The 72,089-nt window shown below is 42.1% G+C and overlaps 1 protein-coding gene across 2 annotated transcripts; it reads right to left on the reverse strand.

Annotated features, from left to right (window-relative positions):
- Positions 1-5,544: 5,544 nt before the first annotated feature.
- Positions 5,545-50,086, reverse strand: CCND2 (cyclin D2). Of its 2 annotated transcripts, XM_006123042.5 has the most exons (6): positions 49,881-50,086; positions 49,071-49,285; positions 47,416-47,631; positions 44,001-44,160; positions 29,863-30,011; positions 5,545-7,252 (listed from the first exon to the last, which is right to left on the reverse strand). In XM_006123042.5, exons 2-6 carry the CDS (start codon positions 49,263-49,265, stop codon positions 7,097-7,099), a joined length of 876 nt encoding a protein of 291 aa, XP_006123104.1. In that variant the 5' UTR covers positions 49,266-49,285; positions 49,881-50,086; the 3' UTR covers positions 5,545-7,096. The 2 variants fall into 2 exon arrangements, with proteins under 2 accessions (XP_006123104.1, XP_014429105.1); XM_014573619.4 differs by lacking the exon at positions 49,881-50,086 and having other exon boundaries at positions 49,071-49,835.
- Between the last annotated feature and the right edge of the window lie 22,003 nt (positions 50,087-72,089).

The raw sequence follows: 72,089 nt of genomic DNA on the forward strand, positions 1-72,089 counted from the left end.
AGGATACTGGGTAGATGGAACTTTGGTCCAACTCAGTATAGCCGTTCTTTTGAAACCACCTTTCTCCTCCCCCACCTATGCTGAAGGCAACAAGAACATTAGGAAAACAAAGATTTTAAACTGAGGAAACTGGTCCCAGGCTGAGAAGGAAATTCTGCCTACGTATTAAGAACTTTAACCTACCTGCAATGTCCAGTGGGATGAAAAAGTTGCTTGATTCAACTCTTACTTGGTCTAAAAGTTTAGGATTTAGAATGCATGTTTACCTTTTATTTTCTTAAGGTAAATGCCTCTGACTTACCTACCACTTACAGTCACTTAATATCTATCTTTCTATAGTGAATAAATGTATTTTAACGTTTTATCCTTACCAGTAAATTCATCTAAAATGATTGGGAAAGCTACTCTGATTATAATACGTGTCCACTTTCCTTTGAAAAAGTGGTAAACTAATTAATGAGCTTGCACTGTTCAAGAGACAATTTTGCACAGTGTAAGATGGTGTATTTGTGGGGTGCAAAACTGGAGGCTTGGGAGATTTGCTGGTGTTTCCTTGTATATAGTTCATGAGTGGCTTGGAGAGCATACATGCAACTTAACTGGCTGTGCCTCTGCATGCTGGTGGCTGTGTGACAGCAGCATGTGGAGGGGTTTACTGCTTGTCAATGACAAACCATTGTGAAAGACAGCCCCAGTTGGACAATTAAGGGAGCACAGCAGTCCCAGAGCTCCAGGCTGTATCCTGGGGATCTTGTCACAAGTGGTTTCTCATTTTGTATTGAATTTTCATCCTCCCTGAGGGCATACAAGAGCTAAAAGGCTGAGCCAAATTCACTCCTGCCATTAGCAGCTATAACTCCAGAGATGTCAGTGAAGATATACCAGCAGATAATTTGCCTTGCTGTTTTCACTGAATTGGCAGTGTAATGGCCACACAGAGATAATGAAGTCTTTGCAATGTCTCTTTATAGGGCACAGTGGAGTGGGGGAGAAGGGGCACTCTGGTCACTCCACACAAGTGAATGGGAGGGCACCGTCAACTGGTAGTATATATCCATGAATTTAAAGCCCTGCACCTGAGTGTGAGAGGGTAAACCTCAGAAAGTTGCAGTCCCTCCTCCTGCCTGAAATCTGACTTACTGCATAGAAGCCCATTTCTCCTCAAATTCTCCATGTCTCGGTCCAGCATAAAGCCCTTTTATCCAAGTTTTGCACACTTATGAAAAAGTCCAACAGAACTGAACTCTTAACCCATTTTTTAGTAGTTTTACCTCTCTCAAATACTACAGGACCTTTTCACGAGAAAAACATTCCAGAGTTTGGCTGTAAGTCTTCATCAATGAGCTAACTTTTAATGTAGATCTGTTCCACCACGACACTCTGTTAAATATGAGGAGGTATTTCCGTGTATAGTTTACTTACATAAGTTGCTTTGATGCGGAGAGTAATTTATGAAAAAAAAAGTAACGGGCTCTAGAAATACACTTCTTTTTACAGAATCTTCATGCTGAATGACTAAAAACAGGACAGGAAGTTCAGGTCAAGGTGAGTTTATTCTCCATACAGCATACCTAATCCCGCCAAAACACATGTCTTAAAACCATCTTTAAACTAGTCAAAACAATACGTTATTAATAAAAATGACTTAACACTGAACAGAGACGACCTTTTAAAAGGTAATCGAGACTATGCTGTATCAGAATCTTATCCATCAAAAAACAATCTCACATACTTTCTAAATACATTTTGTTTACACTGATCATGTCTACTACCGCACTTTCTAGCATCCCCTGACCATATAAACATCCACACCTCTTAAAGAGCACATTGTGAGAGGATAACTTTGACTTGATATGGCATCACACTCAATAAAGCAAAAAAAAAAAAAAAAATAAAAATAAAAAGTTTGAGAACAGAAACTGTGCAACTGAGAGTGATTTCTGAGGTACATGATAACATGGTAATACACATAGTGGAAAAAATCCAGTGGCTGGGTGAGTTGCTGGGAATTTTAGAGCTGTCCAAGTATTCAAGCAAAGACCAGCAGCATTACATTGGGATAACAGCACTTCCCTACCTCACAAGGGTATTAGGAGCATGAATACATTGAAGACTGTGAGGCACTACAATATTATAGTGATGGGCAACATATAAGTACCTTAAATAGAAAATAGAGAAACCAAATATTCCATTGATTATGACAAACATTTGCAATAATATATCAAAGATATGTGAAGGTATAATCTGCAAGGCACTTTTTTTCAAAGTGAGCTGTAGAGAACAAGGCTGGATTATGGCATTTGAAAAAAAAAATCACACACTGGTGCTTTGTGATAGCAGTTTTTGATTCCAGACCAAAAAACAATGTTGTCTTTCTTGTCCTCAGCTTGAAATGAAAATTGTGCAAAATGTATGATAGTTTTCATTTTAAGTGATATTGTCAAATTGTTAGGACCCAGATTTCACATATTTTGAATGCTGTGTATTATAGAAATGCCCTCTTGATTCAAATTGTTTTTTACTACACTACCACAGCATCAAACATATTTGTTAAAAGTGACTGCATAATGTATAGGTCCTATGAAATAAATTGTGTATGTGGGCTCAAATTGTAATTTTTATATGTAGGCTTTACACAAAATAAAGAACGTGATATAACTATATCATGCTCAGAGGCGGCTTTAAAAGGAATACTAAGGTACAAACAAAAACCCTATATGGTAATACAATGGGGACTTGATCCAAAAAATACATACACACCTGAATAATTTTACAGTAGCCCCCCAATTAATGGGAGTATTCAGACAGGTCAAGTTCTCACATGCATAGGTGTTTGCAGAATAGGGCTCTGAGTTATAATCTCCCAAGTTCTTTAGGGTGAAACGCGCCATCATTGCATAATGCATGAGTAATCATGCTTTATGCAGGGTGCACACCTGTAGTCAAAGGGATGGAATTCTTTCCTAATCTACTGACAGGTCAAAAGCACTTACGTAGCTTCTCCACAACCTTTTCTGGAAACAAATCCATTTAAGGAAAATTTAAGTTTTGCAGAAAATGATACTAGTGATTCAGAAGACAGCACTCTTCCTTCCAAGTCCATACGAACTAATGCCTAGCATAGTACCATGAGGAACTGTGCTTGGGAAAGTTATTTTTTGAATGAATTGAAAAAAACAATGTTCTGACCATTGTGGTTGTTAAAAGTCCCATGATACTTTTCACAATGGTTCACTCTGCTGACCAGGCCAAATTCCAGTGTAACTGCGTTTCATTCTGCTGACCTACATTCTTTTTACAGTTTCAATTCTACAAACTGTTGTTTACTGTCGCTGGCACACGACTGTTGCATTCCAGGCCAGAAGTAGGTGAAGTGATCTCCATAAACACATGTGGCCAAATACTATGCTGATTTACACAAGTACAGCTCCACTAGAATTAAGAATGTTTCAAAAGGCGCAAGTCAGCACAGAATTTGGTTCAGTCCATAAATCACTTTCGTATATGCCCATATGAAGAGACTGTATGTCACAATAAGATCTCAGGGCTATGAAGGTTTGGGGGTTGGACAAAATTTTGCCCTAAAACAAAAGTTATTCTGTGGCTCCATAATCTCACTTTTCATGATTTTGTATGTTTCATGAAAATGTTTATCTTTGTAAGAATAAAATTCCAAAATATGGAAAATGTCAAGGTTTCTGAAAGGCCATTTTAGAATGGAATTTTAACATTTTTCACTTCCTCTACATTGTTAAGCATTTTGGAGGACTTTGCCTGTTTTGCAAAATTGGACTAATTTAGTAAAATTGAAACTAAATACAAAAAATTCAGCTATATCAGACCCGGATGCTGCAAACACCTTTGCATGAATAAAGAGAGATGAAATTGAATGGAGTGCCATCTAAGGTATTTGTGGGAACTGGACCTAAGTTTCCAGTTTTCAATGAAAATATTTAATATAGCCCTGTTATAATATGCAGTGTTCAAAGCATGTAAAATCTGGGGCTCAAAAAGCCTGGCAGTATCTGTTTTGTCATTTGATACCCAGCCACTGAGAGAAGACTAATGGACTTAATCCTATAGTCCATACTCAGATAAAACTCACCTTTGAGAACCACAATATTATTTCTAAATCCAATGCAAAATAGGGGCCTGATTCCACAAAGACTATTGAGCTGAGAGCTTACTAACACAAGTAAGCCAATTTATTTCTATATGCCAGATCATGGTGTGGCTAATTAGCAGTATCAAAGGTAGCATCATGAACGAAGAAGCAGGCACCGCAGAGCTGGACAGCCCATGCCTGCGCAGGTTGATGGGAATGGGCAGAGCCCTTGCTCCACCAGCCTCAACATGGCCAGCCATATAACTGCACTGGTGGACTGTAATGCATACGCTGCACTGAGTATAGACTTGGTGCAGTTTATTCCCTTTTTGAAGTACAGAGGAGACCAGGAGGGGACTGTGACTCTTGAGGTCATCATCTGTCTCCTGGTCTGTTCTAGGGGCAGCGCAACAATGCAGACAACCACAAAGTCACAATCTAGCCCTATGGGATTACTTACAGTTGTAAAGCATTACATTAGGTAGTAAATGTACAATTCTCACTGTCTATCACCTTGACTAATCATTTGTACCTGGCCAAAGTGAGTGTAAAGTGCTGCCAAACCGGAATTCTCTATTTATGTCAGAGGTAACATTTTAATTTCCACAAGACACTCATTTTGCACAAATACAAATGACGGCATAAGGTGACATACAGTGGAGAATCAGAACTTAAATGCTTCCAGGATCAAGACCTAAATTTGCAGAAATCTTTGCTGAACAGGTCCTCATATTAATGTATTTTTTCCACTATGAAACGGATACCTAAGACCAAACGGAAGCCTGATGTCCCTGCAATCTATAACTGTTCCCCTACACAACTGAAGCGACTGTGCTTTGCTCACAAAACACAGGCTTTGGCTGCCTTTTGCATTGACCATTCCATGAGGCTCCCAGCGGAAGGAACTGTAAAGTTGTGAGGTATTGTGAAAATGGGAACCATTTTTGTCCAGTAAACCTGAGGTAAATATACTGTCTTTGCAGAATGTGATCAGAAAAATAAAATAAAATAAAATAAAATAAAAAAAAATCATGAGTACGCTATTAGAAAAAAACTGTACAGAGCATTTCCAGTAAATCTAAGAACTCATATCCACTTAACCTTAACTTCAGGATTTGAAATTTAAGCAGTAAAATAATATATTATAAAAATGTTTATAAAATAGCAGCACACTCAGTGAAACAATACAGCTAAGTACTGTTAATGTGAATAAGAATGAAACAAATCATAGCTTCTTAGCAGCGCAAAAAAAAAAAAAAAAAAAAACAAAATAAACCCCTTAGATTCTTACTCCATTTTCTACCCTCATCTAGCCAAATACGGCAGAGTCCATTCATAAAATATTCTTCAAAGTAGCATGTTCTTTCTGGATTTTTATCTTAAAAAATGCAAACATTAACATTTCATCCAACAGCTTCAAACTGTATATTTGCGATCTGTTAATACAATTGTGCAAAAAAAAAAAAAAAAAAAAAACCCAACCCCAAAACAAAACACCTTGCCCCATCTCCTTTGCCATCTAAATGCCTCTTCTTTACAGATGGAGCAGAAAAAATAAATTCAAGTACACTGAATACACCTTTGTAATAAAAATCAGTCATGCACCTTGATGTTTACCGTTTGTGTCTTTTGCACCAGCAATTTTCTTTCATTGTCCATAGATAAGCATGCAGGTGGTATTGAATAATACACAGAACTTTCGGACTTTCATCCGGAATGTTGTGACAGGAATGTCATCCGAAGCAGGTGTTGGAATTTCCAGCAACACCAATACTAGCAAAGTACACCAGCTAATGGAAAATATTGACTATTAAAAGCTCTATGCATTGCTTTTTTTTTTCTTTGCTCAGCACAATTGTCATAAACCATCTCATTTATCCCTTAGGAACAATTTTCAAAGTGCTTTTCGAATGAAATGGTTTATAATAATGCTTTCTGTGGACCAGTAAAGTTATAAAAATCTGAAAAATGTGTATTTTGGTGGGTGGGAATCAAAGTAAATCACATCTTCTTTAACATAGTGAGAATATGTTAAAAAGAAAGATGGGCAGAGCATCATTGAGTTGCCTTTACACCAAAATAAGGAGCTGCCAAAAGTTAACATTGACGTGTAGCATTAGCATTGTGAATTAATATAATGCTTTTTCACAGATGATCCACTGAATCTCGGAATCCAAAGTTCTGAGGTGATCTGATTTGTTGACTGGTCATTTTTAGTTTGTATATTTCTAACATCTAATACGAGCATTCTCTACTTTGTCTTGGACCACTGCTAGGAAGCAGGATCCGCTTTATGCCAAAGATACTAATGTGTTTAGAATGAACCATTTCTGGAGGAAAAGTAGGAAGCGGTGGTGGGCGTAAAAAGAAAGAAACACCTGCTCTTCCAGCTGGCAAAATAAAGCATCTTCTTTCTTAGGTAGCAGCTACCACAGACAGCAAGAGTAAACAAAACTAACATACAGAGATCCAACAAACAGTTCTGACTAATAACAGAGGTGATCAATCAGCAAATCTCTTCTGCACCCAAAATGGTTCAATCACTTCAGGGATCTTTTTCCACTTTGCCCTAACCCCTTAATTATATTGCTTTGCAATCTAGTCAAGCCATAACATCACACACACAATTCCTTTCTTAAGTTTAAAAAAGGGTGCGTATGCACTAGGTCATAATACACGCACAAAAAAGTATACTCTACTTTGTTCCCACAAATGCAGGCTTACATTTATCTAGCTACTTTTTATGCTTTTATAAGCACTTAATATCACTGATACATAATCAAACAGCAATTATCAAATATATCGTGGGATTCCCTTCTGTAGAACATCACAGGCACCAAATGCTGTTTTTAATTACTTTTTTTGTTTTGTTTTGTATCTAAAAGAGCTTTAAATACGTTCTATGTGGGAGCAGATTAAAAAAAAGATTTCATTCTAAAAAAAGGGGGGGGAAAGCAGGGGGAGCAAGCATGACTGTCTGGGCTGATGTCCTCACAGGTTGATGTCTCTCACATCTGTGGGAGTGCTGGCCTGGTCCAGTTCATCCACCATCTTAGAAGGATTGCTTTGCTGTTGCTGCTGCTGGACTTGCCTAAGGTTGCTTACTAGCACCGACTCAATCTGTTCTTGGCAGGCTTTAAGGCAGTCCTAGAGAACAGGAAGCAAAGTGATCTGTTAGTGAAACTTTTCCTATTGTGCCCATCAAAGCTTCAAGGTCAGCAAAAATGAGGAAAACCAAGGTGTTCAGAGGCTACATGAATGGAAATCATGCCATCACCCAAGAATCTTGCTATGAAGGGAAACAGGCTGCACATCGCCACAAGAAACCCACATATCCTTTGACAGACATATTCACTCTGTACCTGTTGATTGTGAGACAACCCTCTAAAAGGTACCCTAATCTCAGGAGAGTACAGTATATATCATGTATTCATTCCACAGAATATGCCTTGTAATTTCCTGGGGTCAGTTTGTTTTAGGAAAACGGACTAGAATGTAATTCTTCATCTGTGCTTTTCACAAAACACCCTTATTTCTGTGTGTCTGCATTCACACCCACACTCTGTCTATAGGCCTGTTGGAGATTAGAGGTATATTGTGGGCACCAACTATGAGTAACAATTTAAGATAGCTAATACTCAGATGCAGTGAGCCACAACTCCAGTTAAATCAGTCAGAACAGGGGGTGCTCAGCACCTAGAAACACAAGGAAAAGTGTCTTAAGTTGGATCATTCCGAAAATGCAATACTTAAAGTGGGAGGCCATGTCTAAAAATGTTACCCTACACTAGGCCGCACAGTGAGTCAGAAACAATGCCAGGAATAGAATGCTGATCTCATGACTCATGGACTAATACCCTATCCAAGGGACTACCTGTACTCACAGCATGCTGGATCAGTCATTGCACAGACAAGTTTCCAAATGCTAACCACACACCAACAACAGGTAAATGTGCACACTGTGCACCACACCAAGACTGCCCATAATACTGAATGAAGAACTCATGTAGCAACTTGGCCAGCAGCAGTTACTCATATTAAGACACTTAATTGCCAAAAATATGTTTTCTCTGATTTTGGCGAATCTTCAAAAGACTTCTCTGCTTTACTGTAAAAGAAGTCCTGTTGAGAATGGCAGGCTAGGGTTGCCAGCCCTGAAGGATTGTCCAGCAGTCTCCAGGAATTAAAGATTATTCTTTCATTAAAGATTATGTCATGTTATGAAACCTCCAGAAATATAGCCAACTGAAATTGGCAACTCTATGGCAGGCCTAAATTTAGATCTCCCACCATCTTTTTGGGTATGATGTACAATGATACATGTTACATTCTTATCGGAAAGCAGGAAACTGAAACCTACGGGATTCCTGCTCTTGGAGAGATACAAAGTTTGAATACCCAGCTTGCTCAGAATGGAGCAGAAAGACCGAAGTGAGGGACTACCATCCATGTCAGTGAGAAAAAGAAACTAAGTACCTCAGATTTATTGGTGACTGGATGTGAAGCAGAGAAGCCAGATTTTAACAATGCTGCAGCCATTAGCTGTTGGGAGTATTTTGCTGGGTTTTATATAGGTATATAGGGGATTGATTGTTTTGTTTTCAATTGTCCTGGATGATGATGACAAATCTGTCTACTGATTTTAAGGTGAGAGCTTGTGCTTTCCTAGAAAATGGTTGGATTCTTTCTACATGCATGGAACTGATAATTTAATGGATACTGGTCCTAAATATATTGCTGCCAAAAAAGCCAAAAATTCATATAAGTCCCATGCTCAAGAATACATGTGCATTCTAGGTTCATTACCAATATTCACCTATTTAAGAGGCAGTAACTATAATATCATGGTCTGTAGGTTAGTAAAATGACTAAGCTGATGTTACATTTTCCGGAAACTGCTTTTTGCAATAGAATTAGTTTCCTGTCTCTGGTCTGTTTCCCTTTTCCAAAAAATGGTGCTGATGTGCTCGAGTTCATTGGAGAAGACTCAAGAAAATGCATATGATCTATCCTTAGATGCAGTATCTCCTTTTTAAACAGGTTTTGCAGTTAGACTGACAGAAATGCAAATTACTATTAAAAGATGTATAATATTATAAGGATAATCTGAAACTGACTTAAAAGTGTGCAGATTTTCAGGATTTAGTTGCATGCAAAACTCCTGAAGTTATGTAGAAAATTGGGTTGTAAAGCACTGAGATTAGGACGTTCTGCGCAAATACCTGATTTGATTTCAAATGAGTAGTCCTGTGGCACGCTGGACACTAACAAAAATATACAGAATTATGAGATTTCCTGGGTAAAACCCAGTTTATCAGATGAGTTAGAGTGGAAATAATAGAAACCAAAATATCAGCAGAAGTTAATACCTGTCAATTGTAGGACCTGTGCTAATCAGGCTAATTAAGTGGGCTGGATGTGTCCCCACTCATAACTTTTGATGTGAAAATTGTGGATGTTAAAATCCTCTGAGCATTCCCTGTAGTGTCCAGCCCCTTATCCACTGAACTCACACAGAATTAGCAGGCTCACTGGCCCCAAAGGAACATTACAGAACAACTCACTCTTAGGACACAGCTCTGCTGAGTGCACAGCACTTAGATGTATTTATAGTTTAAACAAACATAAGTTTGTGATAGTGAGTAAAAATACTGGTTACATATAAAACAAAATCATAACATGCTCTCTGAAGACTAAACTTAACTAACAAGGAACTAACTTAGCCTGGTCTCCTGCAAGAAAACGTACCCAAGTTCTATCTCCAGTGTTTTTAACCAGTTTGGCAGAGACCTCTTCTCATGGAAGCAAGCCTGCTAACAGCTTGTTCTTACACACTGAACACATCCGAGGCACCTGGCACTGGTCAATGTTATATGAAAAATATACTAGGATGGATGGACCATTAGTCTGACCCAGTATGACTGTTCTTAAGCTTGTATGGTTTCAGATTAAAGGTCTATTTATGGAAACGTAATTCATTGTTGTTAGTTCACAACATATGCTGGCTTCATTCATTACTATTGGTTCACAACATATACTACCACACACAGAGCACTCATGACAGTGTTCATACTAGGGTGGTCCTTCAAAGCCTCCCTGAGCAGAAAAGTGCCCCTTCCCTGCCATTGATCTATTCTTAGAGCCCTTGTATATGGCTGTTCAAAAGCAGCAGACAGCCATTCCTTCTCTACTTTGGTAGAAACCTCTCCCTTTTTGCTTCACAGATACTATGAAACACACAGCAGGAGGCTATGACCAGAGAGATTATTTTTTCACTGAGGTCTAATGTTATCAATAGACAGCACCAGCAGCCTTTCAAATGGCCAAAAGCTCATCATTCTTCATCTACTAAGCCTGTGTTGAAGTACTCCTTGCTAGTGTAATGCTGGATAATGTACACCATGGAACTAAGGGGAAGGCTGGGTCTACCAAGATTACTACTGGCATTTCAACAGTCTCAGAGGTAATTGTATGGTTTGGAAAGAAAGTCCTGCTTACAGTTTTCGGTACAGGCCTGTGGTCTGTACAGAATGCATGTGTCATGCACCTTTCCTAACCAGCTCATTTTGATGTCAGTGAAACAACTGTGGGAATCCAGCAGTGCTTGCTATACCATAAAAAAGTACCGCTTTCTGTTGATGCACTCCATGGCAAAATGTTCTGGTGCAAAAACAGGGCTATGTGTGCCATCAATTGCCCCACTGCTGCTAGGAAACCCTATTACTACAAAACCACCCACTATTTTCCTGTACACTGCCCAGAGTCACAGTCCTTTGTAACAGGACACAACTGATGACCCCGCATGCTTACAACCCCCATAGTGGATTTTTCAGCTCCAAACTGATCCCTGATTGATCAATAGCAATCTGGCATCGAAAGCTTCCATGGGGTGATCATGAGCTGTTTCTCCCCCTGAAAGTATCTCTCAATTTGGTGTCACAGTGCTGAAGGGTTGGGAAAAGCTCCATCCACAGTTCTAGGAAAGAGGCCGTAAGTATCCAAAAGTTCTGCAGCCACTGCATAATAATGCAATCTCACCAGTCAGTGCTTGATTCTCAGGCCCAGAATTGGCAAACCGCTGTGTGCAGTGGCTTTGTGACTACCGACAACACCCCTGAATTGTTTCTTTTCATGGGCCAGAGCAAGGCAGCCTGCAAAGAGACATCATATTCCATCTCTTGGCTCTGAAAATACTTCCAAGTTCAGGCATGCTATCGTCGTAACGCTTGTCACAATACTGAAAAGCAGAGCAGTTTCGGGGGGACATGATTCTCGGGGACAGTGGATGGATGGGTTGGCAGGGCTTTTTAAGAGATGCCCATGGAATGAGAGAATGGAGAAAACTGCATCATGGGATGTTGAAACCATGTTCCCAGTCATCCATGCCCCACTTGTTTGCCCCCACGATGCACGTCTCAAAACACCCACCACTACATAGTGGCAAGTTGCACACTGGTATAGGTACTCCCGGTGCACTGCTCTCTGTGAGTATGTCTACACTTGCCCCCTAGTTCGGACTAGGGAGGCAAACGAAGCATACCAAAGTTGCTAATGAAGCGTGAGATTTAAATATCCCGTGCTTGATTAGCATATTTGCGTCCGGTCGCCATTTTAAAAAGCTGGTAGCCCGAATTAACTTGTTGCATGTAGACGCTAGAGTCTGATCCAAAACCCTTCCCTTGAATTAACTGTTACTCCTCGTGCAGTTAAAATGGCGACCGGTCGCGAATATGCTAATCAAGCGCGGGATATTTAAATCCCGCGCTTCATTAGCAACTTCGGTATGCTTCATTTGCCTTCCTAGTCCGAACTAGGGGGCAAGTGTAGACACTCCCTGTGTGTGCCGTTAGTGAGGACATGTACCACTGACAAAAGGAATGTAATGCTGACATGTAAACTTGACATCATTACTGTGACTGCTTTATGCTGAATTATTTTTGTAGCATGCTCATGACCTCAGAATATCAATGCACTTAATACAAAAGTGGGCCGGGGCCTCTGTCCTCATTTTATAGCTGGACCACTATATGTGTGCATGGCTTTTTTTATATCACACTGGTGGGGTGGTTTGTGTTTCTGGATATGGTGTGTGGACTGAAGATTGGTTTAAATACCATAATTCATCAATGATACCCATAAGACAAGGACTGCAGTATGATGTACTAATACATTGCCTGTCAAGTTCTAACCACTTCAATATAATTTACTAAGCAAAATAGTGTATTTAACAGGAGTGCTGTGAGCAAGGAATGAGAAGTCATTCTTCTCCCTCTACTCTGCACTGATTAGACCTCAGTTGAATACTGTGTCCAGTTCTGGACAACACATTTCAAGAAAGATGTGGAGAAATTAGAGAAGGTCCAGAGAAGAGCAACAAAAATGATTAAAGGCCTAGAAAACATGACCTATGAGGAAAGACTGAAAGAACTGGTCTTCCTTAGTTTAGAAAAGAGAAGACTGAGAGGGGACATGATAGCAAGTACCTAAAAGGGTGTCACAAGGAGGAGGGAGACAAATTGTTCTCCTTGGCCTCTGAGGATAGAATGAGAAGCAATGGGCTTAAATTGACACAAGGGAGGTTTAGGTGGGACATTAGAAAAAATTTCCTAATTGTCAGGGTGGTTAAACACTGGAATAAATTGCCTAGGGGGGTTGTAGAATCTCCATCACTGGAGATATTTAAGAGCAGGGCAGACTGACACCTGTCAGTGATGATCTAGACAGTGCTTGGTCCTGTCGTGAGGGCAGGGCACTTCATTTGATACCCTCTTGAGGTCCCTTTCAGTTCTATGATTCTATGATGATTCTATGATTTTTTATTCATATCTACAAAGCACACATTCAGAGGATGATCCTGTCTGTCGGGTGGCAATTTACCAAGCAGAGAGTTCGTTTTGGAGGCTACCATGTTGTGTTGCAGAATCAAAGAGATTATTGAAAAAAACCAACCCCAAAACAGGGACAGATTTCTCATGGGAGTCCAGCTATTTAGCATAGCATTACTGTGGCAGCAAAACTGAAGCATACCAATGAAACTCATTCTAAATCACTGGTACTTATGGGTGAGAAGATGCACTCAAGTTCACAAAATAAAAGGCTACCTGCTGCAAGGATTATCTGCCTGACTATGCAGAGTCTGAAATATCAGCTCTGAGAAGCGTGAATTGCCACTGCTTCTGTTGATGGGATGTTAACTATTATGGGAGAAAAGAGAAGACTCAACGTATTATAAAGACGTGCAACAATCTACTGAATCATCTCACTTTGTTGGGTCAAGGGATAGGACTGGTTGTGGGCGGAACTGCCACTTCTTTTACCCTTTAATGTGGACTCTACTCCTATCCAAAGTTTCTACCACAGATTGAGCCTCCCAAATCTAGGTCTCTCTGATCCAGCGACATCTGTGGTCCGGAAGGAACATGGATGTTATTGGACCACAGAGCCCTGGAGGCGAGGCACATAAGCCAGCTGGGAACTTTCAGTCACTACTGAACCAGTGTGGATCTCTATTAGCAGCTGAGGACACTATCTGCCAGGTCCTGAACACTTTCTGAGAGATGCCTACTGCAAGGAGGGCCCAGTGACTTCAAACGGAGGGATCTCAATATTTTTCAGGACTAAGCTCCTGATGATAAAAGCAGCTACAGTTTTTTTCCAACCCCTCTGTGCCCCTGGAACTTTTTATTTATTTTTCTTAGATCCTTGCACTTCCTGTGAGGGGAGTAGAAATACCATAAGAAAGCTCATCCCAGCAAGATTTCTAGCTTGATTTAAAAACAAAAAACAAATATGAGGTTTAGAGAAAAGTCTGAACTTATGAAAAATGATCTGAACTTCAGAACCTTTTAGATTTGCCCATCTAATAGTCAGAGAATAAATACATTTGGGAATATGAAAGAGGTGCAATGGGATTAGATGACAGTCTATGGACCACTGTCTAAAACCAATCCAGAAATGGTAGAGTTATTGCTATAACAATGTCTCATTTTATTTATGCTGATGTGGATACACTGAACACCTATTAAACACCATCCTCACCAGGCAACGTTCTGCATCAAGAAACCATCACAAAATATCCTCATATTCTTTTGAATACACTTCTGCTCCACCTAGCCTCTTCTAAGCAAATAATTTTGGTCTGACTATGCGAGATCACTTAATAGAGGTATCACTAAAATAAAAGAATTTATTTAGAGCTTAGAGCAAGTTTAAACACTGGTGATAAAAATGTTTGCAGCCAATGTACATTAGCACTGAAGGAACTATTTTATTTGTCAACCGCTTGCAAATCAAACATCTGTAAGCAAGCCACAATTTTTCCATTGTATGAAAACTAGCTGATAAACAACATGTTAGAATGGTTTTTTATTTTGTTTTTAATGAAATGATCTAAAAGACAGCAGTGGGCTATAAATACATATGCCTTTGTTTACACCATTACTTCACAGTTGCTGCCAAAGCTCAAAAGCTCATATCCAAAGTCTGAATGCTTTGCTGAGTGATAAAAATTTAGCAGTCTGAAAACACTGAAAAATTCTCAGGACATCTCTGTGCAAAAAAAAAAAGTGGGCTTTTCCTAAATGTTTGCTGGTACTTAAAGAAGAGAACAGTTAGCCTACTGGATGACTATTCAAATGTCTCTGGTTCTCTGAATCAATATTCCTGAGTTCTTTTTTTAAATTAAAGAAAGAAAAACCAGAGCAGGGAAACAGGAGAACTGCTTCTTTCAAGGAAGAAGAGATATGTAACAAATGCAAGGGGGTTGGGGAGGGAGGCAATAAGTGATTGATGTAACAGTACTGGTCTCCTGTCATTTACAGTTTGCTCTGATAACACCGGAATGCAACTACACATGCATTAGGAATGAGGATTTGCATAAGTTTCAGCACAGAACATGTGATCCACGCTGCTAAGGGCAAAAGAAGACTGAATTCCCACTTGATCCACATTTGGACCCCAATTCCTGAAAGCACATAAGCACATGGTTAAGTTTATGGAGCTTGTGCATGTGCTACCAGCACAGGGTTGCTTTCCTGAATTGGAGACTTGATTTGCAATACACTGGTCCCTATCTCAGAGACACGATTGTCTATAGAACTCAAGGGCTAAAAAAGGGATATGCTGAAAATGCCATCCTGTGCTTCATGTTGTTGGTTTCTTAGGGTGTTTACAGGATCTTTTGAAAAAGGCTTCTAGTTTCGAAAGAACCACGTCTAGACTGCGGTTTCACTTTCAAAATAGTGCTTTTTCGAAAGAGCGCCATGATGCGCTTATGCAAATGAAGCATGGGAAATTCAAATCCTGGCTTCATTTGCAATTTCAAAGTGTCTAATTTACATTCCGCTGTTGAAAGAGGGATGTAGTCTGACACACCCTTAGGGTGGGTACGTCTACACAGCAAAATTATTTTGGAATAATGGTTGTTATTCAAAAATAACAATACGAGCACCTACACAACAATTCCATTATTTTGAAATCATTTTGAAATAATGGATGACTTATTCCATGAGGAATAACATCTACTCTTAAATAGCTATTTCAGAATAGCAGTAGTGTGGACACTCCACTGCTGCTATTTCAAAACAGCTCCTCCCCAAGGTCATTCAAAGTAATTACTCTCCAGTTCCCTCTGGGGCTCTAAATCGAGGTAGTAAGTCCACGTTAGGGGAACCTGACTTGGCCTAATGTTGAGGCTTCCCTGTAGTGTAGACGTGCTATTTTGATATAAGCTACTTTGGAGTATTTCTTCCAGAATAGCTTATTTCAAAATAAGCATGCAGTGTAGTCGTACCCTTACTGATTCCAGATCAAAGTTATTCAGTTTACAAATATAAAAGATGATTATTTTGTTGCTCTCACTGGTGATGAATTATGCCTACAAAGTTTGCTTGTATACACTAGTTTACCCCTCTGTAAACAGGGAAAATAATATTTTGCTCTCCCACAGGTATGTTGTATAGGTAAATTAATTAAAGGGACATCATTATGCTTAAACTAAATAAATAAAATCACTTTTCTGTCAGAATTTGTTTACTCACTGTGTTACCAGGACTGCCTAATGTGGCTTTGTTTATATTCAGTTCTACACAGTTTCCCCAGTACTGCAAGTTTCACCTGTTGTTTGGGTGGGTCTTTCACAACCCACAGAGGAGAAAACCCATTTTTAGGAAAATATGAATGAAAATCCAAAAAACTGGCAGGGAAAACTCAGGGGCATATACCACACATCAACTAACTCATTTTTAAAGCTAAACTGAGATTGTAAGTCAACAGTGGTCCTTTAATGATAGTAAGATACTTGGAAATCTCCAGATGACAGGGGCACATATTAAATGGCAATGCTGATAATGTCCGTTTATAAAATTGGGTTTCCTAGAAAACTTACAATAATTTTATTTCATTACACTAAGTTAAACTAGAGCTGTGTGTATATATGAGGGGGGACTCTTTGCTACCCATTATCAATATCTTCTGTCAACTTGAACAGGTCACACATCTGCACTGGTGCAGGTCGGGGCAAGTCTCCAAGCAGATGATCATAGTCTATCACCAGTCCATGAGATCTGACAGCTATGTTTGTGATGGAGAGCTCATTACTTGGAGGCCTTACTTCCTCTGCAAGCTGGCTCGCTTTCACAGCACTGCACCCTTCTCTGTATTTATGAATAGATTTGACGGAACTCCACTATTAGCCTACAGTGTAACTGCATCACCCCATTGTTACTACACACGCACAGCACTCATTGGAGAACAAAAAGCTGAATGAGCTGGAGCAGCTGCCAACTCAGGCAAAGACAACTTAGGAAACTATCTCATTCTTCCTTTCTTTTGAGGCTATTTTGTCTGTTGTTTCCTTGCATACAAAATGCAGCTTGCGACAAATAAGGCAGGCTAGGACACAGCAAGCCCTGTTACAGGGTTCCAAAACCACAGACCCTAAACCCTACAAAAGAGGGAATAAATGATGTATGTGCCTTAGGAACAATGCTCAAATGCTACCCATTCTAGACAGACTGCCAATGGATAGTCCATGATTTTATAATATGGTGCAACAAAAAATTAATTCTAGAATGTTCCAACTCTGAACTGCAGTTACTGAAAAGCAATATATATATATCTATATATATAAAAATGTCTATATCAGATTTAATGTAGGATGTTTTAGGAAGGGCGAGAAGAGAGTATTTGTGATATCTGCAGCAGAGATTGTCATTTACTATGGGCCAGATGTTCAAACAGTTTGAAGCCACATTTTGAAGGGCTCAGAACTAAGGATGTTACATTTAGATTAATTAACTAATCAAATAGTCAATGGGATTTCCATCAACTATTCGATAAGTTGATAAGGTCACCTCTGCCTTGAACTATAACAAGAGCCCTGCTGGGCTCTTGCTACAGTTCAAAAGCAGAAGCCCAGGAGGGAGTGCAGGGTCAGCGGGGGACTGGCCCTGAGCTCCCTGCCACGCCTGAGCTTTTGAAATGTACAAAAACCCCAGTGGGGCTCTTGTACATTTCAAAAGCAGAATTGCAGCAGAACCAGTGTGAGCAGAGACTGCTTCAGTTCCTGTTCGCGCTGTGCCTCTACCTCCCCTACCCCCCGTGGAGCCAGTGCTGGGGGGAACCAGCTTTTAAGCCATCTCCCCCAGCACCAGCTCCTTCTCCCTGCCTTGCTGACTCTCTCTGAGAGAGGCAGCAATATCTGTGTGTGTGTGTGGGGGGGGGAGGTGGCTAGTCGCATCACTAGTTGACCATCCGATAAGCATAAGCTTATATTTATCAGATAGTCGACTAGCTGCTTACATCTCTACTCAGAACCCACCAAACAGGCCAGAGTTTCAGAAGTGCTCAGCATCCAACTGCTACCCACCATCCTGATCTCCCCTGCAAATCTATCCATTTATTTTAGTCCCTAAACAGGGGCTTGGTCATTTGAAAATCTAACCTCCCCAATTTGGAGTGCTGAGCGCTATGGAATATTTGGCCCTATACAGAGCCAACTCCAATTGGGCCACCGTCTGGCTGCCCTGCAGGTGGTACCGCGGTAACTTAACTAGGATTAACAGTAGGCTTAACTTAAGTTTCTACTTTTGTCAGATACTACAAAGCTGAAGGATGAACATATTTTCAATAAACTTCAAGTTTCAGGGCACTAATGGCTTTGTGTTAGGAAGAAATTTCCCCCACAATTAGGGACTCTCTAGCTCAGATAATGATATAGCGCGCCCATTATGTAGTATTTGAGCACCACACAATCTCTGCTGTATATTTTTGCTGCTGTATTTTTTTCTTAAAACAATCCTGTGAGATAAGGATGTGCTATTAACCCTAATTTGTAGATGGGGTATTGAGACACAGTGAGAGTAAGAATGGGATCCACAAAGTACTTAAGCACCTAAACCTCGGGTTTAGGTGCCCAAGTCCTAGTTTTCGCTATACTGCTATTGACTGAACTCCCACCAAACCCTGTAGTCACCTAAACTCACTTGCTGACTATGTTTCAGGGTAAAACTCCCTCAGCACTTACGGTTCAGCTTCTGGGCATGTATGCTGCTGGACTCCTTCTGGGAGTCTGGAGGGCCATCTCTTCACCTAAGCCCTGGAGTGATTTATAACCCAGTTGTTTGTCTGCCTACATTACATGTGGAGTCCAATCCTGAAGGCATGCTCAGAGGCTGCTTAACAGATCAGGTCCCATTCCAAAATCTGGCCAAAGGAGGAGATACCCGCCTTATAATATTTAGCCACATTCAATTCTCTTCTTACTACCAGAAGGAAGGAAAAAAGGATTTGTACAGGAGCATCCCATATCTCAGGAAATTAATCTAACCACTAAGCTATGCGATAGTCTGGGGTGGGCAATAATTTTTGAAGGGTGGGAGACACTATGAATTTCAGAAGTGGTTGCAGGCTGCCTTGGACTTCAGGCGGAAGGGGCAAGGCCAGGAGACTTTGCGTGTTCCCCCACCCACAGACCCTGATTGGCCCAGGGGCAAGGGAGTGTGTGAAGTTTTTGCCTCCCATTCCCGCCCTGCCAGGGGTGTGCAGTGCCTGGAGAGAACCTCCAGATATTTTAAACACCTGGCAGTTGCCTCTGGTGCCACATGCCCCCAGTGGGGGGAGGAGACTTTGTGCACTTCCCCGTCCTGAGTCTCGATTGGCCTGGGGTAGGGGAGTGACAGAGTGGCTGCAGGCCGGATCACAGGGCTTGGTGGGCCAGTTCTGGCCCGCAGAGATTGTCTGGCCCACCCCTAGGATAGTCTCATGTGAGGCTCCCTCAGTCTTTCATGTTGAAGCTTTTCCACTCGGCATAAAATAAAGAAAAACAATGATTAGATCAGGTCTCGCCCTATTCCCTGGCCTGCAGAGTCATTCTCACATGCGCTTGCCTAATGGCTATTTAATATTTAGTCACTGGGTAAAAGTCATTGGGCCAGAAAGGGAGAAAAGATTCTATAGTGGTTAGAGCATCAAATGGCAGGTGAGAGAACCTGGTCCAGTCCCCCTCCCCCTTCACTTGTTTGTTATTTAGCCACAGCAGAACAGCTTCAACAGGAGAGACTAAAGAAACCCCATTCCAGAATGTACCGTAGTTCAGTGGTGGCAGAGCTTTGTTCAAATACTTTCTCCTGTTCTGGCAGAGCGGGAAAGCCTGGGGCTCCAACATACCAGTGGAATGCTTTAAGCGTTGGGCTAAAAGTTGTAACATGGGAACTAGCTCCTTTAGCAGCCATTTTGTGTGGAGCAAGGCAACCGCCTAACCCATTCCCACAACAAGCACAGTTTATGTCCCAAAGCCATCTGACTCCAGGACAAGGTGTGCTATTCGCATATTGCTAAGCAGAGCTAGGCGCCTCCGGGCAGCCCAGACTTAGGCCCTATATCCAAGATGGGAGGGGAAGAGAGAGATGCAAAAATGGGGTGGTGCAGGATTGTGGCCGGCAATGTCTGTCCTCCCTCCCCACAGTAGGCTCAGGCACAGTGGGGCCAGGCAGAGCAGTACCTGCCAGGCAGGAGCAGTGAATGCGGGGAGGGGCTAGCCAGCATCCCAGCTGGAGGTGCTTTTGGTTCCGCTTTGATCTGACCTTAGACTACAGCTGGCCTGGAGGAGCTGCTGCAGGGGCCTGGCCCCTTGCTTACTCCTGGGCAAGAGAGGATCCCGGTAGGGAGCTGAGTTGCCTAGGCAATTCTGACCCTAACTGTAGTGCAGGGTTCACTGGACAGGGATGGGATCAGGGGCCATGGCCCTCCCACTTTTTAACTGTCTTAAGGATGATCAGGTGGGGGAGGAGGAAAAGCACCAGGTCATCAAGCTATGGCAGCCAGGGCCACCTTCTACCTGCATCTCGTGGGCAATCAGGCAAGCTTCCCTTCACGCTGCTGCTCCCAGCCTCAGCTCTGCTGAGTAGTCCTCTTAGGGGCAGAGGGAGCCCAGAAGGGCAAGGGGGTCAGAGAAGGTGGGGGAGAGGATTAAGCGAGAGAGAGAGAGGGAGAGGGGAGAGTCGCAAATGACAGGGGAGAAGGGAGAAGGGGTGAGTTGGCTCAGGGCCTTGGGGAAAGAGGTGGAGCAGGGGACAAGAAGTTCCAGCTTTCTTGCTGTAGTGTCTGGTTTTGAGAAATTGGAAAGTTGGCAACGCTATCTGTTCAAGTTGTTTATTCTTCCACTGCAGTGATCAACTGAGAAATGGAGAGAACACTCAGTGAACTTCATGTGGATAGGGGTGGAGGTTTTTTTTAAAACTTTCCCCAACCAGCTACCTTCTCCAGCAAAAAAACAGAAGAAACACTCCTACTTTGTTGAAGAAAATCAGATCACAGTGGAAGCCCACAACCTTACAGTATCACATACAGCTATGTGAAACCAGTCTGTACCAGTCTTTACTATCTTCTGTTTGGAAAAAACATTTAAAATATACCACACAAAAGTTATTTCATTACCCATAAAATTGCCAGGCTTCTCAGTAATATAAGGTCCTGATATTTATTATGGGAGCCAGAAGGAGCAATAATGCTTGACTCTTACATAGCTCAATTATTCCCTCATAGAGTGCAAAAGTCAGTTCCTTCACACTGCATTGTTTTTTTTGCCAAATGTTATATGGCCACTATTTAGCAAATAATCTTTATCAAATGATACTTGAATAGTGTTCCACTATATAATATATCAGCTAAGGGGTCAGGTTCTGATCTCACTTATACCAGTTAAAATCCAGAGTAACTCTCATGAAGTCTCTGAGGCCCAGATCTATACTAGACTAGGCAGGTCAGGTTAAGGTATGCAATTCCAGCTACGCATTTTGCAAAATGCATAGCTGGAGTCAGCTTACCTAGCTAAGCACCTTGGCAGCGTCCACACAGAAAGCATCTTCATTGACTACAGCAGAGACCTATGAGAGTTCATTATAGTTAAGGCTACATCAGCCTTTTATTATCACCCTCTCTTTTCACATACTCCTAACTCTGGAGCTGAAATTCTTCATGCTTTGTCTCAAACGGTACATTTTTTTGCAGCTAAAGCAAAATCCCGTTGGCAATTTCTGAGTGATGTAAGGGTTAAAAATATGCTCTTTCTCCTATTAAGAAAATTGTAAGATGTTTCTCAGCTCATACATAACTAAAAAATGGCTACACTTTAAAGTCGGAAATGTTCAGGTTGGCTAGTGCTCACTGAAGATTAGACAGGCAGTTTTACTATCATCCTTGCGATGCCTATTGCAGTATTAAAAGACCCAAGTTAATCTTTGCAGCCCAGGGAACATTTATGGGATCAATACCAGTTCTGCTGCCTTCACCTTTCTTCCCCTTCCCTCAGGTGCTCTGCAATATTCTGAAGATTATTACTTGGGTTGGCAGGGGAAGAAGTTTTTCATCTGCAGAGTTTGTAACCTCTGCAGGATATTAATTATTATCTATTTGTATTATCATAGTTCTTAGAATCCAGAGTCATAGAAAGAGACCACATTGTGCTAGGTGCTATACAAACATGGACTAAAAAGACCGTCTCTGCCCCAAAAACTTGCAATATAAGAGGGATCTCTTACCATATAATGATTATCCTTGAACTAAAAGTCCTAGATTCTTCCCTCCTTCACTTTAAAAAACAGAACTGTTCACAAAGGAAAGCTGAAGTTATTGTAACATTGCAGTTACAGGTTTAAGTGATCACAAATCAAGAACTGAGTGAAACTATAGCTGTATGAACAATTTTAACTCTGTCCCATTGCAGGACATTACAGTAGTTCTCATCCTTTAATAATGCAGCCTGATATTAAAACCTTAAACAATGCAAAGATAGGAGTTTTTTTTACAATAACAAATACACATTATAGACCAAATTGGTAAAATCACCTATTAAGGTTGCCTGACATTTTCCATTACAAAACCTTGTTTTCAGTTGCTTATAACTTTGCCAGACATTAATCTCTTGGGCTGAAATTGCCCATGTTGGGTATATGGAAAATTTCAGCTGAAAAAGCTTGGCCACTTCTAAGAACGAGGGCAGGGAAAATACATTATTTTGCCCACGTTCAAAAACTCTAAGGAACTTTTATTTGAAAAGTTTTAGTGTTGGAATAGAGATTTGCAATTTGTTAGGAGTATGGTCTCTGTGTCAGGAATGTGCCCTTTGACAGTCCTGTTAAAATCCTCCCAAATTTGGCCAACTCATAAGCCAGTTTACACATGCTCAGTAGAGGTTTAGCACCTAAATCCCTCACAAAGTGTTCATCTACACTGAGTATGCTCCAGTCATGGGCTGAACAGGGTCTTCTCTGCAACTGCAGTTCTGGGCGCTTGCAACTGTGCTGGCTCTAAGTCCCCTCATCCGAAGCGAAAGCAGTAAGCCTGGCTCTCCTATGCCCTGACTCAGGCCCCTACTGGGTCCAGAGGTTGCCAGATTAAAAAACAGGATGAGAGGGGTAGAGCAGGGAAGAGAGTCTAGGCCCTCTCCACTCTGGAGGCCAGGAAAGGTATTTAAAGTCTGTATTATAATGCGTATACACAAGGGACCCAAATAGGCAACCTTACTTTTGAGTGCTTAACCCTGAAACCTTAATAATTCTTTTGACTAGATATGAGTCAACAGTGTGCCCTTGTAGCCAAGAAGGCTAATGGCATATTAGGATGCATTAAGAGGAGCATTGCCAGCAGATCCAGAGATGTCATTATCCCCCTTTATTCGGCTTTGGTGAGGCCACATCTGGAGTACTGTGTCCAGTTCTGGGCCCCCCACTACAAAAAGGATGCGGACGCATTGGAGAGGGTCCAGCGGAGGGCAACCAAAATGATTAGGGGTCTGGAGCATATGACCTACGAGGAGAGGCTGAGGGACTTGGGTCTGTTTAGTCTGCAGAAGCGAAGAGTGAGGGGGGACTTGATAGCAGCCTTCAACTTCCTGAAGGGAGGTTCCAAAGAGGATGGAGAGAGGCTGTTCTCAGTAGTGACAGATGGCAGAACAAGGAGCAATGGTCTCAAGTTGTGGTGGGAGAGGTCCAGATTGGATATTAGGAAAAACTATTTTACTAGGAGGGTAGTGAAGCATTGGAATGGGTTACCTAGGGAAGTAGTGGAGTCTCCATCCCTAGAGGTGTTTAAGTCTCGGCTTGACAAAGCCCTGGCCGGGTTGATTTAGATGGGATTGGTCCTGCCTAGAGCGGAGGGCTGGACTTGACGACCTTCTGAGGTCTCTTCCAGTTCTGATTCTATGATAAGGGGATGGTTGGATGAAATAACATGATCTTGGTAACTAATTGACCATTCATTTCCAGTTGGAAATAGGTCAATGGAGGGATGATAGGAGTTGCTATAGGGAACTTTCTGGGTGTCTGGCTGGTGAGTCTTGCCCACATGCTCAGGGTTTAGCTGATCGCCATATTTGGGGTCAGGAAGGAATTTTCCTCCAGGGTGGATTGGCAGAGGCCCTGGAGGTTTTTCGCCTTCCTCTGTAGCATTGGGCACAGATCACAGCTGAAGGACTCTCTGCATGTTGGGGCCTTCAAAGTATTGGAAGGCTTCAATATCTGAGACATAGGTGAGAGGATTATTCTAAGAGGGGTGGGCGAGATTCTGTGGCCTGCACTGTGCAGGGGGTCAGACTAGATGATCATAATGGTCCCTTCTGACCTTAAAGTCTATGAGTCTATGAGTCTATGAGACTTAATTTTTGTATGTAATTGCCTAGGTTCTTAAAAAAGCAAACTGAAACAAACAGAAATTTCATCATCTAGCATCACATTTGATACTCACGTGGTAAAAAGAGGGAAAGTAGTGCATTGTACATAAAAAATATAAACACTTATTCTGAGGTCCAGAAGAAGGTGAAAGACAATTGAAAGCCGCTTAATAAAGATAAAAAGGGAAGAACAGGCATGGCATCAAGGACAATGGGAAATAACTGACTACGTATTATTACTACAGAAAAGAATCTGAGGGTTATAGTGGATGATAAATTGACTATAAATCAAAAATGTGATGTAGCTGGGGAAAAAATTAGTATCTTGTTGTGGTGTATTAACTGGGCTGTCCTGTGTAAAACAAGACGTAATTGTCACTTGTGAATACGCATATGAAGTGCTGTGTCTAATTCAGGGTGCCACATTATAGGAAAGATGTGGACAAATTGGAGCCCCAAATGTGAATAACAAAAATTTCAAGTTACTTAGAAAATCTGATCTGTTAAGGTTAAAAAAACTGGGCATGCTTAGTTTTGAGAAAAGACAACCTGATAACAGCTTTCAATTATGTTAAGGACTGTTATAAAGAAGACCATGATCAACCATTCTCCATGTCCACTGAAGGCAGGACAAGAAGTAATGGGCTATATCTGCAGTAAGGCAAATTTAGTTAATGTCAGGAATAAACATCCAAGGGGGATGTGGAATCCCCGTCTTTGGAGGTTTTTACAAAAGCTGTTGGATAAACACCTCTCAGGGTTTGCTAAGTTTACATAGTCCTGCTTCAACAAAAGGGGTTGGACTTGATGATCACCTGAAGTCTTTTCCAACCCTATCTGTGATTCATCAGCAGATTTGGAACTTTTAGATCCACTGCAAAGGCCCCTGCCACTTGAGCTAACAGAGTAACTGATACTACAGTAAGTAGGTCATCATTTTCTACATGGAGGGGGATGAGAGACTTTACCAGCAGATTTCATGGATATTTTTTGAGGAATTGTGATGCTCAGAAATCTGGGGATCCATTTCAGGCTCTAAAGAGGAGCCGTCTCTAGCAGACATAGCCTCTTCTGCCCCTCTCTACCAAATGTGATTTCTTTTGCCTCATCTCTTATGACAACGTCCCAACCCTCTCTCTTCCCATCCATGGGTTCTCATCCCAGTCACATTCACCTGACCTCACCAGTGCCAGTCTCCACTCATCAACTCTCTCGTCCAAGTCCCAGTCTCTGTCCTCCAGATTCTCAGTCCCAGCTTGTCCCCCATTATTCCCAGTTCCATCCAGCAGTTTCCCAATCTTCTTGGTTCCAATCTCCTTGCCCTGTTTCCTCCTAGCTGGCTCCTCATCCTCTCTCCCTCACCCTGACCTCCAGTTACTCCCCCTCCCTGATCTAATCTTGATGTCCACCCACACCTCCTTGTTCCAGTCTCCCAGTTTCCATTCTCCTATCTGACTCCGAATCCAGATTTCCTTAGCCATTCTCAGTCTTGTCCCCCAACTCCCAGTCCCAGGTTTTCTTACCTCCACTACTTCTCTCATCTCCAGGATCTTTCCTAATACCTAGGAATCCAAGAGCAGCTAAAGGTTCTGCAGGACCCCTACAACCACAAACCTTGATAAACCTTATGTGGTGAGTATTGCCCCTCCAACTAGGGAACAGATATCCCCTCTATATTCTCCTACCAACATTTCTCCCAGTCTACTAATGTCATTTCTGTCCTATTCAGAATGAGCTTTAGCCAACTAGCAATCCTCCAAGCCACAATCTTGGCTAGACGCTAGGTCTGCAATGTCTGGGAGAGATGAAAAGGAGTCACAGAGCTGAATATTGTCAGCATCCTGATGCCGCTGCAACCCAAAACTCCCCTCCGTGCTAAACAAGAAGAATGATGGAAAAGATCCCCATGGCATGCTGCACTAGAGAAACCTTAGAGCAGATGAGCAACTGCCCAACACACGATTCATTGAGAAGGAAGAGAGCCACTGAAAAACAAACCCATCTAATGTTACCAGGGCCTGCAGACACATTAGCAATATATCCTGGGCTCTTCCCCCATCTGACGAACATTCATTACTATGGAAACAATATCAAGAGCCGAGCCTAGATGGAGCTCAGTGACACTGAAGATGTAGTTCTGTGACAAAGCCTCTCTTTCACTAAGTGTCATCAGGGAAAAAGCTCTGAACTCCGATGAAGACTCCAATTCTAAGATATAGAGTTTGGTGGTTATAAGCTGCACTTGGTTCTGGTCCCATGGAAAATCCTTCTAAAATAGGATGGGTGTGTGGGAATTTTTAAAGGCACAAAGAAGTGTTCAAACTTCCACTAAATATCAATGGAAGCCGGGTGCCTTCCTTGGAAAAATTCTCCCCTACATTTTTAAAATGTTTCCTTCTTCATGTCTAAGATAAGCAAAGACTTGACAGGAAATGCTATCAGACAGGACCTAAACCTAACCCTAAAAAATGCTCACTATGTACAGCTACAAATGAAGTTAGGAGAAGCAGAAAAGTATTACTGTAACAGGAATTGCAATACAGGAATTACAATTGGACCTCTTTGGTCTGGCACCCTCAGGACCTGACTGGTCCTGAATGAGGGAGGTTGCCGGACTGGGGAGGTCAATTTCATCCCTCTGCTGACAGGACTCCAGGCTCTCCCGGGGTCCATCAGCAGACTCAATGGAGGTCCCTGGCTCTCAGGCCACCAGCTCCAAGCTCAGCTGGCCTGACCCTGCCACTGCAGAGGGGACCATCAGGCTCCACTCACCCTAGGGCTGCCACAGCTCCAATGGCCAGGTACTGCTGAGACTCCACTATCCCAGAGCCACCGTGGCTGGGCTGCCGTGGCTGTCAAGCACTGATGCTGCCACAGCTCTGGAGTGTTGGGGCTGCTATGGCTCTGGGGCTGCTGGGGTCCCATTCCCCAGGCTGCTGGACTCCATATCCTGGGATTGCTGCGGCTTCCCAGCTCCGGTGCTGCCAGGGCCCAGGGCATCAGGACTGTCGCAGCAGCCATGGCTCCGCTCCCCAGAGCAGCCTGGGCTCCACTCTTTGGGGCCGCAGCTTTGCTACCCCGGGGCCCCCAGAGCTGCCGTGGATCCACTGCTCTGGAGCCACCAGGGCTCCGCTCCTTGGGGTTGCAATGGCTGCCGCGGCTCTGCTATCACAGGGCTGCTGCAGCCAACCCTGTGGCCACCCAGTCCTCTGGTCCAATAATATATGTGGTCCTGCCAGCCCACGGATGTTGCTGGACCAGAGAGTCCCAGACAAGAGAGGTTCAATCTGTAGTAGATCACATCCAGGGTCCAATATCCTGTCTCTTAACATAGCCAGATGCTTAGAGGGAAGCAGCAAAAAGTTCCACAGTAGGTAGATATGGGAGGCTGTGGGAGATATGGGATATCCCACATGAAGGCCTCATCCTAATCCCTAGTATTTACAGTTTGTGACAATATGATGTTTTATTTCCCTTCTGATACTATTTTTCAGCACTATTACCAAGGGAGTATAAACTGTGCAGTTTGTGTAGGCCAAACTCACTGCATGTATCAGGCATTCCTTGTATTCCTCCATCAGGCCCACAAGATCCATGTGTGACACCTCACATTCTTCTCTATCTCAGGGACCACCTGCAAATCCCACACCCAGTCCCTTACCCCAAGATTTCTTGTGCCCCTTCATCCCCCCCAATGCCAAAAGTACTGCATGCCCCCATTACTCCTCCACAAAATAAGGGTTATGTGTGTCCCCCATTGCTAAAGGACCACTAGGTGATCATTAATTTCCACTTTTACCAGGCCATGAAGCCTAAACAACATGTCATTTCTCTTGCTGCATTATTCTGCTTCATACTGTTATATATCAAGCACACAGTGTCGTGCCCCACACATGACTCTAGTAGAAATGTACAAAGAACAACAATTATTTTGTGTAAAAAAATTCATTTCATTTGATTACAGATCCAGAAACTGAATATGTGAAATTTCCACAACCACTTTCACATTAAAAGCATGTGAAATTCAAAAATGTTACCTCTTTTCCATGCAAAGTGGTTTTCAACTAAAAGAAACTCAAAATGTCATATTAAAAACAATGAGACGTGGGAAAAAAATGTAAAATTCTGCCAATTTTTTTTCAAGACCGGACTGTTTTTGGAAATCAGAAATGAAATGCAAAGACTGATTTGCTGATGAAAAAATAACAGGGATTTTTTGAGACAATAATGCATCCAAAATGCATAAACTACAACAACTTATAGTTAATACATGTTGAGGTAGACCGACTGTAAACAGATGGGGTTATGGTAGAAGGGTGTCATCTTGTCAGAAGCCAGCACCCATTTTTGAGTGCTGGTTAAACATGCTCGATTCACAATCCTAGAGGTGAAAATCCGATGTTTAGCCTCAGACTGGGTGCACCTTGGACAGCAGCAATGAAGGTCCCACCAGCATCACTCAACTCAGACCTTGTAAGACCCACCTCTTGGGACAAGAGATTAGGTAATTTTCAGTTATCCTTTCACAGTCCTTGAACTTACTCCTGAGACTGCCCACAAGAATGCTGGGGTTGCTTTGGGTTTCACTAGAAACTGACCTGAGACCACCAAACTCATTTCACATAGACCATCAAACAACTATCAGATTCCTTTCTGTTATTTCTGAGAAGATTTTCCAGTAACCTATACAGTGTCCTCAGTGGCATGAATGTATAGTCAATGGACTAAAAAGTGAATTGATCCACCTGGAGATGCTGTACACAGTGCAAGAAGACTTGAAATCAAGGGCCTTTAATAAGGTGCATCAATGAAGGGTCAAAATAACAAATGCACCATCCAACGACTGCAAATACAGGCCCAGCTTTGACCAGTCTTGCATTGGTCCCTGGTGTGGGAGATAGAAAACTGCATTCCCCAGAGAAGCTCAGGGAAATCTAATGCCTTCTGTCTGCTCACTTTGTCACCCCTCATAAGGATGTAGGGTGCACTCCCCTCCACAATAGGACTGCTCTCCTGGCCAATGTTGATGGGTGGAGGGGAGGCACCCTACTCTCCCATCTTCCTACTCCCTTTGGGGTAATTAGCATTCCAAGAGACACTAGCAGGGTCTGCCAGATGTCCCGGTGTTGCACCCACTCCCGCTGCCCAACAAACACACACAAACACAAACCAGGTGCAACCACAGAGAAGCCACAGAGCATGATTTAGGGTTTGTCTACACTGCAGTTAGATGCCCATTCCAGATGACTCAAGATCAGGCTCAAGGGCCATTTAATTGTGGTGTAGATGGTTGGGCTTGGTCTGCAACATGAGCTCTGGGACCCCGCTCCTAACACCACAATTAAACAGTCCCTTAGCCCAAGTCAGCTGGCATGGGCCACCTGTGGGTTTTTTACTGCAATGTACACATACCCTAAGATTAGGAATGGAGCCAGTTCCAAAGCTTTGTAATGACGTCTTTGAGCTACGTCCTGCAAGTCCTCTGCCTGTGGAACTTCCTAGCCTGTGGGCTAGCAGGTTCGAGCAAATGATGCCAATCGTATTTTCCATAGCTTTATCAACAAAAAACCAACGTTTTCAGGATACTTACCACATCTGTGTTTGTGATCTTGGCCAGGAGTTCTGTTAGACTGTCACCAGAGAGTGAACTTTCCCCATCATCAAACTGAAGGCCACAGATGGCTGCTCCCACGCTTCCAGTTGCTATCATTGATGGTGGATACATGGCGAAGTTAAAATCTGCAGAAACGGACCCAACAATTATTCCAAGCACAGACCAGCAAAGCTATAAGAGACAGAGCCTTCTAGCCAGAAATACTGAAGTCCTTTCTTCTCTGACTGAGCCAGAGATGCTAGATGCAGATAGATGAGGCTTAAAGGTGACCTGCAAAAGAAAAATAAATTGTGTTTGTGCTCTTTTTTCCTTCCTTATGATTAGTCTTGGCAGAATCAACTCTTTAAAAATACTTTCAACCATATTTTAAACACTTCTATTTTTATCTAGTTAAATTTTCAATTATGCATAATTTTGGATTTTATTCATTTTTCCTCATTTCTATTCATTTACATTTTCAGTTGTGGGAAATTATTTGTGAGTGGGGGTCAGACAATTATTTAATGCCCACGAACATTCAGATTCAAAAAGTTCAAATTTTATAATAACTAAAACACAAATTATCAACAGCACATGTCAAAATATACAAAATTAGTATCCTTAAAGTTCTCAACCAGCATTTTTCTTACTCCACATATTTGTATATTTTCATTATTACCAATGGAAATACGTTTGAGGGTGAAATTGATGTGTGCCAACATTTACCAATAAAAATTTATTTTCCAAATATACGTATGATGGATAAAAAAAGGCCTAAATGGTTCTTCCTCCCCTCTCCTTTTTTTCCAGAAAAGAGAGAGTGGGAGATTTCTGCTTGTTTTTTATATTAAAAATTCAGGCCTCCTCTCATCTAGAATTCTGTGTATAATTGGAGAACTGGCTGGAATATGAAATCAAAAGGAACTGAATTCTGGGCCATTGAGAGGGAAGAGGTTTTTAGCAAAGACAGTTTGTGTCCACTTTTACTAACAAATATTTACTCAAACATGTAGTAACCTATTTGGAGAAAAGCAGCCTTTGCAAAAATTCATCTCGTCTCTTCCCCCCTCCTCCAGATTGCCACCCCTTTGCAATTAAAGGGTGATAGAGCCTTTAGTGCATATTTGAGACCTCCAACGAGTCTTCTAGCAAAACCAAGGAAGCCCAAGCTGGCATTCCTGATACCTTTAAGAAACAAGCAAAAAAAAAATTAAAAAGCCTTTCAAGAATTATTTATACATCAGAATGGAACAAAAGAACGCAATGCCAATGCATTTTGTCCTTTATAAGTTACCATTATATGGCTTTCTCAGTACTGATGTGATATATCCAGCTTGCCTTTACAAAACCCTGTTACCAGGAGTTTATCTTGTTTGCAAACCTCTGCACAAACTGCAACTTGGTTTGTAAGACTTTAATTCAACATTACAAAAATCTTCTTTGCTGGTTTTTATTCATAGTGAATAAAATGAGGGGGTGGGAGTAGAAAAAGTATTGCATGTTTACAATCAACTTTTACTTTATTATTTAGAAAGCATACTCTCAAAACTCAATTAATTCATAATGTGAAACAGATTCATGTCAATATATTCAGCCTACTTATAAAAATAGAGATTGGCCCCGCAAACTACCATGGTGGAGTCAATGGGGCAAAACCTAGCTTAAGTAAATAGATATGGCCCCATTGACTTCAGTGAAGCTAGGCTCATTTACACCAGCTAAGGACTCAGCCCTCTGGGTCTGATTCCCTATCTCACTCAGGGTGTGTCTACACAGCAGGGCTTGACTCGAAATAAGCTACGCAAATTGAGCTATGTCAACCGCGTAGCTTATTTCGAAATAACTTATTTAGAAATTAGGAGCGTCTACACAGCACTTATTTCGAAATAGAGCACTCTTCTTCCAACTTCCCTTACTCCTCGTACAATGATGGTTGCAGGAGTCAGAGTAAGAAGTCCTCCAGCTTGACAGTATGTCAACATTATTTTGAAATACATGCTTGCTGTGTAGACGCAGACTAAGTTATTTTGAAATAAAGCTAATTATTTCAAAGTAATGTTGCTGTGTAGACATACCCTGACTCACCAAGTTGGCTGTGACTGGAGTAGCTCTGGGAGGAATGAATCATTTGCTCACCAACAATCCCTTGGGTTAATTAAAGGAGGCAAGGTCAGAAGGGACTGGGAGTCTGGTTCAGAATACTCAGCCAGAAAGACGGTGGCTGTGAGAGCAAGGGGGAAGAGTGGTAGTGTGACGTAGAACACAGAGAATCATTGGAACAGTAGAAGTTGTCATCTGAAAGCCAACAATTTCATACAAAATGTATTCTACAGAGCTCACAGCACTTTCCCTGTGGGAGCTTAGTGCTCTTTACACTTTATAAACATTAGAGAATTAAGACTCACAAAACTCCTGTGTGGCAAGTAACTACTATTTTATCCCTTTTTACAGATGGCAAAGCTGAGGCACTGAGAAACTAAATGATTTACCCACAGTTCTGTAGTTAAGTCAACTGGAGACCAGGAATAGCACTCAGATTCCTGACTCTAGGGGTGTGTCTAGACTACATGCCTCCTTCGACGGAGGCATGTAGATTAGCCAGATCGGAAGAGGGAAATGAAGCCGCGATTAAAATAATCGCGGCTTCATTTAAATTTAAATGGCTGCCCCGATCTGCCGATCAGCTGTTTGTCGGCAGATCGGGGGAGTCTGGACGCGATGCCCCGACAAAGAAGCCTTTCTTCATCGACACAGGTAAGCCTGGTTTCACGAGGCTTACCTGTGTCGATGAAGAAAGGCTTCTTTGTCGGGGCATCGCGTCCAGACTCCCCCGATCTGCCGACAAACAGCTGATCGGCAGATCGGGGCAGCCATTTAAATTTAAATGAAGCCGCGATTATTTTAATCGCGGCTTCATTTCCCTCTTCCGATCTCGTTAATCTACATGCCTCCGTCGAAGGAGGCATGTAGTCTAGACACACCCTAGGTCTTCAGAGCTACACACAAAGATCTTAGGTGTACCAGCATACACCTGAAGTGACTCCACTGAAGCAAATGGAATGATACAAATGAAACTGGAATAAGAGTCTAGTACATTACTTCCTTCTAAAGACTAGTAATAGAAATGTAGCCGTGTTAGTCTGGTGTAGCTGAAGCAAAATGCAGGACTATGTAGCACTTTAAAGACTAACAAGATGGTTTATTAGATGATGAGCTTTCGTGGGCCAGACCCACTTCCTCTGATCAAAAAACCTCAGATTTTTTGATCTGAGGAAGTGGGTCTGGCCCACGAAAGCTCATCATCTAATAAACCATCTTGTTAGTCTTTAAAGTGCTACATAGTCCTGCATTTTGCTTCTTCTAAAGACTGTAAGTAAATACTCTTAACAGATCAAACCCTGGACCTCTTCCTCAGAGCCTGGTCATACAGTTGCATTTTAAGCTGAACTCCTTATTGTCTTCAACTGGGAGTTCTGCTTAAAACTGGATGGATAATGGAAAGAAGTCAGGACTTGCCCACTGATACTACAGCAGCGCTGTATTATGGGCAGATATGGTATCTTCTAAGAAGTGTGTGAAAGAGGGTTTACAGGACCCCATAGTCCAATTTAGAAACAGAAATGGCTCACAAAATCAGGTAAATAGGTGTTTTTAAAAATGAGTAAATATTTGTATGCATGAGTAACTGTCTAGGCCCTACTCCCAGCCGATGGAGCAAATAGCAAATGTTTATAAAATGTTTAGAATGTGTGCAAAATCATGTTTACATGACAGACTCAGTATCCACAAGCTGCTGTTATTTACAAGGGTATAAATCTACAGTGATCTATAGACTTTACAAAGGTGCAAGTGAAGGCAGACTTTGGCTCAGTGGGCCTGGTTCTCCTTTCAGATGCACTGGTTTTACACTGATCTAACTCCACAGGGTCAGTTGATGTTGGCTCACTGATTGCAGTGGACTTAATTTACAATGGTGTATCACAGAAGACAATGGATCTGATTTACAGCAGCTGAGGATCTAGTCCATTGAGTTCAACGAAGATGCTCCAGATTGATCCCAGTGTAAATAAGAGAAGAATCAGGCCCACTGGTTCTTAAAGAGGATATTTAAATGTGATTAAGAACACGGAACAAATTCTGATTTTAAACAGATCAGTGCAAATCAGCATAAATCTGTTGAAGTCAGTGGAGTTATCCTAGATTTACATAGCTGTAACTCGGGATAAGAATCTAGCCCTAACCTTTAAATTACCAAATGATGTCATTACTACAAGCACAAATAATAGAGGGTTTATCCCTTCCCTCCTCGTTTTTGAGGAAGATGTGATACCAGCAACAAAGAAATTTCCTCTTCTTGAAAATTAAGTTGAATATCATTAGAGATTGGACTTGTACACAGAGAAGCAGAGGTTCAGAATTAAGAATGAAACTCTGTCCTTCTCTCATCCGCCCTGCAGTTTCAATAGCTGGTACTGTAGGAGCCTTCCAACCATGGGGCATCATACATACCGGGCCCTATGTTTGCCATAACTTAGGTACAATGGGCTAAGTGAAGGGAGGAATCCCAGTCTTTACTATGAATTTCCTTGCCTCCTAGGGGTACACATCAGGCCCTTTACATTATTTGAATGTAGTTTTTCCTTATGGTTTATTTTATATCTGAGTTATGTTCTCCCAGAAACTCTCCTCCTAGACAGCTGAATAAAGAGCCACAGTGCCCCTGCCAACTAGCACTGCTGTAGGTCTGCTTCCACGTGTGGTCACATGAGAACATTTCTATGCCCAATAACCTTGTTAGTTCCCTTAATGTCATTCATAATGCAAATTAGACAGCTAGCGAATGGCCAGAGGCCCAGAGTGACTAAAGCTCAGCATCCAGAAAGTCTTACATTGCTTCTAGCTCTACACTAACTTCCCTCCATAACAAGCACGATAAACTTGGCTATCAAAGCTACACATGCCCAGTCTTTGTTGTACAACAGGCAGCGATTTGTATCACTGGCTTCTATTTTTAGCATATTAATTAACTACTGCAACTGGTAAGGCAAGTGTCTCCAACTGGAGAGTGTGGCGCCATTGTCTGAAGTCATCACCTCATCTCGCGCTATTGAAAATCATGGCAGTGACCTTCCTGCTGATATGAATTTAACCTGACATGCCCACAAAGGAATGGGGGGCGGTGCACCAATTTTGTGCACATGGTTCTCCACATCACCCGGGACCCTGTTAGTGTGGAAAGAGCTCATTCAAAGAAAAGAAGCCACATTGTGCTGGGCCACCTAGAGGGTTGAATAGAAAAGGCTGAGGAAAGGAGCAGACAGCAGAATAAAGGCTGTAATTAACATATTTCCATATTCAAGCAAAGCAATAACTACGTGAAATGTTTGTCAAGGTGCAACCAAAGCATAAATATTAAGCCCCGTATCTGCAGGGACACGGGACCCCCTCCAAGTCTCTCACATCCCAGCAAGAGAGATTTAAAACAAGCTTTTTGTACAATGTTATTTTCAACTACACTCTTTCCTTTCCCCTCCCCACCCCCCACATGACACTGAGCCAAATCCTGACATCCTTTACTCAGGATGCAGGTCAATAGTACTGTTTTGGGGGAAAGGGGGGGGGGGAGTAAAATAAAAGCCATATAGACTTCAACATTTGGCCTGAAGAATATACATACATATTTTAACTGCTTTGTTGAGATGATGACTATAGTCTTATAGTGGGAATCCTATGAAAGCACTCCCTGTGTGATACCCACGTCAATGCTATGAGCCAAATTCTTCTGGCAGCTGTAAGTATGGCTCTCATGGAAGTTAGTGGGAATTTAGCACATGCATCCCAGAGAAGATTTTGGCCCTATATCTTTATAATGATGTATGTGATTACAAAGCAAGGTAGAAATGAGGTTTAATGATGACAAGGCAATATTTTGGTGCTACAGCACATAAGAATAGCAAAAAAGTATACAGAAAAGAAGTAGATTATGAGAAACAACAAATGGTTTCAATTTCTATTTCCACCCAGACAAAACCACACAGAGTCCTATACTACTCCTCATCCATTTTTATATAGCATCTTATTCCACAAGCTCTTTAAAACCATAGGTCTGGTTCTGCAAGATGTGGGAACTCTTAGAGCGCAGCACCTTGCAGAATCATGGACGCAGAGCTATTCTGCTGATTCAGCTTGGCATTCAGGCTCCCTGGATATCATTACCAACCTAGCAAAATGAAAGGTTGAAAGTCTCTCTAAATCAACAGGGAACTAGGGGCTGGAACAGTGAGATCCTGCAAGACTGAATAATGTCCGGTGTGCACGTACGCACTGTGTCAGAAGCAACATGAGAACATCTATCTTCTCACAGTTACTGTTTGTGACTCTCCTGGTTTTAGCTCTTCAATAAAGAAGATTTCATTTCTACGATATAATTTTTTCTTGTTGCTACAAATGCAGTGTCTGCAGTTCCTGTCTTGATGTAGGTAGAATTCCCACTGACGTCACTGGAAGTTTTACCTACAACAGGACTACAGAATCAGGTCAGCAATCTACCCAATTTGAAAATTATACTTACCACCAAAATATAAACAGGGTAAATTAATCCAGCATGAAACTCCACCCTGCCAATATTGGAATCCCAGAGACAAACATGGTCCAATATTTTAAAAAATAAGTTTGGAGGAAACGAGAGGAGTCTGAAGAGTATATTTAATTATTCCAGGTTCTGATCCAACTTCAGTTGGGCAGTCTGTGTATTGCTCTCTTTATTATTCATACTTGTTGTGAACTGTACTGCGTTTGTCAGTATTTTTCTTGCTCTCATATTTCTATTAGACATAGCTTTTACTTTTTCCATGTTAACAACTTGGTTTTTAAAAGGCAAAACCAGCTCATTCTTTAGCATTTTCTTAGAAATAACATACTAGAACCAGGCACAACCCAAAGAAAAGGCTATTAAGCAAACATGAGACTGATTTAAATGCTTCAATTCTATGTGTAGACAGGATAGGCAGAGACCAAATTCTATATGCCTTGAAGAGTTCCAGTGACCTCAGTCACTGGTGATCACATGAAAAAAACAAATCAACCTACTGTGGCTTTGATCAGAACAATCCAAGGAAAGTCTTCAAGCACCCTGAATACTAATGTTTGGAGGGCTACCCTATCCCTCTCTCACCACAGCAGCTTGGAGCCAGATGAGCAGCACCTCTCCAAGACTGCTGCAGTTCCAGCGGGCACAGATGGGGGAGGGGTTCATTTCCCCCTGGCTGGGGAAGGTCCAGGTTCATTTGCCCCCTGGGCTCCCCAGCCAGAGTGAGGAATGCAGCAAGCTGTGCACTTTCCCCTCGCTCCCTGATTAAGGGGAACAGCCAGCAATGTCTCCATACAAATCGGGGAAGGAGGCAAGCTTTAGTCCCCCCTCCCCACTTCCCTTCAGGACACCTGGGGATGGGAGTCTCCAGGGTGGGGCAGTCCCAGATGGGGAATGGGGGGAGGGGTGGGTCCTCAGAGCCAGTCCCTTTCACCTGCCTGGTGATTCTGTCTCTTTTCGGTATGGTTTTCTGTGAAGCAATCCCATTCCAAGGACATCCCATTTTCCTGGCACAACCAAACCCTGACCTTGTTTTAAGTTATGATAAGAGGAAGCTTCCTATCAAATTTGGTGGTCCAAAGCTCTTACCATTTAGGAGGAGTTCTTAGACAGACAGACAGACAAACCAACTCTCTCAAATATAAAGTAGATTTATTGTGCTATGGTATCAGCAAGGAACCCCAATCAAGGATCAATACCACCTTCTGCTAAGCCCTGTACAAATGAAAAATTTAATAGCCAGATCCATAACTGGTGTTAAGTCAGCACAGTCCCATTGACGTCAATGAAATTACGCCAGTCTATGCCAGTGGAGGGTCTGTACAAAAGGTTTTCAACAGTAGGACTCAATAATTCACTTTCTCCCAGGCATCTTCCCAGTAACAAGTCCAGCAACTCAGGCTTGGAGCTGCAGGGTGTGGGTTTGCCCCTAAATGCCACGCTATGCCTCTGCATAAATTGTACTGACTTAGATATTAAAGCGTTATTGTATACTCTTAATCAACTACAATACTATTAGTGCTAGCTAGAGTTGGGGGAAGTGGGAAAAGATTCCATATGTGGTGGTATTCTATCTGATGCTTCTTGTCTGATTCTTCAGACACTATATCTGGAGCCTGATCATGTGCCCCAAGGAAGCCAATGGTGAAACACTAAAAGCAGCAGGATTGAATCTTTGTTTTGCTGTGAAGCCTGGCCTATTGCATTATGCTACCTTCAGCTGAACTATCAAAATCCCTTCTTTGTGGCCCAACATAGCTGAATGCCTATGTCTCTTTCAGACCCCATTATACCAAAAAGAATCATGTAACCATTGCCCTATATGTTTGTTTGTTTGTTTTTAATTAATACCCGCAGCAAAGCATTCACTGTGTCACTGATTTTTTCTACTGACTTTAGAAAATCCAGGCTAGTGCTGAAGTTACTACAGAGCACCGTGGATTTTCTTTTTGCAGGTCAGCACTTGACAGAATTGAGCACAATGCCCTTCAAAACAGATAGAAAGAGGGAAGGATAGATGAAGACTGGAAATAGCAGGGGTCACTCAGGACAGGTTTGGCCTTCAGAGTTTTAAACATCTCCCTCACAATAAAACTGTCAAGCCAAGTTCTCTTCACTTGTGATCTGGGGTTCATGACTCAGAGCTCAGCATGTCCAAAACCTGGTCGGGCTGCCTCCGCTTTCATCCAAAAATTAGTTTATCAAGAGGTCTTGGGGCACAAGGGGTTGCATTATCCTAAAATACTGGCACTTCTTGTATCTGATAGGTGAACATAATAATCTGGCCTCTAAGGGTGGGTCTAGACTACAGGGTTTTTTCGAAAAAACTTTACCTGCGTCTAGACTGCAGCCGCGTTCTTTCAAAAGTAAATCAAAAGAACATGGCAGTTTTTTCAATCGCGATAAATCTCATTTTATGAGGAATAACGCCTTTTTTTGAAAGTACTCTTTCAAAAAAAGGTGCTATTGAATGCAAACTGTGCTTTTTCGAAAGAGAGCATCTAGGCTCTCTTTCAAAAACGCGGCTCACTTTTTCAAAAAATCTGCTTGTAGTCTAGACGCTCTCTTTCGAAAGAGGCTTGTAGTCTAGACATAGCCTAAGAGACTTGAAAGAGGGAGAAACAAATGAAGATATCAAGTCAACAAAATGCTGACTGTTCCAGCCACAGTTTGGGTTATCCAGCACACAGCTCTAAAACTAATGCACCTTCCTACTCCTCCATCCCATCGCTTAACGTGTGGTAGCTCCAAGTAGACAGGGCGATGCAAGTGAAAAAGCAACATCAAAAAGCATAGAGCTGAGGGAAGAGACAGAAATGAGGCCAAGGCAGGAGGAATGAAATGTGTATGGCAAAGGACTAGATGGAGATACAGTTAGAGAAAAATAAGAAGCCCGCAAAGATGAAAAGATAAGCAATGATCTGGATCCACTCTATAGAATCTGGACACAGAAATCTGGCACCTATAAAATATAAAGGACCACTGAAGAATGAAAGTATAGACACACCAGAAAGCAACTAAGGGATAGAAAGGGATGTGAGCAGAGGGAGAATGTCAGGGTAAGGATGGTCTTTGTGTTCAGAGGGTGGTGATAAGCAGATTTACAGACTTGGAAGGGAAACGGAAGTTTGGGGTCAAAGATCACTGTGAGATTTCTGACATCTATTTTAAGTCTGAGGTCTAGATTACAGAGAGTGTTACCTGAGTCAGAGAGGAGGAACAAAGGGAACTTTTTACACTCAGGATGAACTCCGGTTTTTCAAATCATTCAGTAGCAGGATGTTAAGGAGCAGCCAGCAGCAAACAGAGGGATGTGTTCTTATGTCTGTTACACTCACATAAATCAGGAGTAACACCACAGACTCCATGGAGACACTCCGGATTTATGTCTATGCAACTGGTTTCAGAAATTTGCCCTCTGGGTCAAGACAGACAACTAGATGAAAGGCAAGCAGATGAAAGACTGAGTTAAGGGGAAATATAGAAATAGGCATCAGATAGAATGACATGACATCTAAGGTTACTATCTAATCCCAGGAGGAAAAAGTTAAATAGCAAAGAAGGCAGAGTTCCTCTCCATAAGAGCAAGTATACTGAGTGAGATCAACTATTTATCTAGCCCAGTATTCTGTCTTCTGACAGTGGCCAGTGTCAGATGCTACTGGGGGAATGTGCAGAATAAGGCACTTATCAAGTGATCTATCCCCTGCTGTCCATGCCCAGCATCTGGCAGTCATAAGCTTAGGGACACCCACAGCATGGGGGTGCATCCCTAACCATCAAGTCTATGTGATTCTCCTATGAAGGCAATCTCAGTCACCTTGCACAATTCAACACTCCGCCAATGTCCACCCACCACTCTCATCTAAAATTAGTCATGGTTGCTTGCTGTGATGCCAATCCCTTTGCTGACACAAAGGATTATGAGACTGCAAACAGGACAAGAGATTTCTTAGGTGGTCATGGATAGAGAAAACTTGAAAACTCTGATCTAAAGGACCCACCACAAATGAAAAAAGGTGTGAATTAGGATTCAAACTAGGGGAAGATAATGCGGGAAACACCAGTTTCTTACATGAGACACTCAAGAGGAGAAAACAACTGTTAGTAAAGAAAGCTGCACTAGGGTCAAACAGGAAGTGAAAAGAGAGGAACCTATGATCCATAGTCAAAGGCAAGGTCATTAACCACCCACAGGGGGTCAATCTTGGTAGCTGGAAAAGGTCAAAAGCCAGGCACAAAGTGGCTAGGGAAGTGGTACTGGGAGAGATGGTCATAGGCTGAAGGAGGTTACTGTGCTCAGACAGGGCAAATGTTGATAGGAACGAGTAGGTTTTACCTGAACTGGATGTTTTGTGTGAGAAAGGGAAAAGAAATCAAGTGACACAGGAGTGGTTGATGATAGCTCTGAAGTAAAGAGCAAGAATATGAGACAACAAACAGAGTAGGAAAGAAGTCCAACAAAAAAGGACTTTTCTTCATAGGCAAGAACAATTATGAGGAGAGCAGCGGAGAAAGGGAAATATAACAAAAATGTGGCACTGATTGTAAAACAAATAATAATTTCCACAGTGATACCAGATTGCCACAAATTGTTGTGAAAAAGTTATTATATTCACTCTTTAGGAATCAAACAAATACGTAGCCTCACTGCGATTTCAAGACTGGGGGCCTCATTCCCCCTTGATTTACAAGCAAACAGGGGGGACAAAGAAGGTACTCCATTGTCCAAGCCAGCCCCATCAGTGTGCACAGTGATAATTTTTCACAGACTCTCAGGAGCTTATATACATACACTGGGCTTTCCATATATCCTGATGCACAAGGAGCGCTGATCTGTTGTCTGTTCAGGCTTAAGCCAAGGGCATTGTATTCATGATCAAGACCCATGTACAACAGAGCACAGGTAGTATAGATACACAGTGGAGAAAAGTGCAAAATTGTCAAGGGCTGAGTAAGGCATAGACATATATACATTGATAATTGCTTCTGAGGAAATGGAGTCAACAGACAGAAAAATCATTGAGAGAATGGAGAAGTATCCAGGCTTTCTAACACTAGTTCACAAACTGTGACTGGTGGCCCTCTGCAGTATGAACAATTTTGAGAAGTAAGGAATTGGAGACTGAAGTCTGGGAAAGGGGAGTAGGTCATCCGCCACAAAGTGGCCTGATGAATGAAAACACTGGAGAACCACTCCTTTAGTGGATAGGCACACCAAAGCAGAGGCAGGAACAGGCTGGTTTGAGAAGAACAAAATCCAAAGTGATGAAGGATTGATCATGGATGGCAGAGAAAGCTAGAGTGAGGGTGTTGCAACTACTGGATGAGTGGGTAGAAGAGCCTGTGAAATACCAAGAGCTTCCAAGAGAGAAGTCAGAAATGTTAGGAGTAAGCTCCTAATGCTGACACTAGAAGAAATGAAGCCAGTATATACATATCAAATCCTGAAGGAAAGGGTCTATTAGGCCAAAACTGGCTGATAAATTACCAAGAGTGCTCCTGCAATCCTTAAGCAATACTCCCATTGAATTCAATGGACGCTTGCTTGAATGGAGGGGCTGACGGCAGTGGAAGGTCAGAAAGGTGAGCTGAGACTTAGGTCTCATGAACACTTAAAACTTAACCTCACATCAGGGGTGTGAAAAATCTAAATGGACCCACATTTTATATGCAGCTTTGTCAGTGGAAAAATGCGTCCATCAACCTAGCTATTGTCACTTGGGCTATATCTAAACTATGGGGGTTTTATGGGATACCAGAGGTATCGTGCACAAACCCCGCAGCATCCAAGGAATGTGTTTGCTCTTCCGCTTTTTTTCGTGGAAGAGCAAACGCGCTCTTTTGGAGAGCCCTGTATTCCTCGTTTCATGAAGCATAAGGGCTCCGCTGAAAGAGTAGACTTTCTTGCCATTTGGATCCATCTAGACTGGGCCAAATGGCAGAAAAGCCTCTTCTGGAAAAGCTATCAGAAAAAGCTACGCAAATTGCGCAGCGCAATTTGTATTGCTTTTTCCAATAGAGCCCCGTAGTCTAGACCTAGCCATAGGGAGATGGAGTCCCCACAGCAATAGGAAAAACCCTTTTTGTCAGCGTAGGCTAGACCTACACTCTAGGGTTATACCAGCATAACTTCTGTATAGCTAGGCTGCTGAAGTTCCCACAATGTAGGCATATCATAAGGAAAGTTGACATGTAGATTCGGCAGTTTCAGGCTTGGGTCACATGTGGGTAGATGGGTGTGTGTGAATCTCAGTGGTTAAAAAGTTAATTAAATGTAAAGCATATACATTTGCATAGTCCATAAAATTGTTATTTAAAGATTAAAATCTTAACATGAAGCAAAATTCACCTGTTGTGCAAAAGACAGTTATCAACTGTCAAATTGTCATTATATAATAATAGCTACTTATATTATGTTTGCACCTGAACTCCCCAGTCTAGACGGCACTGTACTACATGCTGCACAAGTAGATAGGCAGAAATAATCCCTGTTCCAAAAAGCTAACTATACAGTTCCGGCTGTAACATAAATGTTTGCCAGTGAATTGCAATTCTGTCTCTTCCTCAGACTTACTCTAAGTAACTGTACCTGAAACAACAACAGCATGATGCATAATTTTATAGAACACGGTTAAATATTTTAAGGGTCAATGACTAGGTGTTATTTTTTAAATAAAGATTTTTATATCAATTAAAGTTATTAGATGTTGAAGATTTAAATACATATATTTGAAAGACTAATTTAAATTTAATTATTTGAACATTTCCACGGTGTATGTTAAACCTGAAAACAGAAGCAGAAAATATGACTGACCAAAAACACAAAGTGAAAATAAATACCTAGTTTCTTGGTTAACTTGGAGTAAAGTAAAAAGAAAAGGTTTGTGGGGTTTTATTTTAAAGTGTCAGAGAGAGAAAGCAAATTTGATGTTGTTTCCATTCCTTTTCCTTCCATAATCTAGTGGTATCACAGAAACGGCATATATTTACATATACAATATTTTATTTTGGTGGTGTCATTGTAACATGTATATTTGGCAATTTAAAACAGAAAAATCTTTCCCCAGTTCATCTTTTTCTTCATAATACTAAAGAATGAAGTGTCTATAACAATATATGAAAACATTCAGTGCACACACGACTTTAGAAAAAATGTTAACATTCCATCATAACTTCTGGTATTTTTGGATGTACCATCTCTGATCTCAGAAACCACCTATGACCCATTAAAAAGAAACAGATAAATAGACAAATAAATGGTTGTAATATAGCACCTACTGAAGTCAATGGCAAAATTTCCATTGACTTCAATGAGAGCCAGCCACAACTGGTCAACAATGATTTAAATCACTATTGCTGTTCTCCAATGCAAGTCTCAAGACCTAATCCTGGAGTCCCTATGTGAATAGTCCCATAGGCTTCAATGGGCCTTCCTATGTGACCTAGGGATGCAGGACAGGGCCCTTTCTATCACCAGTGGCTGTAATCTAGCCTTCTAAGACCACTAACGCAGGAAGCAGTGACCCAAAACAACCTGTCTTACCTGTGGCACAAAGGGCAATAAAAGTTTGTGCATGTTTCCGGATCAAAAGCAACTTGTCTTTAGGTAGAGGCAGCTTTCTTAGAATATGTTCAATGAAATCGTGTGGCGTCACCGCTGCAAGATTCCACTTCAACTTTCCCAGCACCACCAGCTCCCACTCCTGAGGGGGGGGGGAAAAACAAAACATAGGCAAGCCTGATGAAAAAGGAAAAAAAAAAAGCTTACTCATTTTACAGATTGTAATTATCTCACTGCAAAATTGGTTTTGCTTAAACCTTTTTTTCAGTATGTCTCTGAAGCTTTGAAGTTGTTGACTTTTCTTTTCCTTCATTTTTTTAAATGCTGGAAATGTCAAGCTACGCTGAAAATAATGAGGCCTGGCAGCTCCTGCCAAGATTTTACTTTTTTTGTATCCAACGTTGAATGCCCACCCAGAAAGTTTAGCCTGCAATTAAATATTGCCAAGGTCACTGTGGTCCTTACCTAGTAACTTATTTTAAATGGCTATAGTGCTTAATTTATAGCCATTTAAAGCCCAGTGGATAACTATGCACTAAATAACCAAGACATACATTTTCTTTTTCCATTGGGAAAGTTAGCACCACAGTATTTTCTTTACAATTGTTCTAGAGATCTCCTTTGCTACAAATAGTATTTAATCTATGCCACAGCAAGTTTTGCAGAAGACAAATTCAGAAGATACACACAAAAAGACTGTAAAGACATCTGATAATGTATCACATAGGACCCAACCCAATCCTGCATTCTTTGCACACACAAAACTCCCAGAGAAGTCACAAGTTTTTGGGTGCACAAGGGATGATGGTTGAGGACTTTAAAATGTGATTATACTTAAAAAGCAGTTTATATATATATATATATATAGAGAGAGAGAGAGAGAGAGAGAGAGAGAGGGGGGGGCACCTTTTCACACACCAGATTTGCTCTTTGTGTGCCTTCAGAGATACATAGCCTTCCTTTAGTCTTTAAAATAAGTTTTTCATATATTTTACTGCTATTAGTCCTACAGAGCCATCATAGATCAGAGAGGGAGATGGATTCTACTCCACTTCATGCATTATCAGAATTATTAACTACATTCTGTTTATAGACTCTTCTATTTCAATGATGTATGAGCCTGCAGAAAGCCAACATCACTCTCAGAGTCTGTTGTATAGGGCTGGCAATTTGAGAAAACCATCTTTTTACTTGTGAACTTAGTAGATCTGAACTGGCACCTGTGAGACACAATAAACATGGAGCCCCACAATGGCATTTTTACAGACACTTTTTGGAGCAGAACCCTGTTTTAATAGAAAGCAGCTGTACCAGAAACACTGCTATTGGGATAATACAGAACCCTTCAAAACCTGGAAATCTTCTACTAAAATATTTCCATAAGGGTGACCTGAAACCAATCCTGTGTAACTTCTCAATAAAAAGCATGAAATATTTTCATAAAATGACAAATTCATTAAGGAATGATCTTTATGTAATATTTAGTAATAGACACAGGCCTCACTTCACTCCCCCTGAAATAAAAAGTGCTTAAGCGCTTTCCTGAACTGAGGCCACAATGTTTTATTGCCATAGGTGATACCACAGTATATTAAGCACAGCAACATTTTGGGGGTAAGGCCCTTGCTTCTACATTGATTCTGAAATGTTTCCATAGGCGGAACTCCACTGGCTTCAATGGATGTTTCATATAAGAAGCATCTGTATGAATCCAGGGACAGATCCTACAAAAGAGGATCTGAGATAGCAGAACTATTTGATTGAAATAAGCGATCTTATAAACTAATAATACTTAGCACTCTAAGGCTGTGTCTAGACTACACCTCTCTATCGACAGAGAGATGTAGATTAGGCACGCTGAAATTGCTAATGAGGCAGGGATTTAAATATACCGCTCTTCATTAGCATAAACATGGCTGCTGCTTTTTTTCAAAACGGAGCTTTTACGAAAAAAAACGGCAGTCTAGACATGGATCTATCAAAAATAAACCCTTTTTTGAAAGATCCTGTATTCCTCAAAATATGAGGTTTACAGGATCTTTCGAAAAAGGGTTTATTTTCGACAGCTCCGTGTCTAGATTGCAGGGGGTTTTTTTGTTGAAAAAGCTCCGTTTCGAAAAAAAGCAGTGGCCATGTTTATGCTAATGAAGCATGGGATATTTAAATTCCTGCCTCACTAGCAATTTCGACGTGCCTAACCTACAACTCTCTGTCGACAGAGAGGTGTAGTCTAGACACAGCCTAAAAGTTCTTTACATCTCTGAAGTGCTCTGCATGTATTATTTCATTAGAAATAATTTACATACAAGTAACTTCTTTCACCTCTCTCACCTTAAGACCTGATCCTGAGCGCCTCATGGAGGCCCTTATTTACAACCATGCATAACAGAGCTGAATGTTGGTCTCACTCTTACTCCTTATTACCACTGGGAACTACATTTACAAAAAAGGCACAAATGCTATCCATGATTTTCTAAGTTACCAATGTATCACTTGTACAGGCAGTTTGTTAATTTCACAATATGAAGCACATCCTTCTGCTCTCACTAGAATCAATGACAATACTCCCACTGACTTCAACAGGTACAGGACTCAACTGTAAATGAAAGAAATTTAGAAACAAGGCTTACTGCATTCAGAGTGAAAAAAGTTTGAAAGCAAATTTTCCAAAGGATGATAAAAATCCTCCAAACATATTTATTTTATTTGGTATGTAACCTGAATAAAACCAAAAGACATAACACGTTTGTTTGTTTTTTAAAAGTCCCTCATATTACAGAGAGCTTTAAAACTGAAAGCAGAAAAGAAACTGCAAACAAGAGAGATTCTGGCAATGGTTCAAAGATGAAGTCATTTCCAGTTGTGCATGTCTGCCACTGGATGGCAGTGCAGCACCAGAACACCAGAAAGAAAGCACCTTTATAAAGTAGCCAGCTCAGAAAGTTTCCTGCCCATTTAAACGCATGTACATATATGTATGTGCATGCTACCAAAAATATATCTTCTTCTAAATATGTAAAATGTCTTAAAAACACAAGCAATAACCAAAACCTTCAGATTCTCTCTGGGGGCCTCTGCTAACCATTGTGTTAAATATATAAATAAGGACAAGAATATTAATATTAGGCAATTATATACAGAACATATAAAAGGAATGGGGAAATCTCCCATTCAAAGAATCACACACTATTTTCATAAAGCAAACTTATCTTGATCACTTTCTATCAGTGCTTGGAAATCTTTAACACGTTCAACTTTTCAAATATTGTTTAAGAATGATAAATGGATATGGAAATTGATTATGTGCTGGGCTCTGGAAGGAGGGGGAGGTTGTCAGCACAAGAGCTGATGGTGCAGGGGGAGAGGGGCACACTGAAGGTAGAGTGGGGCTGCTTACCAGCAGCTCTTGGGGTTTGATGGAATTGTCCGTATATATGCAAAGTTTCTCTGCAGTGAGGGGGATTGTCTCTTTCAGCTTGGAGGCCAAGAACATGCAAACTGCCCCCAGCAGCTGCAGATGGCATTTTCTGGTGGGCACCACAGCTAAAAATCTGTCCAAGTAATTCATGGCGAGGGGGAAAACCTCTTCTTCACACTTCTGCTCTTCACAGACCTGCAATGAAGGCGTGGGGATGGGGAGGAAAGCGAGAGAGAGAGAAGAAAATGAGTGATCACATGAAATTGACCAATGGTTCTAAATGATTTTTGTTTTGCGGGGAGCTAGATTGGGGGGAGGGGGCGATCCCAGGAGAGGCTGGGAAGGCTGTCAATCGGCTTTCACATTCCTTTGGTTCATTCAGTAAGAAATGAATTAAGTCACAGTGTGGGAGCCGAAAGCCCATCGAGCTGCAGCAGCCGCCTCAGACTTTGCGACCCAATTTTTCTTGTGTTTTTTTTTCTTCTTGCCTTTTTGGATTTCGTCATATTTTCAATAAATAAATAAAAATATCTACACCACCCCGGGGCCCCCTGGTTTTGGAGCGATGGCATCCCCAGGCGCCCCCCTACCATTCCCGACAATTGTAAAAATCCCCCGGGGGGGGTTCCCCCAGCCCCGAGCCCGCGATTCGGGTGGGGGGGAGGTGGGGTGGGGAGAGCCTGGAGCCTCAGCAGGAGAAAATTATTTCAAAAAATGATCAAAAATACAGCCCAGGAGGAAAAGGGGCAAATTTCACATGAAAATCAAGAGGACGATCTGGGCTTCCCGGCCTGGGGGGAATGGGCTACCAAGGGTCCCCCCAAAGCCAGATCTTAAGGGAAAATGATGGGGGCCAGGGCAAGGTTGCACAGTCTGTAGGGCTCTGGGCCCACAGCCGCCCTTCCAGGGTACGTATTGGGGAGAGGGAGGGATTCCCCGGCTCCTCGGGCTCCCTAGCCTCCCATCAAGCGGGGGGCACAGCGACACGGAGAAGGGGGTGTATTTCAGACCCCTTCTTTTGGGGGGTGGGGAAGCTCCGCACCTCTGAGCAGAGTTGCATGCAAAGCAACATGGCGAAAAAGCGGCACGTCCTGAGCTCTGCATACGTGGGCACCGAAAGACTTGTTGGGCAAAAATCAGGGGGTGATCAGCCCCCCACTATATTTTTACACAACATCTGGGGCAGCTCCCCTCGCTAGAAAAGCCTCAGTCGAGCCGATCCAGCAGTCGGGGAGGGGGGGGGGGAAGAGGAGGGTTTTCTTTTCCTCGTTTTGTAACTGACTTTTGCAACTTTCCTTCTCCCCCATTTTGCACCCCTCTTTGCAAAGCAGCAGCCCCGGAAGGGCAGCTTTCTTCACGGATTCACACTCAAAATGACCGAGCCACAGTCATTTAAGAGCCCCTTCTTCCTCTCCTCCCACCCCACAGCCCCGACAAGAAAGGCACTGAATGGGTTCGCAAAAAGCATGATCTGGAAGGGACCCCGCAGGAAAGGAAGGGACAAAACAAACACGGGAACTTGCAGAAGGGTGAGCTCTGCAGCCACCAGCCCTGTGCAAAGGAGCCCCTTAAAATCCCGAGCTCGGGGCACAGAGGGGAGACAGATAAGCTCTGCCTCTCAGTTTCATACAAACCTCCAACATCCAAGTCGCCACCATCCTCCGCATAAATGGCTGGATGTCCTTCTGGACGCATTTGAAATAGGAACACTGGGGCAGATACCTCTCTTCTATGGTTAGCAAATTGTGCAAAACGCGGTCATCATAGAGCAAGTTCGGGTCAGGCAGAGCTCTCCGCATGGGATCCACCTCGCAGCACAGCAGCTCCATGTTTCCAAAGAGATCTCCCTCTTTCTCGGATGGAAAAGTTTTTTTGGGGGGAGGGGAAGGAGGGGGCAAAGGAGGAGGGATAAGTGGGTGGGAGGCAGACTGCAGGGCTTTCCAGCTCGCTCCTGCTTCCCTTGAAAGTTTTCTCTCCCCCCTCCTTGATTTCTAGCCTAAAGTTGAAGCAAAGTGACGCAACCACTAGGGCAGGCAGTTCTCTTGTTATTATGGAGAACGGCAGCTGGTCACATATAACATCAAACGAGTTTTTTCCCCCTCTATAAGCTAACAAGAAAGCAGGAGGCCCTTGTATAGGGCACACACACACAAAATGACAGCTTCTCTTTCTCTTCCTTACAGCGACCAAACAGAATCGCTCCGGAATTTCTGCTGCACAGAGCAATCTGGATCTACAGAAGTCCCCCCTCCCCCCGATTTTTTAATTGCAAGAACAGAACCGAGTGGCTCATTACATAGCAGCCTGGTTTTTGTGGGGGGTTAACCATGAACGTGCCTTGCTCAGCGGAGCTCCTCCTGCTTCTTCCAGATGATCAGAAGGTTTCGGATACCCCCTCCCCACACATCCTTCCCACCCACTCCCCCGCCCGCAGCCCTCCTGACCTGCAACCAGGAGGAAAACTTTGCTTGCCAACGACAAACTAAGGGCAAACGGGAGCCCTTATAAAAGAAGATTCCAAGGCTGTGTGCTTGCTGGTGCTTGTATATTTTGCAGTATTTTCACGCTGGTAGTTAGAGAGATCTAGCAGTAGCCACAACGCAACTTCCTTGAATATGTCTGTATTTCTGACTAACAGCCACAACTGTTTTAGCACTGCATGGTCACACACACTGATATAGCTTTCTAGGAAATATAATGGGGGGGGGGGAGGAGGAGGAGAGGGGCGGATTTGCCCCGCACTTGCTCTCTGTGACTTTCACCCTTCAGCACTGCATTTTCCTGCTTTATTCTTACTGCTAGCCATTTTTATTGCAATTTTTAATAAATACATGTGATTTCTATTAGGCTTGACTTGCTGTGGTCATTCATGCTTTTGCTTTTTTTGGTCATTATTATTTTAAACAGAGAGTATAACTTTGCTTCCGTGTGTTTTTTAACCTTTCAGAGCACACTTCAAGTCATGGCCACTCCTCCTCTCTGTCTCCCAGCCTATGCAAGGCAGTTTGTGAAATGTGTCAAGTTTGTGAAGTCTCTGCAGCCTTGCTGGAACCGGAGAAGAGAAACTGTATGCTCCTAATGATGGGTTTGCATGAAAAGTAAGGTGGCCAGGCAGAAAATAAAGAGGTGTCAGTCTACGCCTTCTAATCACCTCGTCTGCCCCCCAGTCAAGTGAAGGTGAAGCAGAGAGAAAGAAATATCACTTTAAAAGTATGAGTTAAGAGTTTGGGGAGCTGCTTCCCCCTCCCTCTATTTGCATAGCCAATAGCTCTGGGGCGTTTGCTGCTGCGCGCTGATTGTTACTGGGCAGATTATATTTTAAGGAAGAAGCATTCCTGACTACATCAAAAGAAACCAAGGAGGGGCGGGGGAGAAAAAAAATAAACAAACAACGCACACCCACCCCCTTCTGACTTTATCAACTCGGGAAATCAGTCTCCTATCTACTGTAAAAGTAATTAAAGATCAGTAATAGCTGATTACTCATTTTCAATCTCCCCTCCCAACCAAAGACAAAACAAAAAACCCACCCACCCACAACCCTCAAATTGCAGTTCAAAACGAAACAGTCTGTACTGAGGATGAAACTAGCTTTGCGTTAGTTCAACTGCATGAGGAATAAAGTCACATTTAAAACCAAAACAAGTTTTGGGAGGGATTTTCCCAAACAGCGGATATTTTAGTCAGTGATGTGAACTGTGTGTTTAAAGACAAAAAGGCAATCTGAACCTTTTGTACGGCACATTTGATATTTGCTAATGAGCAGAACCAACACAAGGAGGTGGTGGACACTATTCATTTTCTCTTCCAGCAAAAGTTATCTACCTCCTTCCTCTCTCCCGAAATGCAAATAACTTCTAGCCACACGTGGATCGAGGCGATCTCAAATCCATGCGCCATACAAACGATGGTTTAAATCATTTTTAGCTTCTTAACACGTCCTGTTCTGGAAGTTTTATCAGAAAAGTCCGCAATAGAAAGTAATGGAAACTTATCTGCTTTGCAATAAGTGTATTTTATTACTGGATTTGGGGAAGAAAGGGAGGAACCCCTCATCCATGCATATACATTAAGACCTATGAACCTTAGAGAGCGACATGCTAGACTCTCTCAGACTTTAACTTCCCCCATTCATTTCCCCTTCCTATTGCCTGACTGTTCTAAACATGGAGTGCGTTTTGTCAATGAACCCCATTCCCCCCAAAAAACATAATCTTAGTGGATTCATAAACTCTCATGTCTCACTTTGTAGTCTCAAAAGCAGTTAATTGTGATTGTTTATTATTTGGAAGAAAAAGAGGGAATGGTAAGATATATTTTTTGCATAAGTTAATTGACAAAAGTTTCTTAAGTTTTTAAAAGTTGATAGATTTTCAGTTCGATTGGAGATGCATAGGATAATTGACAAACGTTTCTGAGTTTTAAAATGTGATAGATTTCTAGTTGGATTGGAGATACTACAGTGTAGAAAGTAGGATTCTTAGAGAAAATATGCAGAAATCTCCACCTACAAGGGCATAAACTAAGTGATAATTCCTCCGACTGTATTTACATCTCACACATTTTATAGTCCGTGATGTATATTCATGCAACTTTTATTTTTAAATAAAAACCTGATGCTGGAGCATTTCGAAATCCTGTAAACATTGTGTTGGGTTTTGCAAAATGAAAAGCATGCTGATTGTGCATCCCAAATGTGCCTTTTATCTGCTGAGGTGCTGTGTAAAAAGAGTTGTTCATTCAAAAAGCATTATTATTTTCAGTACCCGTTTTTACCTCCCGACTTCTATTATTTGAAACTCTAACGCCTGTTGGGTTCCCATTTTCCTCTACACAGCATAGAAGGGGCTATTACTTTGATGACTGTAGGTGGCGATGAGTGTTGTAGATGTTGTTCGGTGCTGCATGAAAAATCCTATCATTTTCCGACTGCTTTATGAGTGTATTGGCGATTTCAGAACAAAGGAGCAAAAACAAGTTCTCTCTGAGTTTTGTCCTTATGTCCAGGAGCGCTTCCCTCATAAGGCTATTAAAAAATACTGCTTAACATTTGGAGACAGCAGATGTTTTAACAGTTTCAATTTAGAGATTAATCGAGTGCCATATGTTGAATACCACCCCCTTCTTCCAAAAAAACTTTTCACTTGCGCTGCCTCTTCTGATGAGCAGTTTTGGCAGTGAAAGAGCATAAATGATTAAACCAAACACTGTATTAAAAAAAAAAAAGCAGACACGCATTATGTTTATGCCAACACCTTGCAAAAATGACAACCGTGTTTGGAAAGGTTGTGTGTGCAGTCTCGTGTGGAAATCGCTCCCTGTAGTGATGCCCCTAAGTGCAGCTGCAGCCCGCACACGCATGCTGGATTTTCGCGGAAATTTAACGTCATCCTGCCAACACACGTTGGAATCATTTTTCCCGGGAAACCAGCGCCTCTCCTGCTGCTGCTGCTCAGTGTCATGCTCTTCCTGAAGCGGTATGCGCTGCACCAGAGGGGGTGCTGTGCTGCTGTTAGCCCTGTTGCAGTGGTTTAAAAGGTAGTAATCCGACCTAACGCTAGAGTCATTCGCTTTACGAACTTTTTTCTAGCGACTGTATTTCTTTGCATTGATAATTAATAAAGGAGTAATAATGAACGATCATTTATTATTGTTCCTTCTAATATGAAAATTCTAGGTGATCGAGTCTTCATTTTCTCTGTTACATAGTGCGGAGTTAATCCATGAACAATTTTTTTTTTCAGCTTCTCCTTTGGGAAAAAAAAATAAGGGAACTAAGCAGCTTGAACATATTTCCAGGCACACTGTCAGATCCAACTTTGTTTCCAAACCAAATGTGTGCACGATTTTTTACAGTGCAAATATCTGTTATTTAATCACCGCAAGGGTTACTTAAATAAATATTCCCCTGCAATCTTATAACATGAATACTGAAGACAATCCACCCCCTGAAAATAGCCCCCACCGGCTGATTTTTTTTTCATTGTGGGAGCGAGAGAAATGCAGAAAGTAAACAAACAGCAGGAATCATAAAATGTAAAACAGATTTTAAAATATTGCAGTTTCAGTAATATCATGTGCTATTTATGGGATCACCTTTTGTTAATGTGATTTGTAATCTTTCAAAGTTGTATGTCCACAGGCCAGTTTAAAGTAAGTAGCATAGTAAAAATTTACCTTTCCATCCCTCCTGTTCTTGGTTATGTGTAAATGTGTATGTTAGGATTTAGAAATCATAGGAACTGTGTGCATAACACCCATATACCTAGAGAAAAGCTCAAATTCTAATTTAATTTCTAATTTTAGACTCTTTGGGCAAGGGAAGCTATATCATTTGAAATACATACATAAATTCACCAATTCAGCAAGCGACATTTCCCTCCCGTAAAATAATGTCTGCATTTGAATGGTGCTTGCATACAGGCTGAGCAGTAAGACAGAAAAATAGATGAATTCCAAAGTGAGCTTTGTAATGAATTTTTAAATGAATTATTCCTTTCCATTTTATGCAATGTGATGTCTTCTCTTTAATTAGTGAAAGTTTTTCAGAGCAGGACTTTCTTTTAGAATCATAAAATCATAGAACACTAGAATGGAAGGAACCTCTAGAGGTCATTAAGTCCAGTCTTCTGCATTCATGGCAGGGTCAAGCACCGTCTAGATCATTCCTGATAGATGTCTATGCAACCTGTTCTTAAATATTTCCAGTGATGGCGACTCTACAACCTTCCTAGGGAATTTATTCCAGTGTGTAACCACCCTTACAGAAAGTTAGGAAGCACTATATTTGCCCATTTCCAGTCTTCTGCAATTTCACCGGACTACTACGTCTTTTCAAAGATGACAGCTAAAGGCTCAGATACCTCCTCTATCAGCTCCTTGAGTATTCTAGGATGCATTTCATCAGGCCTTGGTGACTTGAAGACATCTAACTTTTCTAAGACATTCTTAACCTGCTCTTTTCCTATTTTAACTTCTAAACCTACCCCATTTCCACTAGCATTCACTATGTTAGGCATCCCATCACCATCAATCTTCAGTCTTCTTGGTGAAAACCGAAACAAAAGTCATTAAGAACCTCTGCCATTTCCAAGTTTCCTGTTATTGTTTCTCTCTCTTTCCTAAACAATTGGCCTACTCTGTCCTTGGTCTTCCCCTGGCTTCTAATATAGTTGTAGAATGTCTTCTTGTTACCCTTTATGTATCAACCGCTGATTACACTTCTGTCAACTCCGATACTCCAGTCATGAGGAGAAAGGGAAGTTGATGGGAGAGTTTTTCCTGTCAACCTCCTGCAATGGGGACATGGCAGAAATTCAAACAAAGGTACATTGAACTCCAGCTATGCTATTCACATAGCTAGAGTTGTGTAGTTTAGTTCAACTTTGTCCCCTACTGTAGGTCTGGCCAAAAGTATATGATACAGCTCAAAGAAAAGACACAGAATTGATGCAGAAATTACTGAGTGAAGATCTATGCATTGTGTTATATAGGAGGCCAAATCAGATTATCATAATAGCCTCTATGACTCTATAATTGTCAATAACATAAGTAGATACAGATTTAGGGTTCAATGCTTATTCAGGAAACACCTCCCACCCCTTTGCAGACAATAATCATTCTGCTGAAGGAGGGCTAAAGAATTTTATCTTGGTTGTCATCACTATATGATACCCATGACATTTTTGTTGTATTGGGTTCTATTGAAGTTCACTGTTCTTATGGCCTGGATCCCATTTGTGGGCTATGTGTCGATTGCAAAGCATTAAGAATTTGATCTTTCACACACTGAAGTTAATGGGAAAGCTCCTGTTAATTTCAGGGAGGCAGGATCAAACAATAGGACCTGTCAACTCCCAGTAAAATCAGCAGAAAATAAGAGCGCTCAGCACCTTATAGATTTGGGCTGCTGCTGTGTAGAAACTAGGTGTGAACAGTTTCACACCCTCCCATGCTTTATGAAATTGACTTATGACAAGGGCAGGGCAAGCGGGGCACTCACCGCGGGCGCATCATAATCAGGGACACAAAGACACAATAAGTAAAAATAATAAGATGCAAAAGTAAAGAGTGCAATGTGTGCTAACTTAAGGAGGGGGTGCATAATTAATAGTTTGCCCTGGGAACAAAAAAAAACCTAAACATGGCAGCGCTTATGAACACAAATATGCATGTCTCGAAGATGCTTTGGACAAAATACATCATGTAAGCTATCAATCTTAGTGTCATGATTTGCTGACTGATCCGATCAGAATACAAAGTGTACAGTGTTAATTTTATATTTATTTTTGATTACAGATATTTGCACTGTAAAAAACAACAAAAAAGTATTTTTCAGTTCATCCCATATAAGTACTGGAGTGCAACCTCTTTATCATGAAAGAGAAATGTACAAATGTCAAGTTATGTACAAAAATAAAATCATTCAAAAACAAAACAATGAAGAACTTTAGAGCCTACAAGTCCATTCAGTCCCACTTGTTCGGACAGTCACAGATGATAGCCCAGAATATGTTATTTGTTTGAAGAACACTTTCAAATCTGAAAGGGATGAGGTGTGGAGCATGCCTTCAGAAATCTTAAAAGAATAGCACTTCGATGTGGAAAATATAGAACCCAAATCACCAAAAAAGAAAATATTTCAGCTGGTGGCATCTAATTCTGATGATGAAAATGAACATGCATCTGTCTACATAGCTTTGGATCATTATCAAGCAGAACCCATCATCAGCATGGATACATATCCTCTAGAATGCTAGTTAAAGCATGGAGGGATATATGAATCTTTGGTACATATGGCACATAACTATCTTGCGATGCCAGCTACAACAGTATCATACAAATGCCTGTTCTCAATTTCATGTGACATTGTAAACAAGAAGCAGGCAGCATTATCTCTTGCAAATGTAAACAAATTTATTTTTCTGTGTGATTGGCTGAACAAGAAGTAGAATTGAGTGTACTTGTATGCACTAAAGAGGGATGGGCAATAATTTGTGATGGGTGGGCCACTTCAAGATTTTGCTAAATGGTCACAGGCCACACTTTGCTATGGAGGGGGTTTGGGATCTGGGACAGAGCTTGAGTGAAGGAGGAAGCTTAGGTTAGTGGACTGGGGTGAGGAGAGGGTGTGGGGTCTGAGAGGGAGTTTGGGTGAAGAAAGGGGTTGTGACCTGGGGCAGGTTCCAGGAGGCAGTATGGCTACAGGAGAGGATTCTGGCCTGGAGAGGTATATAGGAGCAGATGCAGTGTCTGGGAAGGAATTGTGACCTGGTGTGGGGGGAGGCAGGAAGGAGGGTGCAGAGGGTTTTGGTGGTGACCTGGGGAAGGGACTTGGGATGCAGGGTCAAGGAGGGGGTATGGATGCAGGAGAGGATTCTGGCGTGGGGGAGGGGCGTTAGGTGAGGGTGCAGGGCTTGGGAAGGAGTTCGGTGTAGGAGAGGGTGAGGTGCCAGAGGCAGGCTTTGTCTGGGAGGTGCGTACCTAGGCAGTTCCTGGCCAGCAGCACTCTCATGCCAGCAACTTCCAGCTGGCTGTTCCATGTGGCTCTCTGCATTGGAGGCTTTGTGTGCTGACCCCCACCTCCAGCAAAATCTCTCAGGTCCCCAGCTAATAGGAGCTGAGAGATTTTGCTGGGGGTAGGGGACAGCAGGCAAAGCCTCCCCCACAGCAGAGCAGAGAGCCACAGGGAGCAGACAGCTGGTTTTCGTGGCGCTGCTCTGTGCTACAAGGACAGATTAAAAGATTTGGGGGGCTGCATGGGTTGGATCTGGCCCATGGCCATATCTTGCCCGCCCCATTTGAAAGATTTATACTTTTTGGTTTTGAGTGCAGTTATGTAATAAAAAAAATCTACATTTGTAAATTGAACTTTCATAATAGGAGATTGTACGACAGAACTTGTATGAATTGAATTGCAAAATACTATTTCCTCTTTTATCATGTTAACAGTACAAATATTTATAATAAAAATAATAATATAAAGTGAGCACTGTACATTTTGTATTCTGTATTGTAACAGAAATCAATATATTTGAAAGGTGTAGTAAAACATCCAAAATATTTAATACATTTCAACTGGTATTTTATTGCTTAACAGTGTGGGGTAATTTTGGAGAGTCACTGATAATATCTATTATTAATAAATAGTAATAATTTATTGACATACTTTGATGCCTACTATACTTAACATGTTGATTCTTTCTCACTTTACTATTATTGACTATTAACTTTCTATGAGGTCACAAAAGAAGGAAGGTGCAATGATTAGCACTCTAGCCTACACTGTGGGAGATCCAAGTTCAGTTTTGCTCTCTCACAAATGTACTATGTTGAAGTCAATAGGAGTTTTGCTAATGACTTCAGTAGGGTCAGGATTTCATCCACAGGGGTAAATCCTCTTCTCTTATAAACTATCAGAACTACAGTTAGTTCAGTGAAATTATGACCATTAACGTAAGCTAAAGAGCTGCCCCACAGACTTTAATGGAGTGAGATTTATTATACCTTTTTTTATAATACCATTACATAGAAATTCCTATACTTGATCAGAGCAGTAGTCCATTTAGTTCAGTACTCTATGTCTGACTGAGGCAGTTGCCAGCTGCTTTGGGGGAAAGTATAAAAAAGCCCAAACCCTGTCATAGACAATATTAAATAAACTCCCTCCAGACAAAATTCCTTCCTAACTTCCCATTTGGTGGCTGGCTTACTCTCTGAAGAATAATGGTTTATCTCCTTTGCAACCTGGGAGAGAGATCATTTTCTTTTTAAATTCTGTGAGTACAAAAATCTCTAAAATAGTTATTACTTTCTATTAAATTCCAAATGACTTTTGCTAAACATTGGTAGGTGATGGATTTTAGTTAAATTCACATTAGCCCTAAATTGTACCTTTATTTTCACATTCTTGGGTGCAGGGAGTTTGAGGTTTATTGTCAATAACATCTAAAGTCTTGATTCTTCCTTTTCTTTTGTCAGTTTTACAGTAGTGAAATTTCACAAATTTCCATCTCATTTGCTACCTAAAAATCCCAGGTGAGATCTTGGCCCCATCATGCTAAGACTCAACAAACACAACTAACTCCCTTGCCCTTGCAATCTTGTACTGAATAATAAGCTCTTAAGTATTTACGTGCCTTGTGCAGCACCTAGATATAATTTGTGTGTAACAAATAATAAGCAGCGACAGTTTCACTAGATCGCATTCTTACTGATCTTCCATTCGCTGCTGTCCTCGCAAATTAGCTTACCTTTTATAGGTTGAAACTTATTTCATTGTTATTAATGGGTATGTCTACACTACAGCATTATTTTGAAACATCTTATTTCGAAATAGTTATTTAGTTATTAGTCTAGTTATTAGTTAACTAGTCTAATAGTTATTAGTCTAGACACAAAATGCATTTTGAAATAGCATTTTGCTATTTCGAAATAGCGCGTCCACACTGATAGGACGCTGAATCACATTTAAGACCAATTGGAACCAGTTCTGGTAGGGCATCAGGTCAGGGTTACCTTGTGTTGCTGTTGCCTGAGGCTATCTGAGACCTGTGCTTAAAGGGACCCCCCTGGACAGCTGGTTCTAAGGTTTCCCTGCTTGCTTGCCTACCTCACTGAGGCACAGCAAAGCATTTTTTTCTTTGCTTTCTCTGGTTGCCCTCACTCAGGACACCACAGCACTCTGCAGCATGGAGCTGGAGCCGCCCCAGGGCACTCTGGTGCTTCTCCTGGACGTGTTGCTGCGAGCCTGGCAGCACGTTCTGCAGGCAGTAACAGTCTCCCTGGTGTGCCCCGCTGGGGGCTTGTGCCTCATTCCTCCCTCACATCCTTCCACTTCCCCTCTATAACCCCCCTTCCTGCTGTACAATAAAAGACACGTGTTCATTACAAAAAGGCCTCTTTATTGAACAAAACTGGGGTGGGAGGGAATGAAACTGAGGTGAGACTGGAGAACGAAGGTGAGAAAGGGGAGGGTAGGTGGAGGGGAACATGGGAGGAGGGAGCTGGCAGGGGGAGGCAAGGGGAGGAAGGGGGAGGAGAAGTTCAGGGCTCAGGGTTGGGGGTCTCGCTGGCTCAACTGTTTCCCAGCACCATGGGTGCGGGGGCCTCAGCATCCCTGGGGGTGTGGGGTGGGTGGGGAGGAAGATGCAGGAGGGGGAGAAGGAGTGGGAGGAGGCGCGGTAGCTGGGAGGCAGCAGGGGCTGGAGCAGCAGGAGGCAGGAAGCTCTGCCCCAGGGTCGATGACCACCTCGGGGGCACGGACTGTCCTGCCCCACAGGATGCCGTCCACAGCATCAAACTAAGGGCAAGGGTCTGGGTCTGCCCCTGGTTGGGAGCTGTCCCCTGTGGCCCTGGCATATGCCTGCCGCAGCTCCTTTATTTTCATGCAAACCTGCTCCTGGGTTCACATGTGGCCTTTGGTGGCCAGGCTGTCAGCCATCTGCCTGTAGATGGCTGCGTTCCTCCATTTAGTGCAGAGATCATGGACGTTGGAGGCCTCCCCCCAAACCTGAATTAGGTCCTTGATCTCCGCACTGGACCAGGCAGGCGCCGCCTTTTCCGGCCCCTGGCAGGCTCCTGGGAGCTGGCAGACTGGTCCTGGAGAGCGGTGGAGGGCTGGCTGGCACGGGCTGCCTGGCTCATGCTGGGGCCACTGGGTCACGTGCAGCGACTGCTGGCTCTGGGCTGGCAGGCTTGGAGCTGGCACAGGCACTGTGGCCAGAGTCTACCCCTTTAAGGGCTCTGGGAAAAGGGGGAGGGAGAGGAGTTTTCTTGGTTGTGCCCAGAGTGGCCACCAGGGCACCCTGGGAAGGGCTGGAGGCTCCCTATTTTGAAATAAGCAATTTCAAAATTGGTGCTATTCCTCGTGGAATGAGGTTTACAAATTTCGAAATAAGCCTTCCGCTATTTCGATTTAATTTCGAAATAGCGATTTGGCTGTGTAGACACTGGTAAAGTTATTTAGAAATAACTTTGGTGTGTAACCATACCCAATTTCTAAGTCCTGCAGTGTGATTACTCTGCATGTGCTAGAGGGGGCAACATATCTCACTTTTCATACCTCTGCAAAAAAAAAAAAAAAAAAAAAGTTTGTATTCCTTTTTTCCAGGTCGTTAATAGAGACAAAAATTAAAAAAGAAAAAAAATCCCCCCCGCAACAAACCCAAGGGTGATCATCAATTTTTGCAGCTTCTGGCTCCATACATCCATACAATTTGGGTAGTTTGTCTCTTCCTGACAGTGTATTAGCCAATATCCAATACCTGCGGTATTAGTCCTGTTCAAACCAATGTAGAATTAGCATTTATTCTTATAAATGTAAATTGAAACAAAAATTGAATGTTAACTTATAAAATCAAAATTCAAAGCACAGTAATTCTCCAATTAGTGAGTTGGGAAGAGATGTTACAGAAAATATTTTAAAAGGGAATTGTTCCCACTAAAACTAGTATGTTAAATGGGAGGGAAAGAGTGACTGGAAGACTGTAAAGATCCTTCTCCCCAATTTTATTTGTATACATTCAAAACGATGAGTGGATGATTTTTTTCCCATTTCTGGTGTGAGGTCCTCAAAATGCAGTTGGAAGTAGTGTTGTCAGGTGTCCAGTACTGACCCAGACAGTCCGGTATTTTCACCTCCTGTCTTGAAAAAAATTTCAGAAAATACTGGACACCTTAAATGTCCGATATTTTCTGATTTTTTTCCCGGCCAGGAGGCAAAAATCCTGGCTGCTTACCGAGTTCCACAGGGGAACTGTCTGGCTCGGAGCAGGGAGACAAGATGGTGGATGGCCGCCAGCAGCCTCTTAGGGCCAAAAAGCCTCAAAAGCATTTCTTAAAGAGGCCACGCTGTTTTAAATTTTAAATTATTATTATTATTATTATTATTATTTTTTGCTTAACAACTGTCGGGGTCCTTTTTTGCTCAACAACTTTGGTCTCCCCCTTTTTTTTCCTCAACAGAATTTCTTCCCCATTTTTTTGGGGGGGAGGGGATGTTCGGTATTTTTGGTTAAACCGTCTGACAACTCTAGTTGGAAGTTGGTTGATAAACAGCTTTGATATCACAAAGGGCCTAACTGATTAATCAGGCATTATGTGATAATCCAGATTAACAATATTTCTCACTTTTTGCATATTAGCTATTGAATCACCACAGTACCATTAGGAGGTATAGGATTTTTCCAGGTGCTCGGTGTTGACCTAATTCTGCGTTCACTGAAACAAAAGAGGGTTCCCTTTTACTTCAATGTGAGCAGAACTGGATTGCTACTGAGTGCTTTATAAGTAATATTCCTATTTTGCAAAAAAGAGCAAGTTGTATACAGAGGACCAAAGTCATCATTGCATAAGCTGATGTGTCTCTTGTGGAAGCTGTACCTGTTTACATCAAAGATGAATTTGGCACAGGTATGGTAAGTGACATAGTTTAAAATTTAAGGGTTCCAGACTCCCAGCCTTGTACCTCACCCAATAGACCACACTGTTTCCCATTAAACCATTCTGTGGCAATGCTAGTTGTAGTGTCTGGGCCAAATCCCAGCTGATATAATTACATTCTGCCTCCCTAATTCTCTCTGGGATTTCCACTGGAGTTGTTTTTCTCCTTCACTTACTCCCCTAAATTGTTCCGTCGCATTGCTGTGGACTGTCAAATGGATGTCATGTTTATCCCCACAAGCAATTGTATTTTAAAGGCAAGTAGAGTGATTCTACTATTTTGTACAGTTTTTTTGCCACTGAACCTTGCGTGGGATTCCCTGCTGAAATGAATGAGGCATTTTTAATAAAGACAAGTGGCAGGATATTTTATAAAGAGTGTTGCAATCCTCCAGGCTCAAAAGTGCTACAAAAATGCAAGGTATTTTTGTGTTGCCATGTGAATTATTGTGTTCTAAGTTACTCAGGGTCTACATATTGGAGCCAAATTGGACTTTTCCTAACTTCTTACTTTGTACAGAACAATATACAACATGCAAATGGCATCATGAAAATGAGTTTCTATGAGGGAAAGGGCTTTTTGTTTGTTCTTCCTCTGGAATTCAGAATATTTCTGTTGCAAACTTGACAAAGTTTCTATCTGTTAGAAAACATTAATTTTATGTTCTGGTTGGCATGACCATTAGGACAATACTATAGAACTCCCTCTTGCATTCCTGGAACCATGGGAACCTCCCTGATTCTTTTAATGTAGGTCTTATCTCATTACCTCAATAAAACATCAAATGGAATGAACCAAGTTTAATTGTCTAACCAAAGAATGAAAAATAACGCAATGGACATACAACATTTTAAACATAACCTGAGTCATGGTGAATAATGTATGAAGAATTAGAAGCTCCTAAGAGTTCAATATTTGAGATATTTTTCTGTTCTGTTTGATCTGATCTGGGGAGAATCTTGGGGAAAAAATTTGGGTGAAAGAAACAATTACATTGCATGCAATAAGACTGTTGCGGTTAATACAATAGTTTGCTTCACTCATTTTTTCATATGTAATGAAATGTTTTATTCTTTCTTCTATATGCATTACTGAAATACAAAGCAGGTTAATTATCAAATAAAAGGATTCTAAAATGTTACGACTTTTGATGGTGATGTTTACTGCCAGATACTTCAGTTAGCTGGTAGTTGGCCTCCTTGGGCATTTCAGTGCAATTCATAAGCTAAGTACTCCATCTATGTATTCAAGGTGAAGTCCACCCATTTCAAGAGATCCTATGCACTCTGTGTGCTCTTAGGGCACAAGTCTGATGTCTTTGCTTCCTCACTGATTTTAGTGGATGCTTGCTTGAGTAAACACTGAATAAAACCCTCAAGATTTGGCCTTGTGTTTAGCCTCTGAGGAGTGCAGTGAATTTCTCCCTTAGTTCTAAACTCTACCCTCTGTTACATCTAGACAACTCCACTGGTTTTAGATTCTGACCGTTAGGGTTTAGTAATAAAAAAATTGATGTAGGTATTTTTAAGATAACAAGGGTGACACAGTGTATGTGTTTAGGGATATAGCCTTCTTACCTGGATGGTGGGCCAAATCCCACATATCTTTCTACTCACTTCTTCCTCAGTCCCACTGACATTAGTATGGATTTTGCTTGAATTGTGTAAAGACTAAGGTTTTTCCCAGGGTGCTAGAAATTTAGGCCCACAACTGTCTCATGTTAAGGTAACAATAGTTCCCCCATGGGATTCATTACAGCCAAACCCACTGCTGCAGGCCTCTTGGGATTTACATTGTGCAAAGGAGAAAGATCTCCTCCACAATGACAGGGCTAATGATGACTTTTGTCCATTGGGCGTCTTTAAGATTGTCATTTCCCAGAGGCTGTGGTAAAGATCTGCCAAATCTGGTGGCCCTACTTGGGAGTTCTGTCCTGATTGACTGAATGCCCATCTGTCAGAGATGGCTTTTGAAAAGGATTATATGGATCCAAAAGTTTCATTTTCCATTGGCCTAGGAAGAAACTGGTGGTCCTGGAGTATTCAGAGAGAAGGTCCCACAGATGAATTCTGGTGGGAGCACCTACTCATTTGTCCTGATGGGGGAGCGTCTGACCAAGAACAGTCCCAGCTGGGGATCAAGAGTTCCTTCTGATTGCTCTACCATTTCTTGATAATTGGAGAGGATGGTTTTTCCTTACCCAGGGCCATTTTGGAACGGGCTGGAATAACTCCCATGGCCTGCATGATTGCAGCCTACTAAGAGACAATGTGATGTGGGAAAGGATGGGTCCCAGACTAGTACAGGAAGATGTCCATGGGAGTCATTCATATGAACAACACCTCTGTACTAGGAGAGATGGCCAAATTACTCCCAGGTGTTAGCTCTGCTTGGCTAGGCAGTGACAAACAGCTGGAAGCTGCAGGGAGGAGCCACTGCTTTAGCTCAGCGAGAAGAGGCAGCAGTAAAAGCAGCCGTTCTCTGTGCAGCTCCTAGCTGTTTGCTGCTGCCTCTTCTCAGGGCTGCAGCTCTCAACTTGCTGGATCCTGCAGTTGTTGTCCAAGGAGGGCCTGGCAGCATCATGTGACTGAGCAGGGACAGCAAAAACTGGCAAAAATCCCATAGGGTGCCGTGCACCCCAAGCATCACCTCTGGCTTCTGGCCAGCGGGAAAGGGGATTCTCAGGGCTACAGCTCTGCAGAGCACATGTGCTGGGGCTCAGCGCTTCCACCTCCCAGAAGCTCTACTGCTCCATTACAAGGAGTCAGGATTTTTCTTCTTTGCGTGTAAACCTTTCCCCTTCAGTGCAGTCGACTCCATTCTACTGTCAGCATACATACATAGCCACGATTTGCCAATAATTACCCATGCCTCCCAGATGGCTCTGTCCTGTTCCTCTGAAACTACTCAAACCATAACTTGAAAACTAAAAGGAATGTGTTGTTTTATTAGTCTGAGAAGCAATCTTTCTAAAAGAACTCTATTGATCTTGCAATTTACAAATGAGCCGCTCAAAACATGGAACAGCAGATCTGTAGGATCGGGTCTTACCAGTGAATGGAGCTAAATTGAATGACCATTTTTATTAATACTATATTTAACAGTATTCATTAACTACCTGCCTCCTCTCTAGTTTAATCAAACCTCCCATTTGTCTTCACTGTCTATAACCTTGATTTCTTCCTGAACCCTGAACTATCCTTATCTCACATCTCTTGTGTCTGGTAACCTCCCTGTTACCCCTGAATTGAGATTAGCTGTATGTATACCTTGTCTGAGCTCTACCTCTGCTGACCCCTCACCCAGGCCTTTATCTCCTCTTCCTTGACTTTTGCAACTCACTTCACTAAAGCTTTTTAGATTGTAGGCTCTTCAAGCCAGAGGATGTTCTTTCTGTCTTTGTATAGCACCTAGAAGAATGGAGCCCTGAGCCCAACTGGAGTCGGTGAGTCTTTTTCATAACACAACTAATCATTTAATATTGAGATCCAAAGTGGGGAAATCCATTTGGCTTCTGCAGATGGGGAGGTGATGGAAGCCTCACTGTTGTGGGAGGGGCACCAGTGTTTTGTCCACCATTTTGATTTTTCCTTCTGAGGTGGTGATCAGCTTCCCTGTCACCATCCCATGCCTGAAAAAGGTGGGAAAAGAAAAAGGTGGAAAAAGTGGGGTCACCTGATCCTACTCTAGCCAGCAATAAGAAGGCTTGTAAGGGGTGTTGAACCGCCCTGCAGTGCGCTGTGCTCAACTCTGTGGTGCTGAAGTTATAGTTCATCTGTGGCCCCTTCAGGCAGCCAACAACTGGGGCAGGCTGTTGGCTTGATAGGCCACCTGAGGCAAGAGTCTGGTTGCTGCCCCCCACAGAGACTGGAAATCTCCAACCAGAGAATGAGTCTGGGACAGTCTTCAGTGGTGGAGCAGCCTTGTGTCCCCACATCTTGTAGTTGTTGTTGCTGATGCAACATATTGATTTTAGGTGACGCTAACAGCAGTAAAGCCAGGCAGTTGGATCCCTCAAATCTACACACATGCGTGCTTCTATCACTTGCCTACCTGTTTGCATACTGCACGCAGGAAGATGGGTCAAGAAGAGAAGATTTAAAGAAAGAAGAGAGAAGACCTTCCGCCTATCTGAGCCTCTATGGGTACGTCTAGACTACAGGCTTTTGTCGACAGAAGTTTTGTCGACAGATACTGTCGACAAAGCTTCTGTTGACAAAAAGTGTTAGACTTCATTCAGTTCTGTCGACAAAGCAGCAGTGTAGACACAAAGGACAGTTTAGATGCAATAACGCCTTCTGTTGACAGAATTCTATCGACAAAGGCGTTATTCCTCATAAAATGAGGTTTACCAGCATCGACAAAACTGCTGAGTTCTGTCGACATTATGTCGACAGAACTCAGCGGTAGTGTAGACGCAGGTTTAGTTTTGTCGACAAAAGTCCACTTTTGTCAACAAAACCCTGTAGTCTAGACACATCCTATGACAGAGTTTTGTTCATGAGGGCAGGGGACTGGACTTGATGACCTCTCAAGGTCCCTTCCAGTCCTAGTATTCTATGATTCCTAGTATTCTATGTTCTCCTTTTTATTCATAGACTTTCTGATAGTACTCACCACGGCATCTGCATACCTCACAGATTTTCACCTCACATCACTTTGGAAGCTGGAGAAGAATTATCTGCATTTTACAGGTGGGAAACTGAGGCACTGAACTGTGAAGTTAAGTATCTAATATCACACAGCAACACCAAAGCAGACCTTTGAATAGAACCCTGATCTCCTGAGTCTTGTTAAATTGCCTTACCAACAAGACCATCATTCCGTTAACACTGGCATGTGAACAGTAAAATCACATCGGCATCAAGGCTACATAGGCTAGATGAGGCTTATCAGGGTCCCCACTTGCTTTCCATGGGAGTCAGAGACAGATTGAAATTTGCTGACTCTGACCTTTAGAAGTTAGTGCAAAGAACCTTACACTTGGCTCACATTTTTCAGTCCCTGCTGAGATTGTGGCATCTGTCCTGAAAAGCATGAGATACCTGGAGAAATGTTGCTTCTTTTCCAAGTTTAAAGATGGTTATATTTACTGACAACTTTCTGATGCTTAATGTAACGGTAGTAGTTTTTTTCTCACACTCCAGAAACAGCATATTCTTGTCATGCAGCTGTTGCATGCTGTGTCTTCATTCTGCTTTGGGTGGATTTTCCCATGTTCATAGCCATAGCTTTTGAGTCCTTCTGTCACCGAACAGCTGCAAGCTGATATTAGATAGAGCTGAATTTTTTTTCTTTGCTCACACACAAGTTTGTGAACAAAAGATTTTTAAGAAATGCTGATAAATGAACAAGGTCTTTTGAACGATGCAATGTTACCAACATTGCAGACAATAAAAATCCTTGTACTTTTACTTTTTCAAAGCAAAGAAACTTCATAACTCAATATATTTTATCTGCAAGCCTCCAAATTTTTCCATATAGGCTTGTCAGGGGACATTCTTTCATGTATCTCTGCAAGAGGAATACTATCTGATAGCCTGTTGCTTGCTTTTCTTTCTGTCATTTTATATGATCAAATACTGATAACAGGAGCCAGTGTTAGGTAGAACACATGTGAGATATAGGACTTCTGGGTTCTGTTCTTAGCTCTGACAATGCCTTGATATTTGGTCCCATGCAATCACTTAGCTTCCACCTCTACCTTAGTTTATCTGCAAAACGGATCTCGTCATATTTATTTCTCTCTCAGGGATGCTGTGAGGTTTAATTAATGTTTGCAAAGTGTATTGGGATCATCATACACTTGGTGGTATAGACAGGAAGGATGGTCTAGTGGTCAAGTCACTGGTTTGGGAGACTCAGTTCAATTCGTAGCTGTGCCATAGGTACCTTATATGACCTGGACAAATCACTTAACTTCTTTGCCTCAGTTTCCCATCTAAATGACTCTAATAATAGCACTTCCCAACCTCACAGTGTGTTGTTAGATACAAAAATAACTAATGGTGGCCATACAAATAGCTGCAAGAGAACAGTGAAGTACCTATTTAATATGGTTTTAAAAGACGAAAACATTGAATTCTACCTTTCTCACGTATCACCCGATATGATGCATTTCTCTGATGGTATGCAGTATATATTTCTAAGGACTAGTCAGGCTTGAAAGACTTTTAGCTTGCAGTGGGCTGAACAGGTGCTTCTGCTAGACAATGCAGTGACTCAGTTAACTCATCTGTGCCATCACCAATCCAGATGAACATCATTAACTTTGGAGGAGTCATTCCAGATTTACATCACTGGAAATAAGGGTAGGATTTGACCTCATGTCACTAACCAGAAGAGATAATAGGTAGATAGTGCTGGTGCAAAGCCACTTGTAAAATTTCCCAAGAGGGGCCTTTATGCTTTCCCTCACAGGGATGAGCTCCTGCTATAAATGTACATACATTGTCCTTTCAGAGCCCTCTTTACAGATCATTTGCCACAATGCCTATTTAAAAAAGCTTGTTTATAATTAAGCATCTGGTGTGTTGGGTATGTGGACCTCTACTTAGCATGCTGACTGGTAAAATCTCATTGTTTCCTTGCCTCCTTGTTCCCTATCTTTCTGTATGCACCTGCTGTCTCATTTTATGATTAGATTGTAAGATCATTGGGGCAGGCCCGATCTGTATTACATGTTTCCCCAGAGGTCCTGGTCTCTCGGCCCTGCTGCAGTACAAATAATAATCATGGTGATGAGAATATCTGAGGAGGCTGGAGCTGAGCTAAATTCTTTTTAGTATAACAAGTGCTATATGGCTGTGGCTTAACACAGGGCAATAACGTGGTGAAAGCAAGTGAAAAATGCACACATCGACAGAACCAGAGAGTGAGGAGTGAGCTTAGGTAAGACAGGAGGAGAATCAGAGAAGCAAAGCTGGGCAGACAGGACTGTATCAAATGGGTGAGGGTCTTAAGAACTGGTTATCTTTGGCTGGCTGAGAAAAGCAGAGGCATGCAGAAAAAAATTTCAGCTTAGGCTCTGTGCAGGGTGCCCTGCCAACAAGAACTAATCCACAACAATGGGCACTGAGAGAATGTGACAGCTGCAGTTTAAGTCAAGGAGGGCTTCAGGCCCATCTTCCATCATATTTTGACAGGCTGTAGCATGGTACTAGCCCAGTGGTGTTGTATCATGTCAGTTGACATGGTGAGGAATTAAGAATTCTGGCAGGAATTTTTGCAAGCCAAATATCTGAGGCCAGGGAACAGTGAATCAAAGGACACTGGTAGTCATTAATATGTTCTCTTTGCTTCCATCTTACTCAGGGAAGTGCATTGGTAGATCAGAGGAGTAAGCATAGGTTAATTTGCTCAGGTAAGGTAGTTATGGTTTATATAATTTTATTAGGAGACACAGTGCTATGCAAATGTGCTAAATGAGAGGGCACTTTCTTACTGAGTTACAATCAAACACAAATGGATGGGCACCAGAGTGTCAGATGAAATTTAATATTTAGTGCAAGGTAGTGAACAATGGAAAGTATTCTAATGGGCTCTGAACAACCCTGCAGGTTACTATACACCTGTGATGTATTGAGCACTCTCCAATACAATACAATTTCAAGCACTATTAATAATAGAAAAGCAGTTACAGATCTCAGTCATGTGGCTAAAATGGGAGTAATGGGAAAGTTTTTCTATACCAGATGATTAAGGCTGCCTGAAAAGACAGTGCCTGGTAATTTTTCCAAAACCTGGGGAGGAATGGGCTGACGTGGGTGGCAGAGTGAGAGGGTGTCTGAAAGCGGCAACTCCCAATGCATATTTCCCCACTGTCCTCTGGCAGCACAGCAGCATGGCTGGTCGTCAGAGGACTGATACTTAAGGGAAGGATCTTGAACAGAGATTGGGTTTAAATCAGATGAGAGTTTTTCTTGCAGAAGGTGATGGGTGAGAGACCAGTGAAGGAGATCTGAACAGCTCCGGCATACTCATGGCTCATGTCTGATTTTTTTAAATAGATGTAGCATCTCCAAAGAGTGCTTGTATCCCTAGGTTCTCCAAAAGCAGCACAATTTACAGAGTAGCCTGCACTGATGCACGGGTCTGGCTGTCAGCACAGTTTCTGCATCCATATTTCTGGCAAGAATAATTAATATTTAACCCAGTCCCAGTTCCTTGTGCTATGTGTTCACTTATACTCTTTTATCTGTCATTGTTCTGGCTGACCTAGTCCCCTTTTCTGAACTTGACACAGCATAGTCCAAGATATTAAACCCAGTCAGAGCACCATGGGACATGGGCCACTTGCAGGTTTAATGTAGCATAAATGGTGAAGTCTCTTTAACTTGGTCTTGATTTGAGGCCTTCCGTAACCTAGCCAGTAGGTCTGTTACAGGAGTGGGCGGGTGAGGTTCTGTGTCCTGCAAGGTGCAGGAGGTTGGTGCAGGATGAACACAATGATCCTTTCTGGCCTGAAAGTCTATTAGTGGGGAGAGCTGAATTTCAAGCATAACTATGGTTCGTGGTCCAAAGTATAAATTCAGGATTATATTCTCTTGTTAGTGCCTAGTGGAATGGCCCTCCGCCAGTTGGTTGATTGCACAAAGATCAAAGGGGAGAATACCTTTGTATATAGCAACTACATGCTTAGTTATTGTTTATGCAGTGTTTTATTGTTGCATTTGTCACTCAGTGGGATAGTCCGCTTCCCATTAGGCCATAACTGTTCCTGCCTTTTGTTTCTTCTCTTTCTCTATGCTTTCACTGTCTTTGTGATTTCCTCTGGTTTTTTTTCTCTGCATTTCCATAATCATTTTGAAGTTGATAGTCCAACCAGATTAGTAGAGACCTGGAGAGTTTGCACTTCTGGGTCACTGTTTCAGGCTGCCTGCAGACTCAGGCAAACATCAAAGCATCATTTCAGTTCACATTTGAAAGGCTCCTTTAAAAAAAAAAAAGATAGCTTGGACGCTGGAGAATCTGAGTAAGTCAGACAGGCCACAAAATATACTTCCTGAGAGCCAGACTCAGACCACTGTGTGTTTCATGCCCCTGGCACAAAACAACAGCAGTTTGCTTCCTTCTCTTTTCCCATGAAGTTCGAGGCTATGTCTTACACTGCACACTCAGTCTGGGCACTGACTCAGGTTTAAGCCCAAGCCCCTTTTCTGTCCACACATGACTCAGTTTGACTCAGGCGAGCAAGGGATCTTAACATGTTGGTGAGAGGAGGCTCAGAGTCCAAGTCCTGCTATGACTTGGGTCCACAACCTGTCCTTTTGTGGTCTGAATACAGTTCAAGCCATGTTCATGTGTCAGAAAGTCTGCATAGCACAAGAGGGATGCTTTAGCACAGTTGTAGGACCTGGATCCAGCAATCCAGGTTTACCGTGCAGCATGGACACACAAGCATGGAACTGAAAACAACAAGTCCACAAGCTCAGGTCCCACAGACTGGACTTACAATGCATTGCAGCAATAACCTGAGTCTCTTGACCTTCAGGACCTGCTGCAAGACCCATCTGGTATCCTAGGCTCTGGAAGAGAGACACAAGTGTAGGGGCCTGTATTAATAGTCCAGTTGGGTCTTGATGGTCTTGATGGGTGGATTACCTAATGGAAAGATGGCATCTGTATTGCTTTTCCTACTTGCCTATCTTAGTCCTGTAGCCTGAAGTACTAGAGGATAAGTAGCTTTCTGCCCCTGACTATTCATGACTAATGAGAAGTATATCTACAAAGAATTTCATTTGCATAAGCTTTTTTTCTGGAAAGTTTTAAAGCCACCATAATTGCACACGAACTCAGAATGGGTTGGGTAGTGGAAATGACCTGTGAAAGAAAGGGGAAATGGTTCTTTCTTGTGGTAGGGAGTGTGTCTTTAGTTGCAGAGTTTTGTAAGGATCCTGAAGGGCTGTCTGTAGGGGGGTGCGAGGCCAGGGACAAAGGTGTTGAGTTTCTTTTGTTGGGGGGTGGTCTTCCTAGGCCCTCCCCCCACCTCACCCATTCCTCAAGGCCTCCCCCTGCCTCGTTTAGGAGGTACCCCTTACTATCTGAACCCAGCCTTTGTTGCCTTTGACAACACTTGGCAGAAGAGTTATATCTATTTTATTCTAGAACATTCATTTATGTCACTGCATCTCTGCTTAGAAGTTAGATAATGACCATGGTTGACATTTTCAGAGCTGTGTAGGGGATTGAGACAGAGGGTGCCTAAATC

This window comes from Pelodiscus sinensis, chromosome 1, assembly GCF_052426305.1.
Source record: "Pelodiscus sinensis isolate ZL-2025 chromosome 1, ASM5242630v1, whole genome shotgun sequence".
Classification (NCBI taxonomy): Eukaryota; Metazoa; Chordata; order Testudines; family Trionychidae; genus Pelodiscus; species Pelodiscus sinensis.

Excerpts from the sequence above, each read along its gene's own strand:
- CCND2 (XM_006123042.5), bottom strand. The coding sequence starts at position 49,265 with ATGGAGCTGCTGTGCTGCGAGGTGGATCCCATGCGGAGAGCTCTGCCT. Across the intron at positions 44,161-47,415 it reads TCAAACCCCAAGAGCTGCTG|GAGTGGGAGCTGGTGGTGCT; the intron begins GTAAGCAGCCCC and ends CCCCCCCCTCAG. Across the intron at positions 7,253-29,862 it reads AGATCACAAACACAGATGTG|GACTGCCTTAAAGCCTGCCA; the intron begins GTAAGTATCCTG and ends CCTGTTCTCTAG.